At 43.1% G+C, this 72089-nt stretch overlaps 1 protein-coding gene across 2 annotated transcripts; it reads left to right on the top strand.

Annotated features, from left to right (window-relative positions):
* The first annotated feature begins 15728 nt into the window (after positions 1–15728).
* On the top strand, positions 15729–50870 carry ETNPPL (ethanolamine-phosphate phospho-lyase). Of its 2 annotated transcripts, none has more exons than XM_014839081.3 (13): positions 15729–16209; positions 20635–20753; positions 21015–21174; positions 23525–23599; positions 24492–24582; positions 25500–25616; positions 27760–27842; positions 28442–28667; positions 29563–29717; positions 30357–30446; positions 30673–30803; positions 32011–32078; positions 33234–33791. In XM_014839081.3, the coding sequence occupies exons 1-13, from the start codon at positions 16154–16156 to the stop codon at positions 33360–33362; spliced, it is 1500 nt and encodes a 499-aa protein (XP_014694567.1). In that variant the 5' UTR covers positions 15729–16153; the 3' UTR covers positions 33363–33791. The 2 variants fall into 2 exon arrangements, with proteins under 2 accessions (XP_014694567.1, XP_014694568.1); XM_014839082.3 differs by lacking the exon at positions 33234–33791 and adding an exon at positions 50424–50870 and having other exon boundaries at positions 15935–16209.
* The last annotated feature ends 21219 nt before the right edge of the window (positions 50871–72089 follow it).

Genomic DNA, 72089 nt, shown 5'->3' with positions numbered 1-72089 from the left:
GTTTTCTATGACTGCTGTAACAAATTACCAAAATTTAGTGTCTTGAAACAACACAAATATATTGTCTTATGGTTCCATGGTTCAGAATTCCTAAATGGATCCCACTGCGCTAAACTCCAGGTGCCGGCAGGAGAGCCCTCCTCTCTGGGGCTCTTGGGGACAATCAGTCTCCTGGCCTTTTCCAGCCTGTAGTGGCTGCCTGCGCTCCTTGGCTCCTTCAAAACCAGCAGCGTCAGGCCAAATCCTTCAATGCTGCCATCTCTGGTTCTTTCTCTTCTGCTTCCCTCTTCCTCTTTTAAGAACCTTTGTGATTACACTGGGCGTACTTGGATAATCTAGGATAATCTCCCTATTTTAAGGTCAACCGATTAACAAACAATTTCTCTGCAGGCTTAATTATCCTTTGGCATAAAGCATGACACAGTCACAGGTTCCTGAATTAGGACATGCACATCTTTGCGGGTGGGGGTCACTAGTCTGCCTACCCCACTGCCATATTCACAGATTGATTGTGTATATAGATAAACCTAAAGAAACCACAAATTATCAGATTTTGTAGTACTGGCATCTTCTAAAAATTAAAAGTAGGAAACATAGCACTGATATTTTTTGATAAAATAAAGATGCTATTTATATTCATCCCTTTCACATGCTATACTAGTAAGAATACTTGAAACTCTTCTCATTATGGTAATACTTAAATATTTATTGACTTCTATTTATCTTTGAAATATCATGGTGTATAGTTTTTGTTGTTTTTATTGATTTCATCTGGAAAGCTGTTTTTCACTTTGTTATGTTTTCTCTTAAGCTATTTGAGGATTTCCTGAGAGAGCGTGTGACAGGATACTGTTATTACATGCTGTCACACTGAATCCTCATAACACTGAAAAGTAAATATTGTTCTCTGTCTTTTACAAATAAAAAAGCTGAGACTCAGAGAAGCTGGATCACTGGCTATCCAGTAAATGAGTGACCGTGCGAGGACTTTAACGCAGGACAAAGATCCCAGGTCTGGAAAGCTCTACCACTTTACAGCTCCACCGCTCTGCCCTCTGGGAGGCACTCGGTGCCTTGACCAGTTCTGAGTTCTGAGAGGATGTAACTCCATATGTGACTAATGACAATAAACAGCAGTACCACTTTATATTTCCGTAGCACCTTGTATTTTTAAGCCATTTTCATATCAATTATATCTGACTCTCCCGCTGACTGTATAAGATGAATAATAGTATATTAATACTTTCATTTGAGTAAAGGATTTAAAGAGGATGAGTGACTTAGCCAAAATGACACAGTTGCTAATAGCAGAGCACAGAACTAGAACCTCCTCACTCTTAGAACATTGTCCTATCACCGAGAAATAGAGCAGGAAAACCCCAAAAAGCACACCGTGTAAACAAAAGCCTTTTTAATATATATTCTCCGTGGGATGTTTTTGAGCGGAGAAAAATCTATTCTAAAGTCTCATCATTATCTTCTAAGTTAAGCTCTTTCCTTTCTTTTTGGCATTCAAAAAACAAGTAGTTTAGTGTTTATGAACTCAGTTGCTAGAGCCAAAAGGCCTGTCTTTGAATCTCTGTTTGACCACTTTGTAAGGCAAGTTATCTAACCTCAGCGGGCCTCAGTTTCCTAATTTGTAAAGTGGGAATGGTAACAGCACCTGCCTGAAGGTGGTGAGTTAATACACGTGTTTCATGAGTCGACACACGCACATGCTCGGGTCAGAGACGGGCCCACAGTCAGTACTCAAGAAACCACCAGCTGGTCTCCTCTTCGGAACAAAAGCCGGGCCTATCATCTTAGTGGAAAGTTTATAGTGATTACAAGGTTCCATTTTATATTAACAAAGTGAAACATTTGTTCGTAAAAGCTAAATGCTTTTTCTTGCATTTCAGTGACAATTTGACTGTCACACAAGCACCTGTATACACCGTGTATACAGGCCTAGGCACCAATTCGGATAGACATACTAATGAGAAAGATAGGTAGATTTCTTCTTTTCTCCCCCCGATATTTATTGAGGTAAAACTGGCAAGCAAAAATTGTATATATTTAAGGTGTACAATGTGATGTTTTGATACGTTGTGAAATGATTACCACAATCAAGTTGATCATTGCATCCATCACCTCACATGGTTACCGTGTGTGTGTGTGGTGAGAACACTGGAGATCTACTCTCTCAGCAAATTTCAAGCATATAATACAGTGTTATTAACTAGCGTCACCATGCTGTACGTTAGGGCCCCAGCTCTTCTTCATCTTACATCACTGAAACTTTGTACCCTTGGAACGACAGCTTCCCCTTTCCCCCACTCCCTAGCCCCCGGAAACCACCATCCTACTCTCTGCTTTTAGGAGTTTAAATTTTTTAGAGTCCACATATAGGTGAGATCATGCAGTGTTTGCCCATCTATGTCTGGCTTATTTCACTTAGATAAAGTCCTCCAGCTTCATCCATGTTGTCACAAATGGCAGGATTTCCTTCTTTCTCATGGCTGAATAATATTCCATTGTGTATATGTATACATACATATATATGAGATATATAGATAAATAGAAACACATATAGCTATATCACAATTTCTTTATCCATCGACGCACACTTACAGGAGGGCCATCAAAAGACATCTGATGTAAGAACCATTGAAATAGAGGCATTTTGCTACATTTTCACCATGTTGTTTACACTGTGTGTTCAAACCACTGGAGAAGCTAGAACTCCAAGAGTCTTTCTCAAGCAGTTCCACATGCCAGAACACTTATATAACCCTGAACTCGTGTTCCACGCCTGGCCCTACACAGTATACTGTAATATTAACAAAGACAAAGAGATTATTAACACCTAGTTTGGAGCAAAAGGCTTTGTAGGAGCTAGTCTTTTCCTGTTTAAGTTCAATAACGCAGAATTTTTAGTGACATTCAGTAAATGTTAACTCAAAAATATTGCCCCAGATAACCGTAACACTCTTTCTCCTGGCACATAACTGCCTAGCAGCTCAGTGTATGGCTGTGCTCTCTTCCAGATATTCGCATTTGCACTAAGATCTAGCTCGCCCTGAAGCACAGCCAGAGTCAATAAGTAACTCTGGTGATGCTCCCTCTGCAGAGGGGACGCTCTCACTCACATGCGCTTCAGCTGTTTTCTAATACCAGTGATAGTTTTGCAATGAACCAGGAAAATCATCTTGTCCAAGGTCCTTTGAGGCCAGTGGCATGAATTTAAGCAATCCACCAACATGTCCAAACTGGTTCCTTGGCTCTATTTAATGTGGGCTCTGTGTGACCAAACTTTAACCGGCCAGTTCAGCTCAGGGGAGTTACTGAGGGCTGCTGCCAAGCTCTGTGAAAATAGGACACAAAAGAACTTATGATCTATATAGGTAAAGAGATAATAGTAATAGATGTCATTTAGTGAGTGCTTACCACATAGCATTATGCTAAGCCACCACATATATTAGCTCATTTCATCCTTAGAACCACCCTGTGAGTTGCCTACTTTATTGTTCTCATTTTACACATTAGAAAACAGAAACTCAGAAAGGTTAAGTAATTTCCCCAAGCTCACACAGCTAGAAAGTAGCAGAGCCAGAATCTGAGTTAGAGGAATGTTCCGGGTACAATTGGTCACAAAGGAGAAACATTAGGCCAAACCAACACTATTTCTCACTCTATGACTCAAGAATGCTAAAAAGGGAGGTGGCTGGATTCATGAGACGAGGCTAAAAGCCCACTGGGTCTCCCAAATGTCTGTTCCCAACATCTGGAACTGGTCCACATGGGAACTAAAGGGTGAACTTCCCCCTCCTCTCTAAGACCGGAACCAAAATTAGGAATCAGACTTGCCAGAAATGTTTCCGTCCCCTCCATCACACACGTCCAATCCCATAGTAAATCGGGTCACTATCTCCTGATGAGTTTCTCATTTCCAAAAGCGAGCAATAGTCCAGTATACCTCTCCCTCCACATAATAAAATCGATTTCTTTGTCAGAGTAAATCTGAGAGCAGAGAGAAGCCAACGACAGTGGTTACACTGATGCAAACTTCAAATGTAACTCCAGACCCTGACGCCAAATGCACGCATATAGGTAAATATACGTGTAAATATTACATGCAAATACATACATTTACATACAAGTTTTATGTCGCATTAATTAATAATTATTAATTACATTAACTATCTATATGTGCTTTTGGGTCTCAGGACCACAGGAAACACAGCAAGAACCAGAAGCAGCTGATCCATTCCAAAAAATGCAAGGATAAAACTAAGATAGAAAAAATGAAAAGCAAGCGTCACCCTGTGATCAAAGTGCTGATTCTGACACATTTACCACACTCTGAGAATCTTCAACCGTTTATACTAAGGTCACTAATGAGAGATGTGAACCAGACAATGAAAAGGGATGCTTAGAAAAAACTGATAATCAGAATAAATGTAGTGAATGCATAAACTATTCTGAGTTAGAACATTTCACGGTGGAACGACCCTAAGATTCTCCTCAATTAATCAGCCTTTTCACAAGGAGGGAGGAGCTAGGACTCAAAGTACACATGTACCTGCCAAGTATCATGTGAGGTTGGTAATTATAATAAAAGCTTCCATTTAATAGTACTCCGTGGTCAGATCACTTTCCTGTGTAGTATCTCCTAAGAACAATTATATTTCGAATTCATATTGTATTGTCTTCTGTAGTGCTGAGGGCACCTTCACACATAAAATTTGAACAAGCAGAACCTCCCTGGAGAAAAGCAACACAGTGTCGGTGAAGTATAAGTAGGAATTATTTCCTGTGTGTTCCAGGAAACACTAACGACAGCAACATTCAAACATTCAGAAAACCAAAATCAGATTCATAGCGAAGTGAGGGAATGAGAGATAAAAGACGTGAATGGATGTTGAGGTACATACAGGGAACCACAAAGTAAACATACAAACAGAAAACAGGCATCTGGGTGGTTTCAAAGGTTCCCAGTTTCCGGTAGCCAGCCTCAGATGTTCTTTGGCTGGTCGATGACGCTTCTCCTTGTGTCTTCATGTGGTCTTCCCTCTCTACTTGTCTGCCTCTGTGACCAAATTTCCCCTTTTTATAAGGATTCAGTCATATTAGATTAGGGTCCACCCTAATGATCTTACCTTAACTTGATCATCTGCAAAGACTATTACCAAATAAGGTCACGTTCACAGGGACAGGGGGTGAAAACTGCAACCTCTTTTGGGGGAGATAATTCCATCCATACCGGGAGGATAGAACAGAAAAAAAATAAGTTGACTATAGATAATCCCCTGGGAGCTCTGCTTTTTACCCCAGAAACCATGGTCCCCAGCAAACTGCTGCCAAATGTGAGTAATTTTATGGGAGCAGTGCTGGTCCTCTAGAAATAAAGGGTTTAGCACATAGCATATTGTTTGTTCCTGCTGGATGCTTTTTAAAAAGAGAAGGCTTTGCAGGAAAGAAACTTTGGTTTTGGTATTCTCTGAGTTTGCTTATTAATAACAGATTTTCATGGAGTGAACACAGGAATATTACTTCAGACTGTGCTGAAGTCAAAAAACTGGCACAAAGTGGTAGATAACTCTCAACTTTGAATAGCAATCACCAAAGACAGGTTTCAAATTATGAAAATGTCAACATATAAACCCAATGAAGTTCCAGAGTCCACTAATGTGGCATTTACTCCATAGGAGTAATAAATGAAAATGTGTTTTCCTTCTTCAATACTTCTCACATATATTAATTTTTTTAAATGTAAAAGAAAAGATTACATAAGAGATCAAAAGAATGCTAAATAGTACATAACCTTCATATTTTTGCACTGTTATTTTTAATGATCCCATTGATCTTTAATTTTTTAATGAAGTTATATGATAACTTGGTTTCATGAAGTTATAACTTCATTGTAAATTAGAAACCCTTAAATTGGTGGTATTCTGCAATGAACAATTTTGTATCTTAAAATATTTGGATCCTCATTAGCAACTAACAGGAGCACCAGGTTTACTATTCAGGGGTAAGTGGTATACAGAAAGGATGGAGACATAGTCAGGTAAATTGAATCCTGTATTAGGGACATGGAGGAAATGGAGTGGCCTCACTCCTGCCTCAATAAAGCTGTTCAACCCCTCATTTGAGTCAAGATTTCATAGTAAATATTTTTCTAAATGTGCACCTGAAAATTGCCCGTAATTTGTCTATTTTCCTTTAGCACTCCCCCAATCCTTCTTCCTAAATTAACTACAGGTTGTAGACTAGACTAAGAAAATTACAATCTGATTTTGAGTTTTTAAAGCATTTTCTACCTTATTCATACCTGACTTCCCATAAACACTACTCCTAATCAATAACATTTATTTCGGCCTACTGCAGAATTCTGAGGGATAAAGGCATTTTTTTATAGCACGTCTCACCAATAGAGGGCAGACCCTGAATGCCCAGAGAAGTTATGTGTCCTTAAATGCCCGTGGGCCCAGCTTCCTTATAAACTCGCACACAATAAAGAATTGTAGCTGCAAGTCCTTCTGGTTGTGTTAGTGACCCCAAATTGAATTCACTTAATTGAAATGCATTTCTTTTACATACACATCTTATCTGTCGAATGAGCGCCTCTTGTTTCTAAGAAAACAGTATCAAAAGCAAACAACGCCTGAAATTTATATAATGTTACAAACCAATGCTACCTCAATTTAAAAAAGCAAACAAATAAGCCAACTAAATATTTCTCCAAATCCCAAATCCAAATAACACAGGGATTAGAACAAAACCTTAGAGACACAACTAGCAGGTTTTCCCATTAAACCCAAGGAAAGATGTATATTTGATAAAATCCAAAAATATGAGTGCTAATTAACATAAAGATCTATATTTTGATTAAAATAAATAAATTGTAAACAAATTGTCTGCCCCGGAAAGGCCTGCCTATTTGAAAACTGGCAAAGTTTCTAATGAATTCTTGATTTTTAATGAATTCTTGATTTTTAAAAATTAAATGAATTATGTAAGTGCTTTTTAAAAAAGTAATACTACATTTTTAAAAGTCACCTTCACTAAATTGATAGCAAGTTCGAAAAATTCAATTAATATAACATTATTTATGTTCAAAAAGTGAAATTTGTTTAATATTTTTCTCCTTCTTTCTCAATCTATCTTCCCCACCCCCACACTTTATTCAGGTGAAAAACACTTTAGCACAGCGCACATACAAAGTCCCAGAATAAGAGGAAGAAAACAAGCGCCCATCCTCAAGGTATTTGCAATCCAGATAAGCAAAACCGGCCTGTTGGAATGCCCTGAAACCAATTCTATGACAGCCACACAAAGACAGTGTTGTGAGGGAACCAAGAAGAACTACCAAATAGGTCTTGAACTCATGGATCCCAAACAGAAGAAAAGTGCTTTCATGTTATCGTCATGCTTTTCAAGCCCTAAATCAGGCTTTTCTTAGCAAGTGAGGAAATTCTGACTGGAGTTTAGCAGGTTCTGGTACACTTGCAAATGAGCTTGTTTCTGCATGTGAGCTTTGATATAAAAATCTTTTAAATAGGAAAGGGAGAGAAGGTAGAACTGCCAGTTATAAAATGTCTAAGTCCTGGGGCTGTAATGGACAGCATGGGGACTATGGTTAATACTGTATTGCACAACTGAAAGTTGCTAAGAGAGTAGATCTTAAAAGTCCTCATCACAAGAAAAAAAAAATTTGTAATTATGTGTGGTGATGGATGTTAATTAGACTTATTGTGGTGACCTCTCAGTATATACAAATATAGAATCATTGCACTGTACACCTGAAACTAATATGTCAATTATACCTCAATTTGAAAAAAATTCAGCTCCTTGTATGTAAAATGTGTTAATTTTACTAACTCATAAAGAATTATGTAATATCAAAATAAATCTGTATTTGTCAAGTCAAAAAAAAGAAAGGCAAGGAAAAAAAAGTGTCCCTGTCACAATCCCCACTGAGTCACTGTGTGACCTTGGGCAGGTCACACCCCCTCTCTGGACCTCAGTTTTATCACCTGTAACGTCAAAGAGTTGAAATGATACTGGGACAGTTGCCTCTCATGTGGAAGAAAATAAAATAATATTTCTGCATCATAGCACATAGAAAAGTAATTTCCGTGTGGATCAATGACCTAAACGTAAAATGGCAAAATTCTAACTAAAAAGAAAAAAACAAGCTGTAGAAGGATATTTGTATGGCATCAGTTTAGAAGAATTTCCTTAACGAAATGTAAGAACAAAAGCCATAAAGAAAATACCCAACAAATGAGACTACCTTTTCTTTTCCCAATAAAATATACGTACGTATCAACAGCCTTTTAAACCCCTTTAGCCAGACATCTTTATAAAGGATAAAGAGAGGAGAGAGATTTTTAAAGCTTCTATGAACCTTCATAGCTGATGTATGTGATCAGTTGATTCTCTCTTAGTTAATTCCTCTGGGAAAAAGAGCTGTCAATAGCATGGGAATTCTCAGATCTTGTGTTTCTAGACAGTTAAAGAGCAAAAGTCAGTAATTAACGTCCAAGACCATTTTACGTATGTAATGCTAACGACGGCGGTATGGCTAACACTTAGGAAGCGCTTGCCGTAACCCAGCCACTGTCCGCGCTGCTTTACTGGATTAGCCCATTTGGTCCTCCCAACAACCTACCATCTGCTCTATTTTCCATAAGAAGAGGTTGAACAACTCACCCAAAAATCATGGAGCCAGCAAACGGTGGAACCAGGAGTTGGACGGACCATTCCGATTCCAGGACCGGAACTCTAACCCGCGTGTGATATGTCGTTTAATTTAAACCTCCCCAGAATCCTGTCCTGTGAAATCCCTTTTATGGCTAACAGAATGTGGCTCGAATGGGTTAAGCAACGGAAGCAGAGCTCAGTTCCAAATTTAGGTCAATCTGTCTCCAAAACCTTGTTCTGTCTACCAGTTTCCCCCAAGAAAAAAAAGGTGCCAAAGACCAGACCAGAGACAGGTCTGGAAAACAAAGTCTGCAGGGGCATCCCGCACGTCAGGTGGGGTTTCCCCGCCCGTGGAATCTAGGAACTAGAGTCAACGAAGCCCTTTGTGCGTTCTGTTCGGGGAGAGCCCAGGAGCGGTCAAGGGCGCTGTCTCCTCCTGGCCGCCTCTGCCTCTGCGAGCCCTCGTTGCGTCTCTGCCCTGTGGACCCCGTGTGGAAGGCAGCCCCCATCCAGGGCCCGACCGTCCCGCCCCAGCTGTGTCTCCCTTGCTCCCCTCCTCCCTTCTTCTCGGGCCCTCCATCTCTGAAGGAGCATCTCGCGGCCCCTCCCATCTGAGACCCCGTCCTGAGACCTACAATTCCACGTCCAGACACCTGCTCACGGGCGTGCCTTCCGCCCCTCGGGGCTCTCCTCCCGGGTGAGGCGCGCCCGCCTGTGCGGTGGCAATGGGCCCCAGCTACAAAGCCCAGCACAGATCTTTTCATCAGGAAAACCACGAGCCGGGAATCGTTTCAAGGCTACGAAAATCGAATGTCATGAAACCTCAGTATGTTTAATTTTTTAAAAGTTTATAATACCAGACATAGAATATCAAGTTGGACACCCCTCTACTTTCGTTTTTAAAAACGGAACATACGGATTACGTAACCTCGGCCGCTGCTGGCCTGCAGGTATCCCTCAGTCTCTGCGACAAGCCAGGAAGAAAGGAGGCTGGTTGGCCGAGCTCTCGCAGCCAGGCGGTGCCCAGGCCGCCAGTTCCCAGGGAGCTGTCCCTGGCAGCCGCCTGGACGTCTTGGCACTCCCGTGTCCCACGTCTATTCTTGCAGTGTCGTCCAAATTGCGACTACAGAGGCTCACTGAGTTTGTGGACACTTTCACACAAAAGGAGCTGACACATCAGCCATGCTGCTGCACTGACGGCTTTAGAAAGTCTTTTTCGGCTTGACTGTGACCCCCGGTCACAGACATTCTCCAGGAAAAGCAGCTGATGCTTCAGTCCCAGCCAAACCTGCAAGGAGCCCTCTTAACCCTGTGTTGGCAGAGGCTAGACTGGCAGGGAGAGGAGAGATCAACAGGATTCTAAGAAAGGAGTTTCGCGAGGAGGGTAGGTGGCTCGCCCAGCAGGGAGGCCCCAGGCAGTGGGGCAGAACAGAGGGGACGCGGACATTAGATGCTGTACTGACTACCCCACAGCAGCTCTGTGGCCTCTTCCGTCTTCAGTTTTGCTGTCTGAAAAAGGAAGTCATAATGGTGTCTTAGTTGGCTGGGCTGTCGTAACAAAGTACCACAGAGTGAAGGCTGAGACAACAGAAGTTTATCTTCTCACAATTCTGGAGGCTGGAAGTCTGAGATCAAGGCGTCCCAGGGCTGGTTTCTTCCGACTGGATCCTCACGTGGTCTCTCCTCTGTGCATGTCTGTGCTCTAATCTCCTCCTCTAATAAGAACACCAGTCATATTGGATCAGGGCCCATGCTAATGACCTTCTTTTACCTCTTTAAAGACCTTATACCCAATTACAGTCAGATTCTGAGGTGTTGGGGGTTAGAACTTCAACATACGAATTTGAGGGGACACAATTCGGCCCATTACAAATGCTATCCATCCGGCGGGTTATTGTCAGGATTAAAAGACTTTCACGTGCGCCTGGCAGATGCTGAGTGCTCAGTAAATGTCGTCCTATTATTCACTCATTCCTACTGAGCAACCGTCATGTGGAGGACAAAGCTCAAGGCGCTGGGCACACAGCGGAGAACAAAGGTGAAGGGCTCTGTGCTCGGACGTTCAGACTCCGGGGGGCCACACAGAACAGCTGAACCGAAATGGAGACGGCGAGGAACACTGCGAGGAGACCGAAACGTGGAAACGGCAAAGGGCAGAGGGGGGCGTGCTTTTCCTGCAAGGGGCCCGAGAGCAAATATGCTCAGCTTTGTGGGCCACCACTGCTCAACTCTGCTGTTACAGAGCGAAAGCAGCCACAGACAATCCATGACGAAGGAGCAAGGCCACGTTCCAATAACACTTTACTTATGACACTGAAATTTGAATTTCGTGTAATTTTCATGTTATGAAACATAATTCTTCCCTTAATTTTTTTTAACCATTAAAAATGTAAAAACCATTCTAAGCTCATGAGCCATAAGAAAACCCTTGATGGGCGGATTTGCCCCGTGGGCTGTGGTTTGTCGACTTGCTCTAGAGAGTTGACACTGTCTGGGAGGAAAAGCTTTTCCTCTCATCACTTAGGTTCAGTTCTTGGGGGCCCTCAAATTAAACTGATGAAAGACAAATTCACAGGAGAAAAGACAAATTTTTATTCGCTTATGGTGAAGCACACAGAAAAATGTAATGAACAGTTAGAATTTGGAGCTTCTATACCGTCTTAATAGGGGAAGGGGAGGGCAAGAAATGACACTTAGGAGCAAACAAATGACTTTTAGGGAAGATAAGTGGGCCTTAGGAGAACAGACGGCAGATATGATAGTTTAGGGACAGTGTCTGTTCAGGTGGTGTCTTAGCCACGTAACAAGAGTCCATCTTCCCTGGTCGGGAAGCTGCGAGGGGGATTTAAGACAGTTGAGTTCTTTGGAGAGGTTTTAGGCAGATATGGGGAGATCAGGAAAAAAGCCTCTTCCTGTATCTGTTGATTCTCAGATGCCTACAGCTCAAAATAATTTCTATGCCACAGTGGCATATTCTGGACCCCTTTGACAATAGGAGAAAACTCACTAGAAATAAACTGAAGCCATATTCTGGATCCCTGTCTGCATGGGCATCGCATCACCAGCTACAGGTGTCAGTAGTCAGCTCCCTGAGTCTTTATGTGGCTTTCAGCCTGGCTACAGATTCCAGGAAGAGTAGGATGCGCCTCGGGTATTTCAAACAGAATCTGACTCCACCCCCACAGGAAGCCTCCCCCCACCACACACAAACTCAAGTCTGGGCTTAGTTTTAGGTGAACTTCAGGATGGAGGCAGGAGAGGAATAGGTTGTATGATCCTGGTGTGCTATCAGTATACAGGAGGCACACATACACATATTGAGTGTGGTCAAATGGCTCCTTTAAAGTGGTCTGGAACTCCCAGGGATGGGAGGGCGGGTCAGGCTCCTCCTGACATGAGTGAGGCACTGTGTACATAGTTATACGCACGTGCTGACAACGTCATGTCAGAAAAGCACCACACCCAGCATTTGTCCCAGATGATGTATGAATTCAGAAAAGACAAATCTCATGAAGGGTGGGGTAGGTCAGGGCAGGACCGGGAAGAGGAAATAGTGAGCAGCTAGTCAAATGCCCACATTCCATCTTGAGTGTCGTTGAGCTGGAGAACCTCTGCGGTTGGGGACATACAGCTCACTCACCTTTGCATGTTTCTTGCTGACAAAAAAGTTAAAACTTGCCATTCAGACTCTTCTTATTGGACTATTGAGTGGAATTCTTATTGTCCCAAGCTCGTGTGGGCTGTGCCTTCTCATGTCAATCAATCACACATAAGTATGAGTTGTTTGGCCAAGCCTAGATTGTTGAGAAATCTGTGACCTTCAGGCCAGAACTCACTCAATGGGTGAGCCAATCAATAGGGTCAGGACCAAAATTGAGCAGACATCACCATTTGGGAAAGAAAGGTGCTCCAGGACCCACTACTCCTCCCAAATAGTCAGACAATGGAGAAGCATGTGAGACAATAGCCCAAGAAATACCTTAGAACTTGTGTTTTGACAAAGCATTGTACAGGGTGAACTGTTGACTTTTATTCACCTATATTTTGGTGCTATTGTGTGTCTGTTCTTTATTTAAAGATGGTCCTTGCTATTTAATTAATATTATATATTCCACATTGTGAAATAAGGTAAACAATGGGAAAATGATCTTTTATGCACCAGTAACTTGCTTTCCCATAAAAGATAATGAGTCTAAGTATCTCTCTCCTAAAGAAATTGTTAAAATGTAACTTGCCAGTCAACAGGCATGTAGACAGATCAGCTTCAAAGGCTATACGGCTCTTAAGAACTTTCATCTTCGAAACAAGGTATTAAGTCTTTAAATGTGTTTCCCCTTTTAGTCAGTCAGTCAACAAATGTTTATCAGTCTACCACATGCCAAGTGCTGTGCTAGTGCCGGGGCACAGTGACGAACAAGACGGATAAAGACCGAGCGAAGAGGGGGTTATGACAGAGGATCGGGGCAGGTTTGGGATTATTAATTGAGAACTATCTGAGACAGTAGTCAGGAATGACCTCTCTGAGGCTGTCTGTGACATTTAAACTGAACGGAAGCAAATGCAATGTCCTTGAAGTAATGAAGGACAAGGGAGACCAGGTGAGATGTGTGTCTTGGAGAGGGCTGGTCCTAAAGTGAGCCTGGAGAAGCGAGCTGGAAGTCATCGATGGGCTTCAAGGAGGGAAGGACCTGGTCATGCTACACAGGGTGGGAAGCACGGCGGTGAGTTACAGAGCGCTTTGCATAGGTCTTGGGTGAGATGCAGAAGGCTTACAGAGGGTGGCCGCGGATAGGGTGGTAGCAGATGGATTTAAGATGTATTTTGAAGTGGAGTCAACAGGGCTTAAAAATACTTTGACGTGGGAATGAGGAAAAGATAAGAATTATCCAAGACTCCTAGGTTTCTGGTTAAGTATCATTGCGCTCAGTTTACTTCCTTCAAGATCCTTACCACAATTAGAGCAACTTAAGCCATTACCATGTTAATCGATGTGTTGACCTGTTTATTTTGTCCCTCTGCAATAATGCTGTTCAACAGAAAAGTATTGCACATATGCAATTTTAAATTTGTTAGCAGCCACATTTAAAAAGAGGTGAAGTTGACTTTGATATATTTTACTGAATCCAATGTATCCACAATATTATTTTAACAAGTAACCCGTATAAAAAATTAATGAGACATTTTACTTTTTTTGTACTAAGTCTTCAAAATATAGTGTGTATTTTACACTGACACCACATCTCAGTTCTGCTAGCCACACGCCAAGTCCTTGAGAATGACCTGTGGCTAGTGGCTCTGTACTGTACGGTGCAGACCTGGAGGAGGAGACACTGAGGACAGGATCATGCAGTCTAGCTCACTGCTTATCTGCAGCAACTGGAACATTCAGTGGCATACACTGAGTATTTGATATGTTTGAATGAATGAATAAATCTCTGGTGATGGGGGGCTTATTGGAGGCAATAGTTGTGGGGGTGGGGATCAAAGCTTTCACTTTGGACTCATTAAGTCTCAGGTGTCCATGAGACCTCTTAAGTGGAGATGTCAAGAAAGGAAGTGGATATGAGAGTCTGGGACTGAGAAGAAAGATCTCGGTGGAGGAGTAAATTTGGCACCCTCATGGGTTCTAAATCCAAGGGAATCATTGTGGCTTACCTTGGGAAAGAGAGCAGAGAAAAGAAAGGTCACAGGACCCTACCCTGAGAGATACCAGTATTTAAGTGTTGAGTAAGAGAAGCGGAAAATCAGGAAGGTGTCACATTGTTAAGAAATCAAAAGAGTAAGCCTTTCAAGGAGAAAGGAATGGTCAAATCTGCTAAGAGATAGGTTAAAAAGAAAAAGGCAGCAAGAAGATAGGAGCATTGAGATTTTAACAATAATCCTGCCGCACATGGCACAATCATAATCTCTTTTAAACTCTACTTGTGATGCTTTGAGCAGAGAGAGTTCTTTTCTTTTTTAAAAAATACAAAGAAATTTGGCCTCCAAAGGGTCAAGAAGCACAGCTAGCTTATGAAGAACCAGATCTAGGACCCAAGACTCTTCGTCCAGCATTATTTAGAGAACGTATGTTAAAGCATATTTAAAGGACGTTTATGGAAGGAGCATGACTATCTGCAACTTTGCCAGGTCCAGCTGGTTTGAGAGTAAATGTACATTTGGCAGCATCTTTCAAGTATGGAACTAGAAGGAGATTACGTGATTGGGGTTCCTTGCAAGTTTCCTAAGTGCCTTCTGCCCTTCATTTATCACACCTAGAATTCTTAACACGCTGTTCCTCCTAGGACTCCACTTCTCAACTTGTCCTAGACAACGCAATTCTATTCCTCTCCCAGTGCATTAAGGTAAATAACTTTATTCAAGAGAAAATTATTTGCAAACATTTATCAAGTGTGTTATAGGTAAAAAGTTTTCTCTGCTGCCTTTCAAAACATAGGAAGAATGAAATGATCTAATCTAAACTCTATGGCTAAGAAGTTGCACGACCTTGAATAAGACTTGACCCTTCCTGTGCCTCACGGTGCTTATCTACAGAACAGAGAGCTTAAACCAGATGATCTCTAGTTCTTAAAATAACTTATGATTTAATGTTGTAGTTAATTAGAGTTCCCATGTCCATGTATTCAACTTCAAATTTGATGAGTGTGTGAAGATCATCCTAAAGGAAGTCAAGAAACCTAGGAATGAATTCCAAGTGCACCACCAGGTAGGCATATGTTAATAGAATGATAATTCCCATGCCCATCCCTCGGGTTGTTTTGAGGACTGAACCACATAAGTCACATGAATATGTTTTCTAATCTGTGCAGCACTAGATAAATTAGAAGTGTAACTATTACTACAGAGGATATTTGAAAAAACTGTATATATTATCAATCACTCACAAGAAATAGGCTGAGCCCCTGATAGTATCTTAGTCCACGTGACTTGTCACTTTTGTAGAGTTCGTATAGGTTATGCTCAATGTGAGAATGGAGCCAACGGGAGAGTCTTGATATGTCCAGAGAGCGCTTATCTTTGAATGTTTACGAGAAAATAATGGATACACTAAAAAGAAACAAGAAAGAAACTGGGAAGGAAGGCATTCATAGGCAGAGGAGGAAGAAAGGCAAGACCAGGCAGAGTGAGAAGAATCAAAGACAGGTTAGAGGGACAGGGCTGGGGAGGGGGGTGGGCATCAGCAGGCAGGAGCAGGAGCCAGCTGGACCGGGCGCGGGGGCGGGAGGCGAACGAGTGGTTAGTGCAGGGACTCGCCAAGCGGCCCCAGGCGGCGGAGGCAAGAGGAGGGTGGGGCTTGGCGAAGGGCAAAGGCTGAGCAAGTCTTAAAAGGGAGATGACCCTGCTAGTTGATGCCACCGGGAACCTCCAACGCCCAGGGCCTGGGGACCCGTCGAGAGACAGCAGGGGGAAAGGTCCGCACTGAGGCGGTCCGCCGGCTCGGAGGGGCGCCCACAGCCCCGCCACCATGTGCGAGCTGTACAGCAAGCAGGACACCCTGGCGCTGAGGAGGAAGCACATTGGGTAAGGGCGCCCGGCCCCGAGGAGAGCGCAGACAGGGCGAAATAACGCCGCAGGGGGCCTCGAGCAGGCGCCCGACGCTCCGCGAGGGCGCCGCCTGCCAGGTGTCAGACGCGGCCACCAGCTCGGCCGCCGCACCTGTGCACGCGCGCGCCGTCCGCGAGTCCACCTGCCGCACCTGCGCACGCGCGCCGCTGCCCGCCCGCCTGCCGCACCTGCGCACGCGCGCTGCCGCTGCCCGCCCGCCTGCCGCACCTGCGCACGCGCGCCCCCGCTGCCCGCCCGCACCGCCCAGCCGCGCTTCTGCACGCCGGGGCTGCCTCCTAGCACGCTCCGGCGGGGTCCCGGCGCGGTGTCTGCCGCTGGCGGAGGAGTGGGGCCTGCCGGCCGGCTGGCACACTTGACCCGTGAGGGTTAATAGCCCTAGAAGGAGAACATTCCAGGGATGGGCGCTGGGAGGGAGATGGACAGCTGTCCGCTACTCCTACCAACTCGAAAGTTTCTCAAAACTAGGAACTCAGAAATATTTTTGACGATGGCTATGAAAACAAATTCTGATAACTTTTGTTTAAAGTTAACCTTTTCTTCTTGCATGCTTGGTTACGAGGTAAAGGTTTAATCCAGCCAGTAGAAAAACTTTGAAAACACCTTCTTAAGGGTAAGATGCCACTTATCCACCTTGATCTCCCAAGCTGTGCCTTCTCTTGAATTTAAAACTGCAGTGTTCTCTCCAGTCCACCTTGTTTTGCCCGTGGTATGAACAACTTGGGAATCTACTGGTGAGCCTTCTGGACTGAGCATTAAGTCAGACCTGGGCTCTGGTTCTAAGAGGGTGTCATGTTACCTGTGTGACTTATGTCTAATTGATTTCCTCTTGTATGAAAGTAGGAATAACATTCTGCTTCACAGGAGCGAGCAAGTGAGATTAATAAGTGTGATCTGGTTTTTAAAAAGGTGCATGTAAATATGAGTGCAGATTGTGGCCCTTTGCGACCCCCTAGCCTCTGTAAAATCAGCAGTCTGCAATGTGCTCAGGTAATTAGCAAGTGCTGCAGCGAGTGGGCGCCAGAGAGGACTAGGCGACAGGGAAAGAAAAGAACCAGCATCCTCTTGGGAGAAGTGCTGGGCAGTTCTCACCCAGATCTCCTGATCTCCACCCGGGAGGTTTCTAGATGGTATAGGAGCCTAGTTAGATCTCTTTCCACCCCGAAGTAGGGTCAGAGTGGTCAGATTCCTCCCTCATGACCCCATCACCCCCTCTCTTTTTCTAATCACCACTCCTTTATGTTAGCTTTCAATCCTATATAGATTCCGATGAAAACCTAATGATTTCTGATGTGAGCAGAACAAATTCTGTGAAAGGAGTAATGTAGCCGTGCACTGCCTGGAGGAATTCTATCTAAAGTCTGAGTGACAAGGGGAAGTCTGCAGTGTTCAGTCCACATTCCTAACAAAGGTTTTCTTTGGGTTTTAACTCATAGGTATAAACTAACAGCTTAGTTTGAACCAATAAAAATTCTCATTCACTATTAGTTTATTTGAGCTGATGATGCTTAATCTTAGGCAATTTTAACATTTAACATTACCTATTTATAATAATCAAAATACTTCCTAAAAACTTGCATATCGATTTAATATATAAGTATCCAGTTACCCTCTAAACTACCTCCAATATATGTGGCATTTTTTGTGCGAGCAAAATCACCAAAATAAAAATAATATATTCAGTTTTAGTCTCTAAATGTGATCTTTCACAAACCTTTGTGATGTTTCTTTTTTTTTTATTGCGATAACATTGGTTTATAACATATAAATTTCAGGTGTACATCATTATATTTCAATTTCTACGTAGAGTACATCATGTTCACCACCCCGAGACTAATTGCAATCCATCACGGTGCATATGAACCTAATCACCCCTTTTGCCCTCCTCCCTCCTTTCTTCCCCTCTGGTAACCACCAATCCAATCTCTGTCTCTATGTGATTGTTTGTTGTTGTTTTTATCTTCTACTTATGAGTGAGATTATACAGTATTTGACTTTCTGCCTCTGACTCATTTCACTTAGTATAATATCCTCAAGGTCCATCCATGTTGTCACAAATGGCCAGATTTCATTGTTTCTTATGGTTGAGTAGTATTCCATTGTGTATCTATGCCACATCTTCTTTATCTATTCGTCTCTTGATGGGCACCTAGGTTGCTTCCAAGTCTTGGCTATTGTGAATATTGCTGCAGTGAACATAGGGGTGCACATATCTTTTTGAATTAGTGTTTTCATGTTCTTTGGATAAATACCCAGAAGTGGAATAGTTGAATCATATGGTTCTATTTTTAACTTTTTGAGGAATCTCCATACTGTTTTCCATAGTGGCTTCACCAGTTTACATTCCCACCAGCAGTGTATGAGAGTTCCCTTTTCTCCACATCCTCTCCAACATTTCTTGTTTCTTGTCTTGTTAGTTATAGCCATTATGATGGGTTTGAGGTGGTGTCTCATTGTAGTTTTGATTTGCATTTCCCTAATAATTAGTGATGTTGAACTTCATGTACCTGTTGGCCATCTGTATATCTTCTTTGGAAAAATGTTGATATCCTCTGCCCATTTTTTGATCGGATTGTTCATTTTTTTGTTGTTGAGTTATATAAGTTCTTTATATATTTTGGAAATTAATCCCTTGTCGGATATATGATTTGCAAATGTTTTCTTTCAGCTGGTGGATTGTCTTTTCCTTTTGTTGATGGTTTCCTTTACTCTGCAGAAGCTTTTTAGTCTGATGTAGTCCCATCTGTTTATTTTTTCTTTTGTTTCCCTTGCCTGTTGAGACATGATATTCAAAAAGATACTGCTAAGATTGATGTCAAAATGTACTTCCTATGTTTTCCTCTAAGAGTTTCATGGTTTCAAGTCTTGCGTTCACGTCTTTAATCCATTTTCAGTTAATTTTTGCGTATGGTGTAAGATAATGGTCTACTTTCATTCTTTTTCATGTGGTTGTCGAGTTTTTCCAACACCGTTTATTGAAGAGACTTTCCTTTCTCCATTCTATGTTCTTGGCTCCCTTGTTGAAAATTACCTGTCCATAGATGTGTGGGTTTATATCTGGGCTCTGGATTCTGTTCCGTTGACCTGTGTGTCTGTTTTTGTGCCAGTATCCTGCTGTTTTGATGACTATAGTCTTTAGAATATTTTGAAATCAGGGAGTGTGATACAAACAGCTGTGTTATTTTTTCTCAGGATTCCTTTGGCTATTCGGGGTCTTTTGGTGTTCCATATAAATTTTAGGATTCTTTGTTCTATTTCCATGAAAAATATCATTGGGGTTTTGATAAGGATGGCGTTGAATCTGCAGATTGCTTTAGGAAGTATGGACGTTTTAACCATGTTAATTCTCCCAAGCCATGAACATGAATATCTTTCCATTTCTTTGCGTCTTCTTCGATTTCTTTCAACAATATTTTATACTTTTCAGTGTACAGGTCTTTCACATCCTTGGTTAAATTTATTCCTAGGTATTTTATTATTTTTGTTGCAATTGTAAATGGGATTGTAGTCTTGGTTTCTCTTTCTGCTATTTCTTTGTTAGTGTACAGAAATACAATTGATTTTAGTATGTTGGATGACTTTTTATTATGCTCAAAAGAGTAGATTAAGAGGTTAGTGGAATAATTGGATTCATTATTTAAGGATGGAAAATCCACTTGATACAAAACACGTACCACTCAAAAAGCATGGAAATGATCTCTTATATAAAGTCTTCTTCATTGTATTTAACACCGAGTTGCTTGTATTTAGCTTTTAGTACTATGTATTTCTTTATTGATTAGATGAGAAGGAGAGAGAGAGAAAGCAGCAGGCATGCCCTTCCTTGGGCTGTGGCTTAAGACAGTCTGCTGTACAACTCTGCTTGTCTCGTCTACTGGCTGTGTAACCTGGAACATGTTTCTTAATTTTTCTGTGCCTCAGTTTCCTCACCCACAAAAATGAGCATGATAATAACCCCTATTTCATATGATTGTTGGGAGGATCAAATGTAATAATATTTATAATATTGTGAGTTCCTGACACACAGTAAGTGTCAGGAAAAAAAGATTTGTTTTCCTGGTAGAACAAAATTCCCCAAAGGAAAATTACTTATTGGTTTGCATAATTAGAGGTATCAGAGTTGATCCAAGTGCCTCTAAACAGAGTTGTCAAATCATGGCAAATTTAATAAAACAAGTGTAAAAAAATGTGAGCAGTGTCACGAATGGGGATTAAGGTAAAAGTTTCCAGGCTGACATGAAATTTTTAAAAACGTGTGTCACCCAGGTGGTGTTTTCCTTTCCTTTATGTAACTGTAATTTTCCACTGATGGTGACCTTCACGGGGAAGGAAAAACACCCAGCAGTCCTACCAGACCAAAGTGTTTCCTGTCCTTATCTCTAGGCCCTCTTGCAAAGTTCTGTATGCTGCGGATCCCATCAAAATAGTGCGAGCCCAGCGGCAGTACATGTTTGACGAGAAAGGCGAGCGGTACCTGGACTGTATCAACAATGTCGCCCACGGTCAGTGTCCTGTCTTTGTTGAGCCTTGAGCGATATGTTTATCCAGTAAGGCGGTCTTGGCACCAGCAATATTTGTCCCAGGAGTTGCAGTGGCTGCAGTTCTTGGCTGAACGGGCCGGTCGTCCTGGCAGGGAAAAGTTGTAGCAAAATGTGGGAGAGAAAGAAGCTCAACTCTTTTTTTTTCTCACTTCAGAATCCTCTCGCTTCCCAGACTTTTAGAATGGTAACTAATGTCTTGGGCTTTTGTCTTCTAACCTTTAGTGGGACACTGTCACCCTGAAGTGGTCAAAGCTGCCCTCAAGCAGATGGAAGTGCTCAACACAAATTCTCGATTCTTGCACGACAACATCGTGGAGTACGCCAAGCGCCTCGCAGCGACCCTGCCGGAGCAGCTGTCTGTCTGCTATTTTACAAATTCAGGGTAAGTTTCCAGGCTCCCCACCCTCCCCGTTCCCGCCACTCTCCTGGTTTACTCTCCCACACACTCTTTTTGATTCGTGGTGGAGCACAGATGTCTAAAAACGTTTCCTGAGATTCTTGCCATTTGCTAAGTGACCCCACGTTGGGGATCTGGCCCTTCTGGTTCTTCTGCTTCCTCCATGAGCTTGTTGTAGATGGGACACCTGACAGCATATCTGAGGCTTTTGACGCCCCTACGACAGCCTGATGATGAACATGTGCAAGCCACTCAGGTTTTTATTACCGTGGCTTCTGTGGGAAAGCACACCCACTACTGTCCCTAAAGGATAGATACTCATGTCATAACTATGGCAGAAAGATTCAAGTCTGGTGTTCACGTGGAAAAACCTGACTAGTCAAATGGCACTCACCTCTTCCCGCAGCAGAGTTCCGAGCTAAAGATCAATGAGCCCGGATGGTTTTTTCAAAGCATGAATAAAAAATTTTAGCAAAGGAAAAAAACCTCTACTAAACAAGATATAACTTTTGTAAGATTTTTGATTTATTTGTCTTCTTGGACAATTGAACACATTTCCCCAACACAAATACAAAGAAGGAAGGGATAAATTCAAGTGAATAAATGTGTTCCAACTTTCAAATTCTGCAAATTCAAATTATTATATATGCATTCTATGGAATATTATGTAGACATTAAAAAGTACATTTTGAAAAAGTACATTATTGCTCACAATGCAATATTGTATTGGGAGGAAACCTGTCTATACAACATTAACTCATATTTTAAAAATGATGTATATGGGGGCCGGCCCGGTGGTGCAGCAGTTAAGTTCACACGTTCCCGCTTCGGCAGCCCAGGGTTGGCCACTTCGGATCCCGGGTGCAGACACAGCACCACTTGGCACGCCATGCTGTGGTAGGCGTCCCGCATATAAAGTAGAGGAAGATGGGCATGGATGTTAGCTCAGGGCCAGTCTTCCTCAGCAAAAAGAGGAGGATTGGCAGCAGTTAGCTCAGGGCCAGTCTTCCTCAGCAAAAAGAGGAGGATTGGCAGCAGTTAGCTCAGGGCTAATCTTCCTCAAAAAAATAAAATAAAATAAAAAATTAAAATGATGTATATGTGTCCATGTATTAAAACTATTAGAAATTCTGTAAATGTCCAATTTTATGACCCTGTGATTCACTTTTCTCTTTTCAATGAGATTTTTTTAAACCAAATTTACAACTAGAACATTGTTCTTTTTCTTTGCAAAGGATTAAGATATTTTAGGATCTAATTTGTCATTATAAAGCATTCTCGCCTTCATAAATTAAGTATGATAATATTTGACTTTTGCTTCTAAAGAATCCTATACTGTCAAAGAAGGATTAGCCCCAAAGAGTGCTGTCACCAAAGACTGGAGGTGGCAGAGCCTGGGGTGGTACCAGGAATGATCTTGAAGTTAAACAGGCTTCAGTCGGAATACTGGCTCTGCCTCTTGTCAGCTGTGGGAACTTATTCTGGTTACTTAACCTCTCTGAGGCTGTTTCCTCATCCATAAAAAGAAGATGGCAATACTTGCCTTGCAAAGTAGTTATGAGAATAAATATAAGCAAAACACTCAGTGTGATGTATGGCAGATAGTAAACACCCCGCAAATGATTGGTTTCTTCCTTGTGTCTGAGTAGTATATTTACACTCTAAATCAGATAGAAAAAATATGACCTTCATTTTATAGATAAGGAGCTCATCAAATATTGGTCTGTGCTCACAGTTTAGTAGCCGAGTCAATGGGCTCACGGCCTCCCTTCCTCCTGGTGACAGCAGGCTTCTTAGTGTCCTCAAAGTTAGGCACTGACTGATGTGGCAGAACTGGGCTCAGGTTTGAAATGAGCAGCATATCCTTAATTTGTATTGGGTTTCTCCTATGCGCCCCGTTCTTTTTTTTTTTTTTTTAAGATTTTATTTTTCCTTTTTCTCCCCAAAGCCCCCCAGTACATAGTTGTATATTCTTCGTTGTGGGTCCTTCTAGTTGTGGCATGTGGGACGCTGCCTCAGCGTGGTTTGATGTGTAGTGCCATGTCCGCGCCCAGGATTCGAACCAACCAAACACTGGGCCGCCTGCAGCGGAGCTCGCGAACTTAACCACTCAGCCACAGGGCCAGCCCCATGCCCCATTCTTTATTGAGGACACCTGGGGAACTTGTACTAGAAGGTGAAGCGAGATTGCTGGGTGGGCAAGGAGAGGATGTCAACTTGTTTCTTTATGCATTTATGAATCACTGGAATCTTACAACTTCTGTAATTAACACTTGAAACTATTTTTAAAAGAGCTCATGTCACATTGTCCCCTTCCTCTATGTTATTTTAATAGATCTGAAGCCAATGACTTAGCCTTACGCCTGGCTCGACAGTTCAGAGGCCACCAAGATGTGATCACCCTTGACCAGTAAGTCTTAGATGCAAGACTTCTCAGCAAGCAGCTCCTTCAGAGACAAAGTTGTATTGATCTTGTCCATACTAATACCATAAGCGCGTGTACAGGAGGGTGGGTATATGGCACAATGATTTTTGTTATGTATTAAGGTACCAGGCCAGCTTGGGCCTGGCAGATGCTTCATTCCTTCTGAGCGTGTAGTGCGGCCTTGTAGCGCGTCTTAGCCATGCTGGAAGGAGTCCTCCCTCCTCCTTTTATTTATGCATGGGCCATTTAGAATTTCTTGTCCAGATTACCCAATTATATCTCTGGGCAAGAAACAGAAAAGGGACATCCTAGCCACTTGTATTTTAAGTGAGAGGAATGAATTTGATAGCCACCTGATCGCCTCTCAATCTTAGTTCTTCTGGAAGAAACCTCCTGTTCCTTACCAACTGGTATTTGCCAATATTTGCACTTGGATGTCTATTAGAAACCATCCCAAACAGAAACCCTTAGCCACTCTATGATATAAAGTTGTTTTTAAAATTTACTGGAATGTGCTATCAAATGCATTTAAAGGATATACACACATGGAGTTCTTCATGAAGCTGTAGAAAATAACTTTTCACATTTAGACTATCTAATTTAGCAGATTTAATATAATCCAAAGAAATTGTTTTTTTCCTGCTAAAGAGAAATTGTCTATGAGGATACATACTTGGCTTTCCATGTGTTTTATCACATGAGTACGGAGAACTCAACAAATTTTATGGCCAGTCTTGCTATGAAAAATTAGACCCCATATAGTTAAATCTGGCTCCAATGTTGAGATTCTTCCTGGATAATATGCAATGCTATTTTTCATATACTAGAAAAACATCCTTCTGTGAGTGATTTTTCTTACTGTTCTTTTTCTTTTCAGTGCTTACCATGGTCACCTATCATCTTTAATAGAGATCAGCCCGTATAAATTTCGAAAGGGCAAAGATGTCAAGAAAGAATTTGTCCATGTGGTGAGCATCTTAGCCTCCCAGAATCAGAATGTTAGGACTGGAAGAATGCCTAGCGATAATCCCATCCAATCCTCTCATGGAAATGAAGCCATGAGAAAGAAACAAAGATCCAGAGCAGATATGTGGCTTGCTCAAGTCAAGGAGCTAGATAATGACCGGGTGGAGTTTGAACTCCATTGAGGAGTTTGACAGTAGGCAAATTCGTATGGTGGTAATGACAGCTGATATTTGCAGCTATCATTTTATTTTTCTTGCCCCTTGATCTTCAGTTATTTTTTCTATCACTAATGCCAACTCGAAATTTGGAGTTGAATCAAGTGTGTATTACTGTCTTAAAATTAAATTTCATTCTCTATGCTAAATTATTATTTAGATGTATTAAATAAAATAGTAAATAAAATAAAATTTAAAAACCAATTAAGTTGTTGAAACAGTAAAACTCATTTGGTGTGTTTATTTTAATTAAGGATCATCAATCCTTCATTCTTAAGAGAATCATCAGTACCTTCTTTCAAAATTTTAAGATCGGGAATCAGTGCTAAGGCACTCTAGTTTTCTGAATGATTACAATTTGCAATATAGTTGGTAAGTGTTGGTTTATTTTCAATATAGAATAGTTAATGCAGTTTTCATCAATGAAATATTCAAATAATATGGTCCCACTTGTTGATTTGAATATGTTCCTTATGTGAATAGGGATGCAGTCTTGACTTATAAGGGTCTTGGAGCAAATCCAAGCTCCTGTTCACAATGCAAACATTTCAGTTCTTTACAGAATTCCGCAACGTTAAGGAGAATGAACAAAGGAAACTAAAGTCACTTAAATTCACATGGTCACCTTTCTGACATGCTCTTTTTTTTTGAAGTTCATTTGTCAGAGGCAAACCCTGAGAAACGGTCTCCTTTGATGTTTTCAGGCACCAACTCCAGATATTTACAGAGGAAAATACAGAGAAAACCATGCAGACCCAGCCAGTGCTTATGCAGATGAAGTGAAGAAAATTATTGAAGAAGCGCAGAACCGTGGAAGGAAGGTTTGTATTCACAGCTTTGGAAACATTTTAGCATCTTTTTATAAAAGGGGTTGAAATCATTGTGATACATTGAAGAGGAGGAAAAGGATTAGATCCAAATTCCCTTTTTGTTCTTCTCTGGTTACATTTTCATTTGGTTCATATTTCAAAAGGTGTATTATTATAGTCATGCCTCTAAAACTATCTACTTTTATTTATTCTGGAAATGCAATCACTATGCCTGTTGCAGAACTGTTGGCCTAATTCTGACCTTCCCCGTGGGATGCAGACTCTGGTCCAAAGGGGTAGGGGGAGAGAGGATCAAGAAAGGTTGATAGCCGCAGACAGACTATGCCACTGGAGAGTACAGCAGGCACTGATACACGGTGCAGGGGAGGAAGAGCAGAGACGCCCTGGAGCTTCGGGACCTGTGCAGACTCCAGACCCACAGGGATCCTTGATGCTGCCCTGGAACTGTCACCTTTCCTGAAGCTGCGGAGCCTGGGTTAGCCAAGGCAGAAAAGTGTTCTTCCAATCTGGGCCTGGACTTCTAAGGCAGAGCCAGAATCCTCCAGAGTAGGAGAAAGAGTTTCCACTTTCTCAGTCTTCATCCTACTGTCTCCAACTTGGCATTAAATTCTCAGCCCATTCGGGGTTTAGGTGGAGTTTTAATGCGATTTGACACATTCTTTGCCTTTAAACTGGCTTATGGCATCAACATAGCAAGAAAAAAAATCTTAATTGAGATAGAAATGAGGCCTTTGCTTTTACAGTTCAAATATTTTTATCTTAATGACTGGAGAGTCATTTGCATTTCTTGACTGTTTCTCCTTTTTCTTCCCATCCCATATGCTTTTCCTTTCTTCCAATGCCATATCTGTGCAGGTAGCCTTAAGCTCTAGCTGTTCAAACCCTTTTCCTCTTCAAACGTAGCCTATGAACAGTAAGCACTTCTTCCAGAAAAAAATTTATATTACCAAGATCATAGGGTCTTTTCACTGTTCAAAGGATTTGGATAATTCTTTGAGAACATTGGCATTCAGTTGTTACTGAATTGATGTCATGTTAACAATGCTGAAAGCAATGAGCAAATATAAGATAGATGCCTCAGAATGTTAAAATCATGGAATTTTAGAAAGCAATCTCTTGAGTCCAACGGCCTCATTTTATAGCTAACAAATGAAATATTTTAAAGTGAAGGACTTAAGCCAAAGTAATGCAGTTCCTCAGAGGACGTCTGGACGAGAACCCTGATTCTCTTGCCTTCATATCTCATACTATTTGTTTGTATTCTCTTCTTCATTCAGTCTTACCTATTTCTACTGCTCCTTTCATAGAAGCAGAAGCAGCCCCTGGAACACTTTCTCTGAGGTTCCTGTTATGAATTGCCTAATTCTGTTGAGTTAAGTCTGGTTCAGGGCTAGACTTAGAAATGCAGCACAGTAACTTAGGAGTGTGGCCACAAGTCACCCAACCCGTCCTTATGCAGGTTCCAGGCTCAGGCAGTCCGTCCTGTTTCACCAACCTGAGCAAACAGGCCACACAGGAAGATGGTTAGAACCTGGGTAATTTTTTAGAGGTTCATCTCAAAGACTGATCAAAACATCAGTCTTATTCAGTTGATCCTAATGAAAACACTGCATTTAAATTAAACTTGGAGAAATAGAAGGCGCCCTCTCCTCCATTTCTCGTGGTAGTTTCACTGGTACCCTAGAATTTCAGAAACCAATGCTTCAGATCAATTGCTTTTCCAGCATAGACATCTTTTTTTTTTTTTTTTAATCAAATGGCCTATTTACCACTTACCACAGGTCCATTCCCAGCCATTCTTTTTTTTGAGGAAGATTAGCCCTGAGCTAACATCTGCTGCCAATCCTCCTTTTTTCTGAGGAAGACTGTCCCTGAGCTAACATCTGTGCCCATCTTCCTCTACTTTATATGTGGGATGCCTGCCACAGCATGGCTTGCCGAGCGGTGCCATGTCTGCACCTGGGATCCGAACCGTCGAACCCCTGGTCGCTGAAGCGGAACGTGTGAACTTAACCACTGCGCCACTGGGCCAGCCCCCCAGCCATTCTTTAAATAATCTGCTCTGTCAGACGTCCTCTTTTCTGGGGGTAGGAGGAGGACCTAATGGACTTTGACTCCATCTTCTCTTGTATAGATTGCTGCCTTTATTGCTGAATCCATGCAGAGTTGTGGCGGACAGATAATTCCTCCAGCAGGCTACTTCCAGAAAGTGGCAGAGTATGTACTTGATTTGGGCACCTTTGGTGAGACTAAGGGCACTGGGACAATTCTGTAGGGCCATACTGGTTGTTAAAATATTGAAGTATTTCCAGACTAGCTGGCAAATATCCACTTCAGAGTACCTGCCGCCCCAGGGCTCCAGGAACTCCTCCACCTTCCCAAGGTCCAGCAAATAAAGGGTTTGCACAGGGTTCAGCAGGAGGGCCTCCAAAACTCTGGTCCCGACCCGCCTGGCAACCTCTGATTGGTGCCCAAGCCTTACCAATTAGTAAAAATTTGAAGATTAAACCTGCTAAAAACTACTACTTGTTCAATTCTTTCTCTTGCCACTTAAAATACTTCAGTATTGCCTACTTAAACAGCACAAACCCAAGCAATGTAGAGTATATCTAATCTGGAAATCATGTGATTACATGTCAAAGTCAATGACATCACATAAATGTCATTGGGGGTTTTGAGCACTGAAATATTTTTGAGAAAGGTTACAGGCTTCAGGTTAACAACATTCTTCTAAGTCCTCAGTCATCTGTATCTCTGTGGGTGGGTTTGGGCACTCCCAGTGCCTGGACGCATTAGACTGCCCCTTTGCCTTTCAGGTACGTACGCGGAGCAGGGGGTGTGGTCATAGCTGATGAAGTTCAGGTCGGCTTTGGCCGAGTTGGGAAACATTTCTGGAGCTTCCAAATGCATGGCAAAGACTTTGTTCCAGACATCGTCACAATGGGGAAGCCCATGGGCAATGGCCACCCAATTGCATGTGTAGTAACAACCAAAGAAATTGCAGAAGCCTTCAGCAGCTCTGGGATGGAGTATTTCAATACGGTAAATTTTGGTTTCCAACTTTAATGCTGAGAGGGAAAAATAATGCATGTTCTTGCACTTCTTGCCGATGTAGTAAAATAAAGCTCGGTGTTTCCTGCTGCCCACCCCAGGACCCCAGCCAAACTTTGATCTACTGTATTTCATTCTATCTGGCACAATCCTCCTTATATTTTTCCTCGTGTGTCTTTCCCCTTCCTAAAATGTTCTTATTAATTGTCCAATCATAGGCGGCTGCCCTGCTAAACTCTACAGGTTATGGTATTTCATTCATAGATGATATGATCTTCTTGGTTTTCTGTCACATTTAAATTCCCCAACATTTCTAAAGTATCTAGATTCACTTCTATAAATGTTATATGGCTGTCATTGGACTTACTAAATTTCTATCTTTGGGAAATTTTATTTCCTTGGATTTACCCCCAAATGTCATAAGCTTTAAGCTTAGAAAAATTATTATAGTTTGTGCAGTGTGTACAATAGGACTTGTTAACAACTAAAAGTAAGATTCAAATATAAGGACATAAATTATTTGGAGAAAATGTCATTGTTTAGCTGTTTTCACACAACTATTCAGGGGCAAAAAGCTGTATCCCCCTCACTAAACCACGCTCTGAAATCTTTAATTCCCAATACAATGTCTGCTTTTGTTTAGATGAACCAGGAAATTCCCTGACAGTCCTTCATACCCATTATGCAGCATAGAGAATATAATTTGGAATGAATTTTCACTCAATCCTGAATGAACAGAATCATGCTACGTTCTAAATCTAAGAAACGAACATCACGAGCAAAGGTTTTATTAAAACTGTATCTTCGCTTGCTTACATATGAGCCAAATATCTCATAGAGGAAGCAATGCCGTTAATTCAACTATTCCTTTGTCTTGGTTCTGCAGTATGGAGGAAACCCAGTGTCCTCTGCCGTGGGTTTGGCTGTCCTAGATGTGATTGAGAACGAAGACCTTCAGGGGAACGCCACGAGGGTGGGGACTTACCTCACCGAGTTACTGAACAGGCAGAAGGCTAAGCACACACTGATCGGAGATGTCAGGTGTGTTGATCATGAAGGGGTCTGCTAGTTATTCATTTTTCCAAATGAAAATAGCTTATATTTTATCTTATAAATTTAAAATAAATTACATAAAACCAAGTCTAGAAAACCCCAGAAAGCATAGAAAACAAAAATCACTCTTAATCCAGAACCAAGATCTCCCCACTGTCAACTTTTGGGTGTATGTCTTTCCTGACTTTTATACTGTTTATAAAAAAATAAAGCTGGGGTAATTTCACCACCCAAAAGATGAAAAGCAAGAACTTAAAGTAACTCACAATGATCTATTAAGAATTATTTAAAATGATATCCTGGAAAACTCAATTTTTTTCGTAGATATTTATAAACAATAAACATTTATCATCATTAAGGTGCTGAGAAACTAAATATCATGAAAAGGTTGTTTTAAGCCTTTTTTTTTTTTTTACAATTAAGTGGGTGACAAAAACTAATTTGGTTCAAAAATTGGAAAGAGCCGTAGGCACTGGATTAGTATCTTGAATTAATTAGGATCAATAACAGTTACCCTTAAAGGGAAGAACATTCAGCTTCAAATTAAACTGAAGTTTGGGGACAGTGTTGATTTTTTGTGACAGTGCAAAGAATGTTTGTCAAGAGTTCTTTCTTCACCTCCCCCAGGGGCGTTGGCCTTTTTGTCGGCATTGACTTAGTGAAGGACCGTCAGAAAAGGACCCCAGCCACAGCGGAAGCTCAGCACGTCATCTACAAGTAAGGGCTCCCCACCCGCTGGGTATCTGGGCTCTGGGATGCCCACCCCCGTGAAAGCTTTTCTTCCTTCCCATCATCTCTCCGAATAAGGAGAGGGCAAGATGCGTGCAGTTTCTAAGTGTGTGCCTCCTGCTAGCGAATACTCACCTGCCGTGCGTTCTTGCCATTCTGAAATGATCTGAGTGACTATTTGTATCCACTCATATGTGTTTCCTGCACTAATTAGGATGAAGGAAAATCGAGTGCTTCTCAGCGCCGACGGACCTCACAGAAACGTGCTTAAAATAAAACCGCCCATGTGCTTCACGAAAGAAGATGCCAAGTTTATGGTGGACCAGCTGGACGGGGTTCTGACAGGTCAGTGCGCAGACCTTGAAGATGCCTCCTTGCCCCCCAGCCTCCCTGCTCCCCACCCCAGCCCCGGCCTGGTCCTGCCTGACTGTGCATCTTGTCGTTCATGACGGAGGCGAAGGAGGGCAGAAGTGAATGTATGACTTTGTCTTTAGAACTAGAAAAAGATAGCTGAGCAATAATAACTACGTGGATCCAGTGGAATCAAAATCTCCTGTTTGTACCTACACCACTCCACATCTCAGTTTTTACTGAAGTGGCACACGGTTTTATTTTTATGGTTTATTTTCACTTGTTTAAAAAAACTGCATGTCCGCGTTATACCGTGCACCACAAATTATGCAGCATATAATATTTCAGCATTGTACCATGAAAATACATGAGACGTTATTAATACAAATTATAGGCTTTAGGTTAATAGTTGTTTACTGTATGCTGAGTTGTTTGCGTAGATTTCATCTGAGGGCTATTGCTTGTTGTTGAGAGTTACAGCCCATCATAGGATTTATGTTTTGTTTACCTATGTTATATAAGTAGGTTAATTTATTTTTCTGTTATGAGCATAAATTGAGATAGAAGGTAAACCAGAGATGTAAAACTATGTTGAAAAACAGAAAGCACTGTCAAATGTTAGAAAGTTTGTGGTTGCTTTAGTTATATTTTTAAGATTCGTCTTCTCTGCTCCCTTCTCACCTTTTAGGGTTAGGATAAGGCTGAGAAGCCAGGAACCAAAATAGCTTAGGAAATGGGTAATTAAGGTTTGGAAATTTGAGAGTCAGCCCAAATTGTCTGTAATGCGTCACTGTCTTTGGATCAAGCGTAGGTTCACACCCAAACCTGGTAGGATTCCTCACCCACTTGCATGTCCCCTGTCCCCTGAAGGGCCAGGTGGAAGGAGGATGAGGGGCTGGGGCGAATCTCTCACTATTGCTTAAAAAACTCAGAGCTTCAGCATTATCACGCTGGGCCGAAGAACTTCCTTTGAGTAAAGTGAACAGGCATAGCCAACACAGGCCCCGTGCCGCTTGTGCATGAGAATGCTGAAATGCTACAATAAAAGTTTAAAAGCAGCAATTTTAATAGTGACACATTTTTTAACACATTTATCTCTCTATTTTTCAGGGTATTCCTATAGATACCAAAAAGCTTTATCTTTTTTTTTTAAAGACTCTTATGTTATTCTGTCTGCTCCATTGTATCTTCCTTGATGTAGTTTTAGAAGAAGCCATCGGAGCCCAAACGGAGAGTGTGGTCCCTGAGAACACACCGTGCAGAACAAAGGTAAGAGTCTGCTGCTTTATTTTTAGGGGAAAAGTTAAAAACTTCGGGAGTTTAAGAAAAGGGAATGCAAATTTTTTTAAAAATTGTACAGTGACCTTTAGAATAAAGCCCACCTTCACTAGGGTTGGCTTATTGTTGCAATTTTGAGTGCACAATTAAATTTCAAGGCAGTGTCATACCACTTGAAAGCAATAAAGCCAAAGAACCATTCTTAAAGGATCATTCTCACACCAAAAAACAACCAAGCAAACCTCGGCCCGCAAAGGGGGCCGCAAAACACAGAGAGAGATGATGGTGAGCGTCCTACACGCCGCACTGCTGCTCCGAGGGCTGCCTGGCTCTGCCTGGGACTCCCCTGCTCCACGCTTTAAGGTCAGCAGCAGCGTTAGCAGCATGGCCCTAGACACCAGAGTCCGGCCTGGAGTGAACTGAAGTGGAACTTCTGAGTGGCCGCAGGGCCGGGCACCATCTGGCCCCGAGTGGCCTAGTTCTGCATTGGCATGCTTCCAGCAGAGGCCTCCCATCCTCCCCTGAGCCGCCCAGGGTGTGAGAAAGAGCTCCTGGGAAAACAGAAACAGAAAGGCAAAACCTTGAGAGGCTTCGTTGCATAATTTGTTGTTTGTTTATGACTTCCACGCATAAAGGAACACTCAGTGCCTTGGGGTTCAGTGCAGTCAGCAAAGCCCTTTGCCTGATGAAAACAGTAGGCCGTTTGAATGGGAGCAAACAAATCGCTAACAGGACTGCTTCTGTCTCTCGGTACAACACAAACCAATTGTGGAAATCAACGATTATCTGCTCTTCAAGAGTAGTTTATCTGTCTAGGACAGAATCCAGCTGTGAGGACTGGGCAGGCACTGAAAAGGGGCTTCCAGAAACAGGGGTTCACCGGGGGAAGACCTACGTGGAGTTAGCAGTTAACACACGTTTCTGAAATTGTGGCTCGGAGTCCCACATTTTAAGTGGACATGGCACTTCAGATGTCAGTGGAAGATGCTAATGAGGGTTTGGGCAGTATTTGGGCAGTATAGTTGTGTTGTGTTGTGTTGCGTCCTCCCGTGGGCTGTGGGTGTCTGCTGGCCTGCAGCATGAGCCCTGCAGAGGCTGGCGGGTGGGAGGGGGAGTGCCAGCTGGAGTTTGTGCCCTGTCTTGCAGATGCCTAAGGAAGCACCCTCAGAATTGCTCAGTGATGGCACCCCGGACCCCAAAGAAAATCCTGGCCAAAAGAGAAATAGATTGTGTGCAGACAAACCTTCACTGCTCAGTAAGAGGCTCAAGACGTGAGAGATTAGCATTTTACAGCAAGAGAGACTGACTGGAAGGGCCTCTTCTGTGAGCAGCTCTGTTATACCCTCTGTAGGGAGAATTTGCATTCCATTTAGACTTGTAAATAAAGAAGCTAAATGAGTAATAAGAATAAACCGGGTGATAATCAAACCAGGTCAAGATTATCAGTTCAGCCTCAAGCCTGTTAATTCCTTACTTGAGATTTCCAAGCGTAATTAATTTATTCTACTAAATTTAAGCTTCAAGTTGAATATTAAGTTGGCAGGTTTACGTCTCATGTTTTAATGTTTGAAATTAGAGCAAAGTACAGTAGATTCCTTAACTTTGGAGACATAGTGCCTTAAAATATGAATTCTGTAATAATTTCACTTATATATAAGTGTATTTGTGGACTATAATAAAATAAAAGGTGATATAAACCAAAAACTTTTCACTAGCAAAGTGTTTACCCTTCTTTGCAGAGACTATTAGGGGTTGCGGTGGTAAAACGAAAGCCATTTGGGAAAAAATCCCATACAGCAAACGTTAAAAAGCAAATGTAGGGTCTCCCCCGGTGGCGCAGCGGTTAAGTTCACATGTTCCGCTTTGGTGGCCCAGGGTTCGATGGTTCGGATCCCGGGTGCGGACATGGCACTGCTTGGCACACCATGCTGTGGCAGGTGTCCCACATATAAAGTAGAGGAAATGGGCACGGATGTTAGCTCAGGGCTAGTCTTCCTCAGCAAAAAGAGGAGAATTGGCAGCCGATGTTAGCTCAGGGCTAATCTTCCTCCAAAAAAAAAAAAAAAAGCAAATGAATAACTCAGACCCCTGTTAGGGAACTAGGAGTAGACAGTCACAGTCCTGTGGGGACTGGGAGTGGGTACAAGGAGTATGCCCAGAAACACTCTTAAAAATGGAGCTGGAACAGCAGCAGTACGCAAAGCACTGCATTCCCAGTCAGGAGACCTTGGCTCTGTCTCCGCAGACTGTGTCACCTGGGCAGGTCACTTACCTGTCAACTGGGAAATCCACTTTCAGCCAATCATCTTCCTCTTCTCACCATCAAGTTTGTTATCAGCTATGCACACCCCCTCACACAAGAGCAGGCCCGTGTGTTACTGCACCAGATTTGTTTTTGACGGCCACCGGGAAAGCCAAAGACCAGGACAGTGAGATTGCAGCAGAGAGAGATTAATCACAAGGAAGCCATGCGAGGAAGCAAGAGCATGAGTCTCAAATCCACTTCCCCAAAAATGGGAACTCAGGGATATTTATGGGAGAGGGGGCAACATGGTCTGAAATGTGGAGATAGGAGATTGGAGGGGAGGAGAGGTGAGGTAATTGATGATCTGCACAAGCACAGTCAGATTCCATGCTTCTTCGTAGGACATGTGCTGACAAAATGGCAGCATTAGCATGATCAAAGGGAGGAGTTTTCAGCCTCTTAATGTCAAAAGGTCACCCATTGGACATTTGCATGGGCCCAGTTGATGAGTTGGTGGTCTCAACCGGCCTGGAGTGGACAAAGGGGTTCTAATTTCTGAAGAAAAGCTCAAATGCCCTTTACCATGGTGACCCAGGCTCCAGAGAGATTTTATCTGTAGGAACCTAGTGGGAGTCAGTATATTGCTTAAACAGCACAGTTAACAATGGGCAGGGGAACAACTAAAAGCTATAATCAGTAATTGCAAAAAGGAAAAAAACTTTAGTTCCTAGCTACTTAATCATCAATGGCTAACTGTTGGCCAATTTCAATCCCTCCTATTCTTTGGTATTCCTCATTCTTGAGGGATTCAGGGCAATGACCCATCTAGCTACTTCCTGCTGAACTGGGGCATAGATCTGGGTTAGAGGAATGAACCAGTTTAGCACTCGTTTGGAAATATTCTCTTGTTCCCAGCTTCATGTTGACATTTTGTATGATTAGAATTTTGTACCTTGCTCAACAGTTTTGGAACAACATCTAAAGTCACATTTTATAATCCGGTATTAGACCAGAAGGATAAGAAGTATAGACAACCCAAATTTTAACTGTCCTTGAAAAATAGACCTAATCCAGTGGGGCCTCCATCTGATATCCAGGTGGGGCAGATATCTGGTCTCAGTTCCTGATAGTCTTTTGCTTTACTGGATGTGCGTCAGAGACCAGAGCAATGCCCTATACCCTGATCTTTCAATTGTCATTGATGATGGCTATCAGCATAGACTCCATGCCTGGGGGTCATCACATTCCTACGGAACTCAAAAGAACAAAGTTATTAACTTATAGCAACTGGGAGGGTCCTTAAAATCTACAGAGCATGTCTGGATTAGTTAATCAGAGGTCATTCAAAGTTACAATATGGTTTCTTTTCTACAGTTTGGCTTCCCTTATGTCAACCTTGTGTTGAGCCAGTATCAATTCCCCATATTGTTGTTCATCCTCAAGCTTCAGGGATATCCTATTGGTGTGGGTCATAGGTTGTTCCATCTCATTGGACCAGTCTCTTAGTAAGACGGTGATGCAAGTGGACTCCCAAAGTTAGGCCTATATTGTGTGAGCAAGTAAGTAGGTATTTAATAAGGATTTCTAGAGGGACCAAAAGAAAAACAAGTTTAATGGTGGGAGCAAATTATAGACCAGCAAATTATAAACCTCTATGAGCCCCAGCAGCAGCCAGTCAAAAAGATTTCTAAGTGTCAGAGTCGAAGCATCCTTTGCAGTTTGAAACGTCCCTAATGATGTCATCAGGTGTTCAGGTATCTTACACAGCAACATACATGAATCTCTGTCATTTCAAGTTATCGAGCTTCAGTTTGCAAGGCTTCAGGAAAAAGGCCAGGTTCAGTTCTCAGTGATTCCAAGTGAAAATGATGGGAAAAAAATGAAAACATTAGTTTGGAGATTTGTAGCCAGATATTTCAAGAGTCTAGAAGAATTCAGGATCTAATCCAGTTACAGATATAAAACAAAAACCTCAAAGACCATTATCAGAACTAGAACCTAACTATCCATGAATGTGTACTATAGTTTTTATTGAAACATAATTTGTCTCCCTAAAATCATCCTCATTTTTATAAAAGTTAGCCAAATTAAGACTAACTGGTTTGCAAGATAAGTTTAATTTTAATAAACTTTGCCCAATTGTTTACACAAATACAGCAAGAATAGCCATTGATAATATAGGCTCTTTTAAATCTGCTTTGCTGGAATTTTTTATGAGGAATCTTAGATTGAACTTTAAAGGCCTCTCAAAGCCAGAAAACCCAAGCCAAGGACTTATCATCAGATTTCACCTGCAATACCTACAGATTTGGGTGGATTCCTCTCTTCTCGAGGTTCCCCAAAATATTTCAAGGTTCCAGGTGCCTGCTAGATAAGTGACCTTCCTTACTTACTGGGTAAGAGAGATGGAGTCCCTGTAAACAAGGCTTCAGGCCAATATTTCCAAGTGGTTTTATTTCCAAAAGTCAACCTTTATTCCTCAAAAGGTGTCTTGTCATATCTGAGTCTGTATGTTTCTCTCAAATACGACATTCCAGTCAAAACCTTGGTAATATAACCCATGTTTCCAATTGTGTCTTGTTATAAGGAGAACAGATTCTCATTGAACTTATGCAAATAACTATGTTGCCATGAAAACAATACTCACTCATTAAGAATTTCCAAATCCTGGAGAGATCAGGTAGGGATAAAAATAAATAAATGTTTCAAATCTGCTTACAAAGGTATAATTTATCATATTGATATATGTCATAGTTAGCATGAAAGAGAGAAAATGACTTCCTTAAATCTGGAAACAAAATAGAATGTCAAAAAAATCAGCAATATCTCAAATGAAAAGTCATATAAATTATAATCATCCTCATCAGTTCATTCAGTCCTGTCTAATCAATTCTTGATCTTAATCTTCTGTTAGCTGTTTTATGAGGTCATCAGTTTCTCTGTTAGAGTTCTGTAATTTCTTACCCAGTTCAGTTTCATAATCAGGAAGCTTATCAGAAGCCTGTATTCTAAAGTGCCAGAATCCTTTCCATGAATTTCTCTGAAGACAGAACATATTTACAAAAGCAAAAAGCATCAAACAGCAACTGTCTACAAATGACAAAAGACTCAAAAGGGCAATTGACAAAAAGACTTGGCTGTTTCTGAAACATACAACACTTCAAGATAATCACTAGAATTATGGTTGACAATCAGGACAGATCAGAATTTTAGGAATGTTATATAATTTTTAAAACTTATATTAATAACATTTACCCACATAATACTACCCTAGAAGGTTTATCATCACTTATTTGACAATGCTTCCCATGTAATTTAACATACCAAATAAGCCTAATTAGCTTAGTATCTTCCTCCTTATAGGAAGAGAGAGCAAATTTCTTTGAGAAGTCTCAGGAGCGCTCTGAAAATCCTCAGAAAAATTCTCTTTCTTCTTCCAGGTCAAAAGAAAGACTTTATTCAGGATTTGAATATTTATGGATGGGGGGAGCTTGTCAAAAATATCAAAAGGTTTTAAAACACTTGGTCAAACAGGAAACAATGCTCACTCTATTCAATCAAAGTGAGAACAGAAACAGTCAAGGGTAAACAGAGTTAAAATAGTGAAAAAATCTTAATAGAGAGACCACAGTCTTTTTGAACATAGGAAATTATTTTAACACAACACAGATTCTCTGTCTTGTAGGTAGACTTACTCAAAAATAAAGTAAAACCTTTTATAACCTCTTTATCAAGAGCAAACCAAAAGTTCAAGAAACTTATCCTTTTGAGAGAGAAAAGCAAATTTTAATTTTTGCACCAGCTCATTTTTTACATTAAAACTCAATTACTTAATTGGATTTACTTTAATCTTAGCCAACTTGACCAGGCATAAAACTCCTTTCAGAATTTCTCTTTCACAAACCTTCTATAACTTTCTTTTTACATTCAAAATTTGTCCCATGCTTCCTTTTTTTGTCTTCCAGTACTTTAAGACAAATTTATCTTTCTTAACCCAACAAACAAAAGTATTTCCATTCTTTATACCTTCTTCACTGAAAACTCATGTCTTACTTTCCTTGAATACAAATCTGTTTTCCTTATTAATTTTAGTAGCTTGAATTACACATATTAATTAGAATTTTCAACCCTTACTGACCTTAGTGAAAACTAAAAACTAAGAAGTTATGAACTGTTGTTTACATTAGTATTCTGTGGTTTGGCAAATTTATAAATACCTTTTGTAATTTCTAAAAACATGTTACTTCATAGTACAATTTTTTAATAAAATACAAGACAAGTTTACTAACAGACCCCAACATCTTTTAGTTTCTTTGTAATAAGAAGCCGAAAGTAGATAAACCTAGACATGTCTAACTATATTGTTTCAGTATTTTATCTTATTTAAAAAATGACCCAGAGAGTCAGTGAGTTTTTTATCATTCAATTTCACCTAGCAAAACTTCAAAGTTTCAAGTTACCAAAAAGGTTTTGGAAGTTATTTTATTCTTTTTTTTTTTTTTTTTTAAAGATTTTATTTTTTCCTTTTTCCCAAAGCCCCCCGGTACATAGTTGTGTACTCTCCGTTGTGGGTTCCTCCAGCTGCGGCATGTGGGACGCCGCCTCAGCGTGGTCTGACGAGCAGTGCCATGTCTGCGCCCAGGATTCGAACCGTCGAAACACTGGGCCGCCTGCAGCGGAGCGCACGAACTTAACCACTCGGCCACGGGGCCAGCCCCTGGAAGTTATTTTAAATACACACGCCATAATACATAATTATTGTTAAAAAGTTCAGCCAACACTTTTATCTTTTTCATATCTATTTAGTTTACTCTTTCCCAATAATTATTTAGATTGCCTACAAAACTTCATGAGACATTGGACAAAATCAGTTATCATTCTGAGATATTATTTTGCTGACAAATTTGTAGTAGGGATAACATGGGCTTACTTGACTAGTAAACCCAGGCTGTATGTCTGCATCATATCAAATGCTGATGACTCTGAGGACATGTCCATTTTAATCAAAACAGCAATCTTAAATAAGTTTTCAGTTATCAAAGATTAATTTATATCATGGTAACTTGAAAGATATCTGGGTTAGTTTGTATTATATTTACAATTTACGTAGTGCTTACTTTTAGCCAATTAAACAGAACTCTTAATTTTGGGCCATACCATCCAGAAGTAAAAATATCACACACATCTAACATACATACAGACACACATACGCAGAGTCTCCACAGCTATTGTTTTAAAAATTACTGCCATGAATCAAGTACAGTAATACAAAGCTCCCTAGTTATGAATCCAAATTTTGTTTTGAGCCTTTTTACTAATATTTGTGGAGAAGACACTCAAGATGCTAGATTTTTGGTGAGGGTGCTCTTATGGCTGTGTTTTGGCCTTGTTCCTTTTTTTTCCCTTCAGTCTTAGGAATTAGTGATGCACTAGATAGTCCCCAGAGGATTTGCAAGCTCTTTCAGATAAGGGAAGTGGGTGGAACCTGAATTGCCTCTAGAGCTGCATTTCCAGTCTTACGAAGATTTTCTAAGGACAGTTGCTCTTGGTTTCTCAGACATTGGGTTGTAACTCAAGTAACGTTATAGGTTGATCTACCTGTCCAAGTACATCATAAGGGCGGAGAAACCTCTCAAGTTTTCTCCAAGATGGAGTTTCTGGGGCACAACCCATCCAAAATTGAAAGTGTTTCCAATTAATTAAAATGCACCCCAGGAGTGAGTCTCCGGGGATGCATGGAGCATTCTTCATGGCAGTAAAGCTGGTGTCTGACTGACAGCGAGACAGAGAAGCATGCAGAGCCCAAATGCAGGCGTCAATATAGTTATAAGATTTAGTCAAGTCCCAGTCGGCCTGGGCACTTAGTCCCCCAGCAACATAAGGCAAGCCAGAGAGGCAGGAGACAAAGGCCTGGAGCAGGCTGGGGGCTAGGGGTCCCTAGAGTTAAGTCCCTAGCAGAAAGTTTTTTAAGTTTCAGTTTTACAGGTCTAGGTTCTGCTCAGGTCCAGCCTGAACTTAACTGCAACTTGGTGACAACAGAGGAAGTGATGAGTGAGACAGAAAAGAAGGGAAAGAGGTGATCAGGCCTTGCCCTCCCGGCCTCTTCCCAAAGGTTATCAAATAAGGGTCACACAAACAACAGTTCCTGGAAAGACAGTTTACAGATTACGGATCTCCTGTCCCCACAACTGACTCAGTGGGTGCCTAAAATACTCAATAATACTCAATACTCAGTGTTTAGGAGACAAAACAGGGTTCCAGATTCTGGAATCATCCAGGTGCGCAAAAACCAGAGGAGAGCTCCTAGGTTGGAACTCAGACTCTCCGAAACCAGCCGGGGTGGGGGTGAGGTGTGGAGCTCTCATTAGTATCTGAAAGACCACGAGAGGAAGCTGAGATTCCAAATTTGATTAAGTTCTTAAGACTAGTCATTACAAGAGCTCTCTTATTGTGGCCACGTGGTGTTACAGAAAAATACCATCTTTTTCCTTTTCATGGACTCATAACTGAAAGTTGCCCAGTTTTGAAGAATGCAGCCTAGGGGGCTGCAGGTGGGAATGAAATTACCATTACCCATTGTTTCAGAATTTAGACACGGCTGGTGAAAGCATACTTATGCTGCAGCCAGAACCAAAACCAAACCAACCCAAGCCAAGAGCACTTCTGTGAACAGATCCCTAATTCTTCCTTATTGTTGAGCGTCCCTGAAACCAAGACCCTCACAGTGAAGGCCAGACCAAGGCTTCCTTTGTCAGAAGTTTCAGAGGGTGTCCCCTGCCAAAACGAGGCTTCCTGTTTGGAAGTCAGACCAAAGGAAGAAGAAATAAGAATGTGGTCACTTGTACCGAAGTCACTCACCAAAAAGACATCTTCCAAACCAAGAAACCATCTCTCTACTGCAAAGTGAAAGTATGTGCCAAGGAGTCAGCAGTGCCAAGCCAGGAAAGAATCCCAGAACAGCCCCAGGAGAAACCCTCCTGACAGCTGCTGGACTTGTCCACAGGTTCTCCACACTGTCAAGGGGCTGATGAATCTCAGGCAAAAAGGTCCGTCTGGACTGAGCTCCTGGCTGGCTCACCAAATTTTTACTGCACCAGGTTCATTCTTGCCCACTGCCCGGAAAGCCAAACACCGAGATGACGAGATTGCAGCAGAGAGAGGGTTTAATCACAAGGCAGCCATGTGAGATAGCGAGAACATGAGCCTCAAATTCGCTTCCCTGAAAATAGGGACTCAGGGATATTTATGGGATGGGTGGCAAGGTGGTCTGAAATGTGGAGGTGGGTGATTGGAGGTGAGGAGAGGTGAAGTAATTGATGATGTGCACAAGCATAGTAGGACTCCACGCCTCTTCATAGGATCCATGGTCACAAAATGGCGGCATTAGCATGATCTCAGGGTGGAGTTTTTAGCCTCTTAATGTCAAAAGGTCACCTATTGGACATCTGCAAGGGCCCAGTTGATGAGTTGGTTGTCTCAATCAACCTGGAGTGGACAAAGGGGAATTAGAACCTAATTCCTGAAAAGCAGCTCAATCCCCCATTACCATGGTGACCCAGTCTCCAGGGAGATGTCATCTATAGGAGTCTGGTGGGAGGCAGGTAGCGTATCCCCTAAACAGCACAGTTAACAATGGGCAGGTTAAACAGCCAAAAGCTATCGTCAGTAATTGCAAAAAGGAAAAACACTTTAGTTCCTAGCTACTTAATCATCAGTGGGTAACTGTGTGCTGGTCACATGCACACACATACACACACACACATTTCTAAACAGACTTTGGCAGAGAGAAGCGAGAGACCTAGAACCTAGAGTCTGCTCGTGACCTAATGGAGCCATGAGACGTCCACTCGGAGGCTAAGGATCTGGCTGGGGCAAACTTTTATTTTAGTGTTGTCTTCCCATTATCTCCCTATTGCTTTCCTAATAGTTACTTTATGTGGTTTCTTTGTTTCATAAAAAAGAGAGTAATTTTGCTATGACTGTTTCATGATAACTGAAAGGGATGTTAGGAGGAAAATTAATTGTAAAAAGCTTCCTGAGTTCATCACAAATAAAAATGCTATAAAAATGCAAGATCTCATTACTAAATACTTTTCACTGCTAAAAAGTATACCTGACTCTGAGAATCCTGGCTGGGTAATGCTGAGGTTGGTTCCGGGAGCCAGCAAGGAGGAAAGGGAACAGAGGCCTCTGTGGTTTGCTCCTGGGGAGCAAGATAATCACAAGATAACTAGAACTTTCATGGTGCAGATCAGCACTCCTATGGGCATCTCTCCTTGGCGTGCTCAGAAGGTGCTTGTTTCCTCTTACTGGAGCTGGTGTATATGTGCCAGGGAGGAAGGAGAAAACAGCCCAGACCTGTGTCAGGAGTTTCCAAGTATGAACCAGCGGAAAACTAAGACTTCGTTCTTCAGTACCCTCCACTCTTCTTCATTATCTGTAAGTTAGGTTTGCGTAACAAGGAAAAGAGACAGAGAAATAAATTACTCCTTCCCGAATGCAGCAGAGACAACCTGTGTGTGATGTTCCCGGGAGTGGCCGCACATCTGTGGCGTCACAATAGAGGCCCTGTCAGTTTGGGTCCTCTGGACTCAAGATAGTCCCGAGATAGCTCTAACACCAAGATAGTCAGAAGGGCAAAAGATTGATTAGGGGAAGGCCTGGGAGAGAGGGCAGAGGGAGAGTGCAGGAATCAGCAGAGACATTGAGGTCTGACACCTGTGAAAGGAGAAGAACCAGAAAGGAGGATCGAGGGGGAGGAGTGTCAGACCTAGGCACCGCCCTGAGAAAGTCTGTGCCAGCACCTCAGGAGCCTCTGTGCCAAGGCTGTCCATGCAGGAGAACTGAGCTAGGCAGAAACGACCAGGCCCCTGGTCGCCTGCTGACCTCGCTCCTTGGCTGGGGGCTCCCAGGAGAGCAGATCCAGCTTAACTGCTGCAGTGGATCCTGAAGATGTTGTCGCTGAAGGCTGTCAGCTGGCTGCACTCCTCGCCACAGGTTCTCTTTGGAAATGGAGAGCTGAGCCACACGCTCCCACAGCTGCCATGTCCACTCCTTGGGCCACGCAGATCCATGTCCCCACACGTTGGGGGAGTGCTCCTCACTGGTTCCCATGGGTCTCGCTTCCTGAGGGGAGACCTAAAGAGAGAGGCGAGTGGAGCAAACCACAACTGCTGTCACTGCAAACAGTCTCAGGGCCACAACTGGTACTCATCACCCCCTCCTCACCGTTGAAAGTCCCCTCGCCCTCAGCTATCACTTCTGGACATCCCAGTAGTGGTGTGACTCACCCTCATCCTAAGGAGTGTGAGCCCCTGGAGACCATTCCCTTCTCAGGCCGGGGCTGCGACACTTGTCCATTCAGTTACAATTAGGCCAGGAGGACCAAGAGACACCAAAACATGTCACCTGAGCTCCACACATATTCCTGCCTCTCCCCAGTGGAACAGCAGCTCTACCTCCTCCTGTTGACCAAGGTCAATAAACCCTGCCAATATGGTGACTCCACCTGCTGCTCCCTAGACACGAGACAACAGCATGCTCAGGGGTAGCTTGTAGTTTAACAGGACTCGTGCTCTGTCTCTTGGCAGAAGTGCACCCTTTGGGGACCAAGGCCTCCAACCCTGCAGAGCCCAAAATTGTAGAGAGGAGAAGAACAAAATTGTCCACCAAGTCATTGATGATAAGTGGGGCCATTCCCGCTTTCAGTCCTTCGATCCAGGGGTAACTGGGGACACTGCCTTATGGAGGTCCCTGATTGAGTGCAGTCTGAATGATGGCATCTCATCCTTGCAGAGCATTCTCTCTGAGCTGGTGCTTCAGTTGCATCTTTGTTCAGGACAGTGTTCCAATGCCCTATCAGAGTGGCAGCTTCTGGACGGTATGAGTGTAATACAACCAGTTGAGCTCATGGTGATGGGCCCACCCTACACATCTTCACTGTCGAGTGGGTTCCCCCTTTGGATGCTATCTTGGGTGGGATTCCATGCATGTGGATCAGGTACTCTGTAAGCCCCTGGATTGTGGTGCAAACCCCTACAGGCTCTGCAAGTGGGAAAAGCAAAGGCAAACCCATACCCCAAATAGACATCTATTCCTGTGCAGTCAAACCACTAGCCCTTCCAGAGTGTAAGGAGCCCAATGTGGTCAACTTGTCACCAAGCAGCCAGTTGATCTCAAGGAACAGTGTGATATCAGGGACTCAGTGCTGGTCTCTATTGCAGGCAGATTAGGTATTCAGAGGAGGCAATAGCTGGATCTGTCTTGGTAGGTGGGAGTCCATGCTGTGGGCCAACGCGTTGCCTCTATCTCTGCCACTGTGGCCACTCTGCTTATGTACCCATTATGCCTACCATGAGGCGGCTAATGTCAAAGGCTGGCTAGTGTCAACTGGCTAAGTCATTTTATCTACTTGGCTGTTCAGTGCCTCTTCTGTGGTAGATACTTTTTGGTGGACACCAACACGTGATACAAAAAATCTTAATATGTGCTATTTACTCCATATATTCATTCATATGCCTCTACCAAATACCTCCTTTATCACAGACCTTCTGATGCTTTCACGCTGCTGACCAGCTAACCAGGCAGGCCATTCCCCACTGCTCATGATTCCATACACTTCTCCTTCCACACCAAGTGGATACTAGGTGCGCCACTCAAAGTCCTACCATTGGGAAGATTTCCCCTTGCCACTGTCTTTCAAGGCCACCAGGGAGTGTGCCTGTAGTGTGGCCATCATCCACCATACTGAAATGATAGGTCCCTGATTCTTCATAGGTTTATCTCCCACCCTCTTGAGCAAACATGTCTTACTGAGGCCTCCCATAGACTAGCCACCTCTCTTCCTATAGGGTCAGGATGACATCATCCACATGACAGACCACTGTGATATTCTCCAGGATGCCCAGATTGGCCAGATGGCCTCAGTCTAAGTTATGACACAGGCAGGAGAGTTAACACAGCTTTGGAGCAAAAGTGTAAAGCATATTGTCTGTTTCATAGGAGTGCAAACTGTTTCTGATTTTCTTTTCTGATTGAGTTAAAAATAAGCATATTCTCCAAATTAATGACCACATATCGTGCACATGAGGCCTCATCAATTGGCTCCAGCAGCACCACCACGTCCAGTGCTGTGGCCACAATGGGCCCACTGCTTGGCTGAGCTTACAATAGTGTGTTGTCATTTTCCAGTTGTCCCTACTTTCAAGTCAGCTAATTAAGAGGAGAGATGATAGGGACAGCCACTCTTTTAGATTTTTAAGAGTGGCACCAGTCTCCACCATCAATGCCCAGAACGTGAACTTGTCTTTGATTTATCATTTTGGTTGCAGAGATGAGGCCAGGTGTGTGGAAGGGCAGTTTCAGAGTCTTCTGCCTGGCCACTGCACTATGATAGCTCCTACTCCCCAAGCTGAGGACCCATTGTGCAGATGTCTCTAACTGCCAAGTATGTCCTTCCCACTCATGCTTCTGGGGATGGGGAACCAATCACAGGTGGCCTTGAAGAGCAGTGAGTTTTCCTGCCTACGTCCTCCTAAGAAGGCTTGGCACTCACCTGACCAAACAGGAAAAGCTGCTTTGGGGCAGTGGAGGCGAGAAGGTATAGAGACTTTGAATGGGGCTCTTTGTGACTAGGCGGCGGAGGGTTGTTCCTCAAGGAGAGCAAGGAAAAGAAAGCTCAGTTTCCAAGATAGGACATCCAGCTGAAGTAGAAACGAGTAAAATCCAAGACCTTCTCCTGATTGTTCTGAAACAAGGAATCTATGCCTTCGTGAGTCTACATTTTATTAGATTTATTCAGACATAGTGATGTATTTTGGTGCCACTGTAAATAGCATATTTGTAAAATTTAAATTGCCAACCACTGTTGGTGTTTAGAAATTCAGTTGATTTTTGCATATTGACTTTGATTTGAGCAAACTCACTTGCAAATTCCAAAAGTTTGTCAATTCTTTTGGATTGTACATATATAATTCTATCATCTGAGAAGAATAACAGCATTATTTATTCCCTGGTGATCCCCATATCTTTTATTTTTTCTTTTTGCTTTACTCCACTGGCTAGGACCTCCAATATGATCATCACTAAAACTGGTGAGAGCGGACCCTTGTCTGAGTGCAAAGGGGAAGCATTCAGCATTTACTCCAAGCAGGAGCTCTGCTGTAGGTTTGTGTGTGGGTGTGGACACATCGATAAGATCAAGGCTGAGGCCTCCAATTCCTGCCTTGTCGCAAGTATTTATCATGAATGCGGATGATGAATTTTATCAAAGGATGTTTGTATCTGTTTAAATGATTTGATGATTTTCTCCTTTATTCTGTCACTTGGGTGATTATGGTATTTTTCTCTTCCCTCTTCTTTGTGCACATGATCTCTTACTGACTGCCCATCCATGCTTCCAGGCCTCTCTTTAAGGAATTCCTTTCATGATGCTTTCTCTTAAAGCCACTTTATACTATCACTTGGACTTCATTGTTGCTTTCCTTCACACCAATAGCCACTTTATCTTTTGTTATGTCACTTTTATTGTATTTTAAAATTTCTCTATTTTTCCCCAAGTTTTTATTTTGAAAAATTTTGAACTTCAGGAAAGTTTTGCATCATAGTGACACCTCCACGTGTCCTTCACCTGGACTCACCCACTGTTGACATTGTGCCCCTTTCTTCCCTCGCCGTGTTCCTGCACACACATTGTCGGGCTTCGGCTGAGCCATCTGAGGATCGGTGCTGACACGAAGGCAATTCACCCTCAGTACTTCCCCGTGTCTTTCCTCCAAACAAGGGCATTCTCCTACAAATCAATTGTCATATTAAGGACACAACATTAATTCATAATATTATCTAATATATAATTCAGAGTCAAATTTCCTAAATTGTGTTAATAATGTCCTTTATAGCCTTTTTAAAAAATTTAGAATCTTATCAAGGATCCTGTATAGCATTTAGTTGTCAATCTGGAATATTCCCTGTCTGATTTTTTTTTTCTGTCATCACATGGATTTTTTTGAAGAGTCCAAGCCAGTTGGCCATTTCAAAGAATGTCTCTCAGTTTGAATTTGTACAATGTTGCTCATGATTAAATTCAGGTTAAACATTTTTGGCAGGAAAATTACATAGGTGATGTACACAGATTTATTTTCAAATGTGAAACTAACCTGAAATCAACTCAACTTGGTTATGATGCATTATTTTATATGTATAGAATAGGCATATACTCTCTATATAGTCTCTCTATATATACATATATAAAATATCTCTCAAATATGTATGTATATATGTGTGTGTGTGTGAGTGCATGCACAAAAATAAACAAAATGCTAGAAAACCAAACTCATACTCGTTAAAATCCAATAATGAAATATTGGCTGGGATTTTTACCCTCTTCCTGGTCAATGCAAGGACTTTAGAATATTTTTATTTCATTTTTTCCCTTCTGAATGTTACTGTTTGTATTTATTTTTTCAAGATTGGCACCTGAGCTAACATCTGTTGCCAGTCTTCTTTTTTTCTTATTCTTCTTCTTCTCCCCAAAGCCCCCAGTACATAGTTTCATATTTTAGTTGTGGGTCATTCTAGTTGTGGCATGTGGGATGCCGCCTCAGCATGGCCCGATGAGTGGTGCCATGTCAGCGCCCAGGATCTGAGCCAGCAAAGCCCTGGCTGCCGAAGCAGAGCGTGCGAACTTAACCACTCGGCCACGGGGCCAGCCCCTACTGTTTGTATTTTCAGTCTATAATTTTAGGTCTAATGATTGTGTATTTGTGTATCAATTTGTTTTATATGTATTCTTTTTATTGCTCTTCATTTCTTCCTTTCATCTGGAATTATTTTCCTTTTAGTATTTCCTTTAGCATGTGTCCTTGGTTCAGCTCCCTTGTTTGATCAATGGATAAACTGAAGGCCATAGATGTTAAGTGACTGGATGAGGTGCCCCACATCTCAGAGGCAGAGCTGGGACTGACACCCAGATACTTTTGAATCCTGGGATAGTATTTTTTCCTCCACATCATTGGAGCCAGAAGAATAAAAGAATAATTAATTGACATGGATGGTCAAATCTACTAATGAAATATTGTAAAACCAGTTATTTTGATGAATTGGCTTTGACGTACTAGCAAGCAAAAGCAAAACACAATTTGTCAGCGAAAGACACAAAAATATTAATTAGGGAAGCTCACTCAAGTGACATAGTATCAGATATATGATAAGCTGCTAGGTAATATTTCCCTGAACATAATGAAACATTGGCCACCAAATGCTGGCTTAGGCATCCCTGCTACTTTTTATACCGATAACAGTATCATCTGTGAACTGAAATAAATGGCTGCCCCAGGGAAAGTAGAAATCCAGAGTACATTTTCCATGCCCTGGAGAGAAGAAAATTGCAGCAGTAACACAGAATTTGAAGTGGAAATGGGACTGTGAAACAGAAAGAGCGATTTAGAAAGCAAGAACAGTTGGCAGGGAGCCGCGTCCTCTAATGACTGCTCCTTCAGAGCAGCCTGAGGACTCCTTAGCCACACCTCTCGGGCCTCATGTCGAGGTTATGTTCTTGGTGTGCTAAGAATTTCAAAGGGAGAAAGAGAGAAGACTGAGAGATAAAGCTAATCACTTCTTCCTTTTCTGTATTCAGTAGTTTGCTTTTATTCTTCACTGTTCCCAAAGTACTGTTCTGTGATATTCCTGAGATTCCCAACCTATCATGTCTATCTTGAGATTTCCAATTTGTTTCTTTTCTTTTTTTTCTTCCCCAACTGCTCCTTTATTTAATCCCTCTTTTCTAAAGGATTTCAATTACACAGATTTCTTCTGTAGAAACACCACTTTCCCCATGGTGGCCAGATTCAATTTCCCAGTCACTGCTGTCTTTGCCCAATGGGGTAATGAAAACAGTGGCCCTGCCAGTGGGATGGAGGTTATGCGTGGACTCAGCAGCATTGACTTCCCCTCCCCCGGGTCGGCCTGGCTGCAGACACTCCTGAGAGCCCAACCTGCCAACAGCAGGGGCCAGCCCTCAAGCTGCACGCAGCACCATTATCCAGGGAATCAGCCGACGCCGAGCGGCCGGTGGGTTAAGTTATACTGCTTCAACCGCGGAGGGGTGGTGCTCGTCTTCACTGGAGGAGACGGTTACTCTGGATATGGATTTTCTTTTCCTGCCTGAAATGTTTCTACCAAAACTATCATTTGTGGGCTTAGAGAATAGTTTTCCACTGTCATGGTACTAAACACTGCATCACTTCAGACCGAAGAACTCATTTTACAGAAAATCAAATGTGGAAGAGGGCCCATGATCTTCCCATGTTCTCCATTATCCTGAAACGGTTAGCTTACAAGAATGGTGGAATGTCCTTTTAAAGACTCAGTTATGGCGCCAACATCCTGCAGGGCTGGAGAAATGCCCTCCAGAATGCAGTAAATGATCTAAACCAGGGACCAATATATAGTGCTCTTTCTCCTGTAGCGAGGATTCACAGGACTGGGAATCAAGGGTGGAAATAAGAGTGACTGCTCTCACTACAACCACAGTGATCCACTAGGAAAATGTCGGCTTCCTACCCCAACAACTTTAGGCTCTGCTGGTCTAGAAGTCTTGGTTCCAAAGAGAATAACCCTTCCACCAAAGGACACAACAATGATTCCTCCTAGAAGTTGAGACCACCACCTGGCCACTTTGGGTCCCTCATGCCACTGAATCAACAGGCAAAGAGATGGTTACTTTAACTCATCGGGCTAACTGATCCTGATCATTAAGGGAAAATGATGTTGCCAGTACACACTAGGGGTAAGGAAAAGAATATCTGGAATGCAAGAGAAAAACATCACCCAACAATTTGAGAAAGGTGGGAGGGGACCTTGTATTCTCTTCTGGGAAAGGGATGTATGTTTTTGATTGCATATGGTGTAAGTGTGTCATGTTAGGTGGAAACATGAGGTGGTTATTGTCTTTATTTGGAGATTAAGGACGGTGTAAGGAGATGTGCACAGGCTCCAAGTCAACGAAGGAAGGACTGTGGTGGTTTTGAGTGTGTCAGCTGGCCTTGACTGAACTATGTCTCTGAGAATCTCTTTTCCCATATGCTTTTCGTCAGGGTGGACCACAAGAGAGATTCGGGCTTGAGACTTTGGGGGAGGAAGTGAAGCAGAAGTCACTTCGCAGCTAACACATCATCACTGGCGTGCCGACTCCCCTCCCTGGTGTGAGGCAGTGACTGGCCTGCAACTGACCCATGTTCCCATGGGTCCCCTCAGTTCCTCCAGCTCCTGACCTGAGGTGCGTGTTGAGTTCTATGACCAAGGGCCCAGCTAATGCATGACACCCACACCACTAGGGTCAGAGGCAACAAAAAGTGGCGTGGGTTTTAGCCTGTCCTCCTGGGCTCCCACCGTGCTTTGGATTCCAGCTTCTTGCTCTCCCCACCTTACGTCCATCTTCTCTTTCCAAATGCTTGTCCTGCCTTACAGAGATTGTACCAGAGTTGCACAAGGTCAAATCCCTGTAACAAATCTGTATAAATAAAATATAAGCCTAAACATACATATATGTGTGTGTATATATGAAAAGCAGATTCGCTAGGATACACACATACCTAGTGATATATAGATATAGATACATAGATACATATCCTCGTGGTTCTGCTTTTATTACTGAACTTTGGATGATATATGATACAAAGTATGTCCTCTTATCATAATGGAATAATCTACAAATCCATAACAGAATGATTATAGGAAAATATCCAAACATTAGGAAATTAAACAACACACTTCTAAATCACGAGTCAAAGAAGAAGTCACAAAGGACATTAGAAATGGTAAATGTTGGATATCAAATATACCGAGTTTGTGATGCCACCCATAGCATCTGGAGTGCACTAGTACCCTCTATTAATTGAAGGTATCCTAGGTGGGGTTCCTACAAGCAGATTCTGGTGCTAGTGATTTATTGGAGGAGCTCTCAGGAGGAATGGATTAAGGAAGTAAGGAGAAAGGAGAGGTCAGGGAAAGAGGCAGCAAAGATATCCTTAGCAGGAACCCACCAGGATCTTAGGAACACGAGTGTCACCATACAATTAACCCACCTTCAGGCAAGGGGGCCTGGCCTTTACTATAGCAGGCAGTCCTTGGCTGCAGGCCAAGTCGGGGCTAAGTTTCCAGATATCTCTAGACAGCCAGCTCCCTCGGGCAGAGGCCAACTCTCCAGAGGAAGGTACTTGGGGGTCCCTGCTCCCAGAGGCCACGGTAGTGTCCCCTGAACCAAGGGGAAGACCAGGCTTGTTTTTCAGAATCTGTCTTCATCTGTAGAATAAGAATATCACCCCTGTGCTGGCTCCTTCCTGTATGGTTGTCAGAAGAGGATGAGATAATACGTAGGAGAGTGCTTGGAAGCCCCAGGCTACGCTACTGTAAGCTCTTGGTGCCAACTTTGAAAACCCGCACATCCCACCTGGACCCTAAACAACTGTTGATTCCTTCCCCAAGAGTGAGGTTGAAGAAAACAGAGGAATCTGAGACTTCCCCAGGTGGAGGTGTTTTGACCTTGGTGTCTGAAGTTGGGGCAGGGTGGTCTAGGGAGGAGGCAGTCCAGCTTGGGGGTGAAAGGAGAAAATAGGAGGGGAAATTGTTGGGTTCTGTCCAGCTCTACCCTCCCGTTGCCTGAGGACACACAGTGCCCTCAGACCTCAGCTCCAGGTGTCCTCAGCCATGATATCACAGTCTAGAAGATCAGGAGGAGAGATGTGGGTGGGGACTAACTGACCTCAGGCAGCTTTGTGCAGCTCTCCTCCTCCTCCAGACCCCGGGGGCTCGGAATTACAGTCTAGCTGCTTCTCGCTGGGGTGTAAAGCCTGGGGGCTTGGGGGAGGAGTGGGAGTTTTGGGCTAGATTTCTGAGGCCAGCTGCTTGTTTCCCCAGGCGCCACCCCAGCCCCATTCCCTGAGCTTGAGGGTTCTGAACTTTTCTCAGATACATTGTCCCACTGCTTTGGATATTCTGTTGCACGTTGCAACGGTTTCTGTTGAGTGCGTACTTAGGAGTGGCCTTGCTGCGTGCTTAGCGTATGTGAATGATCCACTTTAGTAGGTAAGGCCAAACTATTACCAAAGTAGTTACCCCAGTTTATATTCTCACCAGGAACTTATAAAGGATCCTGGAGATCCCTGTCCTCTCCAATATTTCATCTTGTCAGCAGTGCTGTTCATAATGGTAAAATCCTGGAAACACACAAATGCCCCTCAGTGGTTCAGTGGACTAATAACCTATGGGATATTACAGAGTGGCATATAATACAGCATTCAAAAATTATGAACTGCAATGCACAAAATAATATGGATAAATCTTATCAATATAATAATAAGTGAAAAATAAGTCCGGAAGATTACATACAGCACAGTACCACTTTGTGTAAAGTCAAAAGCTATGCACACACCAACACACATATGAACTTTCTAACAATACATTTATATCCTAAGAGAAAAAGTATATAGAAAGCCAAACAAGGTCATGCTAAACACAGGATGATGGTGAGGGATGACAGGGATGGTCTGATGGAAGGGACCATGCGGTTAACTGTCAGCTACTGTCAAGGTCCTAGCTTTTAATTTAGGTGTTACATTCTCAGGTATTTATTGCATTGTTTAAAGTATCTAATTAGATAACTGAGTAAGGTAAAAGTCCATGCATGAACCAATGATGAGGCTCTATTACAAACCAAGCATTTTGATAATTCAATTCTGTATACATATACATATAAATTTTAAAACATAGAAGAAAGGAGGGAAGGAAACATGGATAGAGGGAAGAAAGCACTCAGAGAGAACTAACCAGAAATCGTTAATGTGGCACGTTAGCCAATGCCTTACCCACAGGGGCTGGTTGGGTGCTGTGTGCCATTTATTTCTTTGTCTCCCTTAGGGCTTCACCATTTCAAAAAGATGGGCATCGACCTCCATCAAAACTCTGTAGAACCCATGAACTACTCAATTTTGCAACCCATTCCTGGGACCTCACAACCTCCAAAATGAAACTGTGGCACGCAGAGGTGGCTCTTGCTCTATATCCAGTGGAAACAGAGAAAGACTTGAAACAAGAGGGGTGTTCATGTAGCCAGGGAAGCTGTCATTAAGGGGTCAGTAATGGAGCAATTAAGAGACAATTTTATCAAGGACAGAGCGAACCTTATAAATTACGAGTCAGTTAGGGAAATGATTCTCCTCCTTTTTATGTGTGTAGTACGTATTACTTCTGGGAATTTCTCTCATTCCTTGGGAGATGCATATAAGCATGTGTGCATGTGTCTGTGCTTACTTGCCAACAGGTGTCTCATGGATGCTTAAAAGGATAAATAGGTATTTCTTCAGAACTCACCCCATCAGAGTCCTTAAAAAGGATTGGACTTGAGTGGACCAACAAGCTCTCTGTGGGTCCTCTGGAACAGCAGCCAAAGCCCACTGCACGCCATCCTGAAGCCAAGTAAACCACTCATGGTTGAACCTAATTTTTTCCCCCTCTTACCAAATATAATGGTGCAGACTGACCCTTAAGTGGAAGGGAACACCAGCATTTGGATTTCCGGTATTATTAAACTACTCCCAAATTTACCTTTTCTCAGTTAAATAAACCCAGATATTTCAGGTTTTCCTCATAGAAATCTGTTCCCAAGCATTGATCTTTTTTTAAATTCAAGGTTAATTCTATATGAAGTATAATTTATACACAATAACATTCACCCTTTTCAGGTATATATACAGATTGATAACAGGTACTTCACATTTGACAGGCTTATGAAGAGTACGGAAGCAGCCAAAACCCCTTCTTTCTGGTCTCTGGTCAATGTGTGTTTGATTGTAGGAGCCACGGCTGTCAGGAGGATTAATCCAGGGAGAGGTAAGGAGACTACCTGAGTCCTCTACGGAGGCTAGTGGTGCTTCTGGAGCTTATATTGTGTATCAGTCAGCTCGGGCTGCCATAACAAGATATGGTAGACTAGGCAGCCTAACGTAGGCTGTTCTCATAGTTCTCATAGTTCTGGAGGCTGGAAGTACGAGATCAGGGTACAAGAAGGGTTGGTTCTGGTGAGACTCTCTTCCTGCCTTGCAGACAGCTGCCTTTTCACTGTGCCCTCACATGACACGGAGAGAGACAGAAAGCTCTCCGGTGTCTCTTCTTAGAAGGGTATTAATCCCATCATGAGGGACCCATCCTCATAACCTCATCTAAACCTACTTACCTCCCAAAGGCCCCATCTCTAAATACTATCACACTGGGGGTTAGGGCTTCAGCGTATGAATCTGGGGGGACCCAGGTCAGTCCATAGCGTACCCACAGAGTGTGTATCTGGCTGAAGGCTTCAGACCTACAATGGGTGGGGGAGGGATAGAGACTCTCCTACTTCTACAGAAGTGCTCAGAGTCACTCTTCGTTCGTAATCACATCTTAATGGGGAAACCAGAGGATCAACTCTTTCTATGGGAAACACAAGAGCTGGGTGTTTTTTTACCCCCATTTGGGTCAAAGGGTGTCATGTTGAGACTCCACATTACTCCTCAGTGTCATCACTTGTGAGTCAAGAGTCAAAGTTCTACAGTCAGCACGTCACTTAACAACTGGGATACATTTGCTAGGCAATTTCTTCATTGTGCGAACATCACAGAGTGTACTTACACAAACCTAGATGGTATAGCCTACTACACGCCTAGGCTCTATAGTAGTAATCTTATGCGACCGCCATCATATGCGCAGTCCGTCAGTGACCAAAACATAATGATGCAGTGCATGACTGTGAAGCTAGGGGCCAACTTGCTTTAACTACACTCAGTTAATTGTCTGTTTGCAAAAGTAGTTGGATAATGCATTAGTAAAGGCCATCCTATAGATAACCTCTCTGACACTTGGGTTGCCATGGCCATGCGTGCTTAAGTTGTTTTTCAGGAACTGAGAGTTTACTCCTTGTCCAGTTAAGACCACTGACTCATCAACTGGGTCTACATGGATGACCCACAGGTGACCTCCTGACAACAGGGAGCTGAAAACTCCACCCTCAGATCATGCTAATACCACCGTTTTGTGAACATGCATCCTTTGATGGGCCATGAAGCTTGACTAGGCTTGCACAGATCATCAATTACCTCACTTCTCCTCACCTCCTATCATCTATTCCCACACTTCAGACCACCCTGCCTCTTTATCTCATAAATTTCACTAATCCCCGTTTTCAGGGAGGCCGATTTGAGACTTCTTCTCCCATCTCCTCACTTGGCTACCTTGTTAATAAATCCTTTCTTTGCTGCAAAACTTGTCATCTCAGTGATTGGCATACTGTGTGGTGGGCAAAATAAGCCTGGTTTGGTAAGGATTGTATTCTCCAGAAAATGGGGGGTCTTCCCAACCCTCAGAGTCTACAGTCAGAGGCACAATAAATTCAGGTTAATTTAACCCTCTTTATTCTAACCATTGAGGTTCCAATGCATCTGCTTTAAAAGGAGCAAGATGATGAATTTTCTCTGATATTCAAAGATAGAACAATAAAACTCAGAAAAGTCAAGATGGCCCTGATGCATTAGAATAGAGAATAAAGCCTCTGTAGTTGGTACTTTACATGTAGTTAGCCTTTCCATGAAACTGTGAAAGGTTATCATTGTTACCAAGAACTGCTTTGGGATCCTCAAACAAAAGAATCAATTTACATATTCAATGAGAAAAACCTCCAGTGAATAATACAAAATTCTAACTGAACCCTCAAACAGAGTCACTTTAGCTCTACCAAATAATAATAAATTATTAAATAAAAAAGCTACAGCTCTGAGAATAAAACCTAAGAGTTTCTCTAAAATCCTCTAATGTGATGGGATCCAAATATAATTTGAATAAATAAGCTTTGCTCCAAAAGTGCATGAAATCCTTTCATTGTGATTGTTTCCATGTGTCTTTTTGAAAGCGCCACAGGTCACGTCCGAGAGGGATAGAAAACAGACTCTTTCGTCTAATGGCGTGTTTGCATTAGATAGCCCTACATTGGTGTTCTATCTGATCTGGCTCGATTCTGGGTGTTATAATTTGGGAGTGTAGACTGACACGGTCCCTGGAGAGAGAGGTGCTGCCAGTTGAGGGGAAGAGAAGCAGAGTGTGCTCTGTTACCAGATGATTAGGAGAGGCAGTGAGACTTCAAAATGAAAGGGCAGGAACATTTTCTTATCTCCATCCCCATAATTAAGTCATCAAAGTCCTGACTTTCCCCAATGTGTAGCCGTGTGGTTTTAAACAATGCCTTCGTTTGGGTTTCCTTACAGCCGACCAGGAGACAAGGACCTGGGGGCAGATAGTTTGCTTTGGAGAAAATCCCAGGAACACAAGTGAGGAACTGCTGAACAGGAGACAGGGGAGGGAGAGAAACAATAACGAGGGAGCCACCAGCCTCACATGGGGTTTTTCCCAAAGTACTTTGAAATCATTAGTTTGAGGCTAGATATTAACTCTAACTAACTTCCCATGGTTTGGAATTCTTGTGTATCTCTCCTTCCAAAAATATTCCCATGCTGGGTCTGTTCTTCCATACTTGTGTCCATCTGTATGAGGGTTGCGTTCAAACTAAAAGCGTCCATTGGCCCGGCCTCCCGCCCCAGCCTCTCCTGGGCATTTTCTCTGGCTTGAAAGCCTGTGACTGAGATGTAGGTCCCTTTGGTAAATGCCAGCCCAGAGGAAGCATTAAGTTCACCTGCGCTGTGCCAGGGGAGGAAGGAGATGGCCCAGCTCACTGGAGACCTGGAGGCAGGGTGACACAGGTGTGATCATCCTCGCCTTCGGCAAATATTTCTTGGGCTCTTCTGGTATTCCTGCCTCGGATTAGTCCCTGCCAGGAGAAGCCTACGTAAACAGCACAATGACAATGCAGGGTATCACTGAGGTGCCTAGGGAGTGTGATGGGAACATTGAACAGGGAGCAGTCAGCTCTGCCCAGTTCATAGTCCAGGAGATGCTGAAGGAAAGGAATTGACCAGACGGAGAAGGATAGACACCCTTTTCAGAGAGAAGATGGCATGTGCAAAAGCGCAGGGTCTAGAGTGAGAACCAGTGAAAGGGAAGAGGGAAGAAAAGAGGAGGAAGAGAAGGTAAGGGTCGTGCCGGGAGGCAAAGGCAATTTGTAATGGAACCTGGACATTACCTCCTAGGCTAAGGGGCTGGGGAGAGCTTTAAGCAGACAGATTTGCATTCTGTAAAAATCTCTCTAAGGTCGCTGCAGGGTAGAGAGCAAAGAGGTGGGTCTGGAAGCAGCGGAAGAGGTACTGTGAGTCTTAGTTTCCTTTGCTGCTGTAACAAATTGTCACAAACTTCGTGGCTTAAAACATAAATTTATCCTCTTGGAATTCCAGAGGTCAGAAGTCCAAAATGAATCCTAAGGGGTTAAAAAGCAAGGTATTGGCAGGGTTGGTTCCTTCTGGAGGCCAGGGGAGAATCTGTTTCCTTGTCTTTTCCAGCTTTTAGAGACCACCTGCACTGCTTGGCTCCTCGTCCACTTCCTCGACCTTCAAGTTCATCACTCCAACTTCTGTGTCTGTGGTCCCATCTCCTCCTTCTTGACCTTCTTGCCTTCCTCTTATTAGGACCCTGTGATTACATCAGACCCAGTTGGATAAACCAGGATCATCTCCTCATCTCAAAATCCTTAATTTAGTCCCATCTGCAAAGTCCCTTTGGATATAAGGTAACACTCACAGTTCCAGGCATTCAGACAGGACAGCTCTGGGGAGCCATTATTCAGTCCACCACAGTGATAGTTTCCAAGTGAGAGATAAGTCAAATGAACCCCTAAAATCCATGGGAATGTCTTAAAATAAGGGAGCTCTGGGAAGGAAGAATATAATGTTTCATTCTCTTTTCCCCAGTGCTGAATGAGAAATTTGTTACACACGAACAGACAATTAACAAATATATTCAGGCAAAAGGAATTAGTATCTTAGATGCTCTAGTTTTTTCTCTCTTCTTCTCCAATGCTTTCTTTACGTTGTGTGTGTGTGTGTGTGTGTGCGTGTGTGTGTGCTTGTTTTCATTACGTAAGTATTGCAATTCCAAGGCAGCAGGGCCCACAAGTCACACAAAACATAACAAGGTTCTCTCTCATGAGACTTTAATAACAGCATCAAAGTTAGGTAACACTGTAGTGAAAGCACATTGATGCCTGGGGATTCAGGGAATATATCTTTTCTCAACTATTTCCCTTCGGGGTCCTTGAGAACACTAGTTGCTCTGATTCATATTTTCATCTCCCACGGAGTGAAGCACACATTCTGTACTAGACATTTGTTGTCTGCTGGCCAGCATGCCTTCCTCCTTCCCTCATCTTAACAATGCTAGATTTTCAAATGGATATCCAACATATGCACGCACGCGCGCGCACACATTGGTGCGATCAGCATTTTCCACTCCTTGGCTCACAGTCCATGCGCCATTGGTCTAAGCTGTTCCCAGCAGAGTGAATGCTGGAAGAGAAGAGCTCTCCTGACATGAGGATGTGGATCTGGACGTCTATAGACACTTCACCCGTATGAGGATAAAAGTAAGACCTCTATGGAAAGAAGTGCATTGTGGAACCACTGGAAAAACGTCAACCCAAAAGTCTGCTCTTCCTCTGGATATTCCAGTTAAATGAGCCAATAAATCCTTTTTATTCATTAAGCTGGTTTAAATTGGCTTTTCTGTTTTTGCAAGCTAACATCTCTTAATGGGTACGTATTTATTCCTCGCTGAATGAATATGAATGAAAAAATGAATAACAAGAAAAGCCTTTCATTACAAACTCTTCTTAACACTACTCAGAACATTTTTAGTGTTGATCTCATTAAAATATCTGCTTTGTTTTCTGGACTTTGGCATAATTAGGAAAATCTGGTCACATAATTTTAGAATTACATATATCAAGAGAGCTATATAGGCGTGGTTTTCTAGACGGAGGGTTTGAGGGGCAGCAATCCCAATCAGGTTGCTGACAGCTAGCATCCTGATCTTGGAGAAGCTTTTGCAAGGTCAGCCCCTTGCTTTGCCATAGCTTATTTGAGTTTGGGGTTGCTTTGGGAGCAGATGGAACTTCTGAGGGTGTCAAGGCCACTCCTTGATGCCTTTACTGGCTCAAAGATTGCTCCTCACTCCTTTTCCAAAAATCTTGTAGTGTAATTAAACATTAAATAAGGAAATGGTAAAAATCAATTGCAGAACCGAAAAGGGAGCTAGTCCCCAGGTTACTCATAATTATGTTTAAAAGGCAGCTGAAAGAAAATATCTTAAAGGAAGGAAAACGTAAAGGGTAGAGTGTTCCACCCTCTTACCCCAACTCCTTCTCACATCACCAGTTCAACTTAACTCCCTCCATTTCTAGGAACACCCACAGGGGGCAGAGAACTGAGCATTTTTGATCCTTCCAAAGCAATAGAATTGGCTGAAGCCACCTACTTGGTGACGTAAGAAAACCCCTACAAAGTTGCCTCCCTCCAACATTTAAATGTCTCCAAACTCGACCCTGTGCCGCTATTCTGCCTGATTTGTCAATTTATCTCACTACTGACTCTCAGAAGAAAGTGCAAAACATAGCTTTTTAGAGGTTTAAAATCTCTGAATTTTCATATATGCTAACTACTGCCACCTCTGTCTCAAACATTTTCATTAAATGTACCTATGTCATGCTTGTGTCCTCACTGCATTTTCTCACCAAAGGCACAATTTAATAACTATGAATATATCTAAGCAAATTGAATGAATTTTTTTTCTGAGTAGTTCCTGTAATATGTATGTAAGCCTGGTTTTTACTCTCCCATAGTGATAATATAAAATATAGCTGGTACAACACGCGCAAAAACTCACTTACAAACCATAGACAACACACATCTGGTCTTCAAACAGTCCGTAATTGGTGGACTATTTCTTAATAGAATTGAGAGAACTAGGCAGCCTCTTGGAGAAAAATGAAGTTAGATCCACAGTCCACACCTTATACTTGGCTAAATTCCCTTAGGTCAAAGATTTAAGTGTTAAAAAATAAATAAAATAGAAAAAATCATGGGAGAATTCTAAAATATATAAACATGACGAGCAGGAAGCCTTTCTAAATGTGTTACACAATTTAGAAACCATAAAAGATTGAGAAATTCCATCATGTAAAAATCAATTTGTAAAATCTTTTAATTAAAAAAAAATTATTTTGAAATAGCTATGTAGAGAATTATTCCCAAACTGTGTTAGGAGCAATGTCATTTCACATTACTTGTTCTACGTGTTGTGTACATATGGGGATGTGTGCAGAATAGTGGGGCCCTCGGAGCGTCTCCTCTCCCCGCCATTCTCCGGTCCACCACAGTCCGTATCCTTGCAGGTGTTAGAAAGTCTGCCTTCCTCCTCCTCCATTCTGGCTCGCCCTGAGAGCGAGGAGAGGAGAGGCGGAGCAGAGAAGAAAATGACCACTGGGCTGCCTGTTAACAGGGAGTGGAGTCCAGCTGAAAGTTCACCGCCTTGAGAATCTTGAGGATGCGTAGCCCCATGGGTAGAACAGCCCAGCCGCCACCTCTAGCTATCGTGAGCTCTCCAGTAAGGTCTCCACACATCAAGCTGTCCTTCATCTGACAGGGCTTGTCTGAGAAAATTGGAAGGGAGGGTGTGCAAGAAGGAAGTGCTCTAGAGGTATGGCCTGGTTACTACTATTGACAGCAGGTGCAGTGACACGGGTCTTGCAAATGGAGTATATGTCCACCTGTTCATGCAGCGGTGGATTGTCTGACTGTCCCAGGCCCAGGAATTCTGGCGGAAACACTGGGACAGCCATGGTTAGCTTTCTGACGTAGAAGACCAGCAGTGGTTGTTCTTGCTGAAAGGATTCCCCTGAGGGCACAGAAGCTGCTGTTAAAGGTGGAGGAGCCTGGGGCGGCCTCCAGGGTGGGTGGAGCCATCTGGAGAGTGGGAGGAGCTCCAGTGCCCCGTCCACTTCTCCAAGCCCCAGTGACAGAGTCAGCGACAGGCTCGCAGCTGCACCTGAGGGTGAGCAGCCCCAGGTGTGATGCAACTTGGACGTGACAGTGTTCACAACAATCTGATGCACACTAGGGCATGTAAGTGGATAACAGACAGCTCTGGGAGGAGCCACATGAGAAGTCAATGGAGGAAAAGCTATTTATTCACTTTCCATCTGCTCCTAGTATCTAGGATAGAGTTCAGAGTTAAAGAGGATGAGCCACCTACTGTCATCTGGCAGGGAGGTAAGACACATTGCAAGGAAGGGCCCATCCATTTCTAACCATCCACCTGCCTCCTGCAGGATGTCTGCAATCTCTCTTCCAACCAGAGGTGAAAGACACAGAAGGGCTCAAACCGGGCTGCCTGACCTGCCCTGCCCCGGAGCCACCCTCATAGTTCCCCTAGTCTGCTCCAAATTCCGAGGAAAATAACTTGGGCCAATTTGAGAGAGAAAGGAGTCTTGGCTAAAACATGGCAGCTCTTCTGTAAAATGTTCCCCTCGGAGTCACCAGAAATAGTTGTTGGGCTCAGAAAATACCACAGAATGTGAAAAGGAGGGACACTGAGTTTACAGATGCTCTGCTTGAGGCTGGAATTGACCAAAAAAAGTGTTTAGTCCCAACACCTCCTGTTAAATGGGAAGAAATAGAGACCCAGGAAAGTTAAGGGATGTGCCCACAGTCTATAGCAGATGACTTTTGGTGGATCTTCCAAGTGTATAAGCTAATGACCTCCCCCCACCTTCTTTGGGAATTTTTGTTAACACAGGTGGATCCCTAATAGCCGTGTTTGTGCTCTGTAAACTCAGCCCATTTGCCATCACTGATTGGACCAGGAGTGTATACCCAGCTGTGCCAGTCATTGATCTTTCAGTATTTGAAACCATACCTAACGTGTAAATTCAGAAAAGAAGTGGTAAATACATTAGCCATATTCCCCTGCCATGTCCCTGTGCACCAAGGAGCAGAGAAACAGTCAGCAGAGGGAAGCAGTTGTGCAGAAAAACATGAAGAGTGTGAGCCCGGGGCCTTCCAGTCCCTTTGCCCAGTGGCTCACCAAGCCCAGCTGCATTCCTGCACTTGGGCTCCACGTCAAGTCCCTGCCATTCCCACCTTTCCCCTTGTGTTAGTTCAAGTTACTAGCTGCTATTACGTGCAACCAAAGAATACTCACTAACATCCTCTCACAGGAGGTGCGCATAGATACGGTGCCGGGGTGACTCTCTGCATTCGCTCCTAGGCATCAAGCAGGGGGCCTGCCTGATTCTGCCTTCTCCCACAGACTGCTGAAGAAACACTGACAGAGGGACAATTGGGACTGCTTTTCTGAACCCAGAAGGATGTAGCATGGAAGGGTTTTGCTAAGAGCACTACGATGCCCACATTACAGGGATGCATACAAACCAGGAGGGATGAGAGCTTAGCCGTCCGACGACCTGAATTGCTGACCCCAGTACTCCTTGGGACAGCCCAGCAGTGGCTCTCTCCTTTTCTCTATCTGAGATCTAATCCTGACCTCTTGCTGTCATAGTCTCTGTCTCCTCGGCTCCGTCCTCATGGTCATTTCTGTGAGTCCAGCTAAGTCTGGTCTCCTTGGGAAGAAGTGTCCTCTAACTGCAGTTCCTGTGCTGTCCGCACAGAGCCAGGGTTGCAGACCTCCAGTCCCTTGTTCTACATTGCCGGGACAGTCACCTGCCTTCTTTTGCCTGTGCCCTAATCTCCAAGGGGCCCTCTGCTCTCCGGTCCTAGGTTGGGTTCCCCAGGAGGAGACCCTGATACAACCACTGTTTCGAGTAGTTTATCCCAAGGAGGCAGGAAATGGGGAAGGGGAGGGAAGGCAGCCGGTCAAGTGCGTGTTACGGGCCGGGTACCACTCTGGGCAGCTGGGGCTCCGTCCTGCCGGGAACTTGGGGAGACAGTGAGAAAAGCCTCAGAGTTTCCCACCCTAAGGGGCAAGGAAGTTCACTATTTATTTACCTTGCAATCCCCATGCAACATTAGCGGATGTCCGCTCCTGGGGGATTAATTTGGCCACAGCTGTCTGGCAGCATGCTTGGACCGAGAGCAAGCCCTCGGGCAGAGTCGCAGCTTCTAGCAGTAGGACACCTTCCACACGTACTCAGGTGAGGTCCGAGGGGACGCGCGCGGGGCCCAGCGCTGTCTATACGGCCTACTTGTCCCACTTGCGCCTGGGCTTTGGGACATTATTACACAGGCCTGGCGTTGTCCAACATGAACTAAAGTCAAAGACAAGTCATTCAAATAGGCGGACCCCAGACAGAGCCCCACACCCAGGAGAGATGAGCTCTAGAAGCTCTCGACTCATGTCGGTGCTCACCCCACTCAGCAGCAGCTGCCAGAGAGCAGAATTAAACCCATCCCACGTGATATTGCACACAGGAGAAGCTCTTTTATGGAGTTAGTCAGATAGGGATAAAGTTGATGGTGATTGTTTTTAAGGAATAGTCTTATTGCCAAGGCTGTGCCAGGTTTCTCATCAAGTCTCTCTATCCTTGTTTTCCTCCAAGAATGGAAATGCAAGATCAAGGAACGCCACAGGACAGAGGTATTTGTTCCTCTGTTAAAACATATCGCAGCCGAAAGAGAACGGCCTTCGAAACCAATCAGTCGAGTTCTGATTCTGCTTTTGTGTCTTAGAAAATCCTTCCCAACCCTACGGTTGTGAAAATATATGCCGATATACTTTTTAAAGGCTTTACAGCCTTTCACATTTAAATATTTAATCAATTTAGAATTTATTTTTGTATATGGGTTTGGTTTTTTTTCCATATGGATACCCAATTGTCTAAGGAACATTTATTGAAACATCCATCCTTTCTCCACTGGTCTACGGTGTCACTTTGTCCCATATCAAGTGCTCATGTGAGTGTGAGCCTGTTTCAGGCTCTCTTCTGTTCCATTGGTCTGTTTGTCCATCCCTGGGGCAACACTACACTGTCTTAATCAGCATGGCTTAGAAATTTTCATATCTGGAAGGACAGGGTCTCCTACCTTGTTATTTTTCTTCTAGACGGTCTCACTGATTCCTGGCCCCTTGTATTTCCCTATACATTATAGAATCAGTTTGTCAAAGTAATTGTCGGAATTTTGATTAGGATTGCTGAATCTATAAATCAATTTGGGGAGAATTGACATACACATAGTATGCTTCCATTTATATAAAGTTAAAAACTAAGAAAAATTAATCTATAGTGTTTAGAGATCGAGAAATTTAAAATATAGCAAGGAATTGACTTCCACAAAATTCAGTGGAGTGGTTCCCTCTAAGAGGGAAGTAAGGGGCCCTGATTTCAAAGGGTTACATAAGGAGCCTTTGTGTTATTTCTTGACCTGATTGTAACTATATGGGTATCTGCCTTATAATTATGTATTAAAATGTGCATTTATGGCTTACTTAATTTTCATATGTGTATTTCATAATAACATATTTTTAAAATTCCACCTCTGCCTCTTGCTGGTTGTTCCATTAGTCTCTGTCTCTCTGAGCCCCGGTTTTCCGTTTTCCCATTTGTAAAGTGGAGCTCAGACCACACCTGCATCACAGATCCATCTCTTCTCACAACACTGCAAACAGCACGAAGTCCAGTGCTTAGCGCACACTAGAAAATAAACAAATGCCAACGTTCTTGCCCGTCCCCAGCAATCTCTAGTAGAGTCAGCCAGAGAGGAGAGGGCAACCTCCGTGAGGACTACGTATGCAGGAGTCGGCTGCACGCAGCCTTGGACTTGCCCTCTGTCCTGTACAAGAGGAATGCTGACTGGACAGCGAGCTTATCTCCTATTCTTTCTGGAACTCATGACATCTGCCAGTTTCATCACCTTAGGTATATAGGGCAGAGTGAGGCTCAGTCAATAATGCTTATCTCTAAACCAGCCCTGTCCCAGAGTCACCAGGTGGCTTTCTCCCCACCTTCCCTCTGCCCTTGGAGCTAGAGAAAGTGAACCTGTAGCCTCTGAGTCCTACTGATAAGCACCGCCAGACTGTAGCAAAGGGAAGTAGAATTTTCAGAATAATTTATTCTGAATTGAGATCCCTTTAAAATAATGCCATGGGGCTCCTGTGTTATTTATATATATCTCCTTTCCAGCTCTTATGAGTTAGGTACCAAAGTTAGTCCCTTAATGATAAAAATTAGAACAATAATGGTTAAGATATTTTGAGTGATTGCTCAGTATGTCAGGCATTTTGCTTAGCATTTCAGGTGTATTATTTTATTTAATCCTCACGTGACAATAAGTAGTATTTTTCGTCCCCTTTTTACTTAGAAAAGTTATGACTCCCTAGTGTCCCACAGGTAGGAAATTGTGGAGACCTTTACCGTATATCTAAATTTGTGTTATGACAAGCTATGGACTGAAGTAGTGGATACACACACGCATGCTCGTGCATACACACAGGCTCACGTGCCATGTCTCCTGTTTCTGCACTAAGTGAGGTCACAATCATGGTGTGCTCTCCATCCTGTGTCATTTCTCTACCGCTGATGACCACATGTGAGAGAACTAACAAGTAACCATGAGGAGTTCCCTCCTCTGACTCGGTCAACGAGGATTAATTCACCTGGTAGAAATGAGATGATGGACGAAGACCAGCAGGCACCTTATGGCCCCGGTTACAGCAGGTGACTGTATGCACAAATTGTTCCACATCTGAAGGAGATCAAATTATCAAGTGAATACAGAATTAGCTGCTGGTTGGGCCTTAGAGAAAGTAATTGTGGTCGCAAGAAATACCTGACCAGAGACCAATAAGATCCTCTGCTGCAAAATTTGGAATTAGAACAAGGAGCCGTTTGAGTCTCTGCTTCGCCGGAAATGTAAACGTATGCTCAGGAGCTGGGAGGGGCAATGCGCAGCGCGCCCAGAGGAGCACAGACCTCTGCTCACCTCTGCTCACCGGAGAAAGCGCATGGAACAGTGGTGCGAAAGGAAGCAGAAAAAGGAGGTTTCGAGAAAGAGCTGCGGGCTGGCGGTTCCAGCCCCTCCCGGAGCCCCCGGCACGCCTGCCCGGGCCCCTGGAACGTCCCTACAATGTCCCGTATCCTTTCCACTGCTGCCCACATGGGCTGGTTAGTTGGTTGGTTTCTGTCTTAAAGTGGCTTGAGTGTGGAAGAGGGGTTTTTAAAAGGAAAAGACCCCCTTTTCCCAGGGGAAAGCCTAAAGAACTGTCATTTCCTGACCCACCCGCAGAGCCTCAGGCCTCCCTCAGGCTCTGTCCCTTCGATGCGCTCTTCTAAGAGCTCCCCTGTCCCGCTGCGCCCGCGCCCCTAAGGCTGCCCGATCCCCTGGCACTCCAGCACCGCAGCAGCCCGATCCCCTGGCACTCCAGCACCGCAGCAGCCCGAAGCCCACACCTATCATGCAGTGCCCATTTTTACAATAACCAGGGTAGACTCCAGAACCTGCCCCTTTTAAAAACAGCCAAAGAAAGAACAAGCCTCTAAATCGCCACAGGCGGCAGGATATAGCCACGGGCCATTTCTCCCCCAAGAAGAAGGAGAGGGCCCAAGCGTGCCTGGACAGAGGGAAAGGACAGAGAAGGAAAGCAAGGTGGAGCAGATGCACAGTGCCATCCCAGGGGGAATTTTAAATCCTCACGCCTGGTCCCACCTGCAGAGGTTCTGATGGAACCGGCCTGGGGCCCTGGCATCAGTTTTAAAACCGCCCTGCCTCCCAGGGGAGTCCATGAGTGGCCAAGGCTGAGAACCGCTGGTGGAGGGCAGAAACATTGTTGGCAGGAAGTTGGGCTGGTGTTAGGAAGAGAAGAAGGTGATGAGAATTGTGTTCTGCAACATCACAAGGTGGCCCAGATAACAGCAACAGAGGCATCCAGTTCCAAAGACTGGTCTCTTGAGCACAGAGGTACTTTCTTGTCCACACACCTATTCAATCTAACTTGGTTTTGACACTCGTGAATAAAAGCATCCATTAGCACACATAAAATTGCAGAGGGTCAAGCCTGCGATTCCAGCTGGCATTTCAGCTCTGCTTAATTTATTAAGCTCTCCTTAATAAACAGTGCTGTCCAGCAAGGAGGATTCCATACTTAAAGAAAAGGTCGAAGGCGAGGTGGTAAGAACAAAATAGATTTGAAGGTTAAATGACCCTTCCTGAGAAAGCAGGAGAAAATCACTCGAAGTTATATACCATCACCTCCAAAATCTCTGTACTGAAAAAGTAATAATTACCAAGCCCCAGTGGCACATAATATTTTATCTGACCACACTTGTGGCCACTAAAGGAATCTGGACAGTCCCTCAGAGTCTGTTCACTGCCAAGGGCAGCACTATATCGTGATGTTGACAAAGGGCCAAGCCACATCTCTTCCTGCTTCTCCCCCTCCTCAGTCCCCTACCACGGCCATAAATCTCCTGTCAAACCCAGGGAAACAGCTGAAAGGGACCCAGAGATGTAACTCAGTGAACATTTCCTCTCTCAGCCAAACTGGCCTGTGATGGACTTTCAATATATTTGCTGAATGAATGAATAAGCGAAAGAATTAATTAACCTAAAGATAGCCTGGGAATCAATGTAAACAATGCTACACAGCAGGAAAAAGACAAATGCTTGGCATTGACTCAGAAATTCTGTAGTAGTTGCTCAATAAATGAGTATTAAATGACAGAAAAAAGTTCTCTTTGAGACATTGACCCAGGTGAAGCATATTTATTCAAACCCCAAGGCCATGTTTCAAAACTTTGCCTAATACTAAGAAGTGTCTGGTGTTTTTATTAAAAATACGAATTCCCCAGGCTCCTGCCAAGTAGATTCTATTTCGGCAGATCTACTGCAAGATCTGGAAATCTGTGTTTGCAAAATTCCTCAATGCTCCAGGGCCAAGGTGTTAAGGCAGTTTGCTATTTTTCTTCAGCTTAGTGGCGTTTGACCTATTCATTCGCTCAGTAAACAGTCGTTGAGTTTCTGCTGGATACCAGGCATGGAGTTAGGCGCTGGGCATACAGCATGGCCAAGGACGACAAGGTCCCTGTCCTTATGGGGCTTACCCTAAGGGAGATTTGAACCTCCTTAGGTAGAATGAGATAACAACTCAAAAGCATCTGAGACCAACACAAACAAAAACCTCCTTTAGTTCCTGGTCTGATGGAGGAGAAGGAGAGAAGATAAGCAGAAAGAAAACTTTCTAAAGAGGATTAAAATTCAAAGTCTGGGAAGATGCTAGAATTTGCACGAATGCCTAATTTCTTTATCATCACCAGCACCCAGGGTGGCTTGGCCTGAGAAGGGAAGCATTCCAGTGGTTTGTTCCGGGTCACTTCAGTGACAAGAGGTAACACTGGGGCCAAGGGCTAACGTTCCTGCCTGACATCCAGAACAGGAATGTGTCTCTCTCTGGGGCCTACGGGACTTGACTTAGAAGAGTTTCCAGAAAATAAATGTTGTAATTACTGCAACAGATGAGTGAAGCTTTCATTGCTTTCTGAAGAGCATTTGCTGTGAAGGTCTCCTCAGGGATGTCCTGGAGAGCCTGGGGCTGTGATGTTTCCATCTTTATCACCAGTAGAAAGTAGAGGGGTTACAGGGCTGAAGTGCAAAAAAGCACCAGTTTTGCCGTTAGGAGAATGAACCGGAAGCCTGGCTTCCCCACTATTTATTGTGTTAGTCAAGGCAACTCCTCGAGCCTGTTTTCTTGTCCCTCGGGGTCATTGTGAGCATGATATGACAAAATACATATCAAATGCTTAGCAGAATCACTGAGCCATTGTAGGCAATCAGCAAAACTTTGCTCCTATTATTTTCATAGGTGTGCAAAAGAGGACAGCAAAGACCTATGGATCTGAGGATATCAGTCTTTGTGACTGTCATCTTGACAAGTTCCCAACTACGGAAACTTGGAGTTTCCACTTGTCTTCCAGGTTTTCTATATACAAGACTTTCATTAAAAGCTTTCCTCATTCAGAGTTTAAGGGTGAGGACCTAGTGGGTTGAACATCATCCTGGGAGGATCCCCAGGAAAGCCCTAGCTGAAGGCATGTTCCCAGGGGCTCCCCTTCTGCCTCTTGTCCCTGCCAAATGAGAATTGTTTCTGGTGTGCGAATTTTGGCTACAGGTGTTTAAGATTAAATCATTAACACTTGGTTTTTAGCTAAAGAGAGAATAGAGAGTGGGTTGAGAGCGTGGGTGGATCGTGGAACTTAAACTTTGAGAAAAAGATGGTCTCGGTGGGTGAAGGAAACTCCTAAGGAGTTGGGCACAGAGTGAGAGCAATGGGACTTGGGGAGAGGGGATCCCCCCCTCCAGAGGAACAAGGAAGAAAAGATGGTCAAAGAGAAGGCAGAATACCTTGATTCAGACCTCAGGTACCTTGAGTGTTGCCTGGGTCTCACTCTGGCATTGACCCTACCAGGTCATGCATTCACTGGTTCACTCATTCATTCCTTCAACAGGTAGTAACTATGTACCTAATATGCCCATCATAGGAGGTACCTGATAAATTCCTGACCTCAATTCTCAGGCTGCTCCTTGTAACGACTGACTTTGGGCAGGCTACTCTACTTTCATGGCTTAATTTACTAATCAAGTAGTTTACTGATTACTAAATTAATTAAAATTAATTGACCATTTAGTAAAGTAGTACTTACCTCGTAGATGTTCAGCAAGAATTAAATTAATCCCTATAAAGCGCTAAGAAGATTGCCTGCAAATGGTAAACTCCCAGGAAGTGTTAGCTGCTGCTCGTTATCAAAGGAAGGCTGTTTGGGTGTGAGAGTAGGAAGACTATTTTTAGGAGATTATCAATTCTTTCCTCCCCCTTCCCCCACACCAGTTCAAGATCATTTGATTTAACGTCAGCTCAGTTTTTCCAGACTTCAAAACCTCAGAGCTTTTTCCTTTTCCTTCTCCTATATACTCACATGAGAGTCTTCTGTTTGGCCTCATTCTCCTTCCTTTCTCTCATTTTAGCAACTTTGAGATTCCTGCTTTTGTCCCAAGTATTTGTTTTACTCTCACACTTCTTGCTCTCTAACGAGTCCTTGCTTCTGTCACACCTGTGACGGGAGGCAGTTCAGGAGACCCAGGTAGAAAGGGCTCACGGAATTTTCTTTTCTTTTCCCTCCACCCTTACGATTTCTCCTGACATGACTTTCGAATCTTAAGATCTATGATACAGGTTAAAAATGACTGGTTCATCTTAAGGTGATTAATAGATTTAATTCATTCTTGTGCCACTAAACTAATGACTCTCACAGGACTCAACATGAGATTTACTTACATTTGAGCTGTGTCTACAATTTTCTTCAAATCTCCCTGTCTCCATTTGCCCACCGTAGAGAATGGAAATCTCATCAAATTCCTGCCGACCCCTCAAGGGTATTATAAAGGTTAATGAGGCAATTTCCCAGCAGTTCTTTGAGTGCTGACTGAGAGTGTATGAATATGATCGTTGTGAGATCTTCGAGGACTTTCAGTGCTTCTAAAAGAGCAGACGTTCCCTTCTGGCTATTAGATAAGAATTCTTCATTTTAATTTTTCAGATTGTAGTGAATTTGGTTTCTTTCATCTTTAGAGTTTTGTTAAGCATTTTATTGATATTTTGATGAGATGGGATTCTGAAAGTCTTATGTAAATTAGAATGTATATGTATAAATACAAATATCTATATGTATTTTTATATATATGCACAAATACTCATATATCTATACCACATCAGTGATTTTATGCATAAAACTAAAAATTCCTTCCAGACATACGTTTCTGAAAGAATAAATACAAAAGCGTTGAGAAAGGAACATTAACCATCTCTGCACTTGCAGGCCAATCCTTCAATTCCCGCTAAGACGTGGCTGACGAATGTTAATGCTACTCATGCTTCAATCTCTCCAACGACCACCTGTCCCGGTGTGGACACTTCCTAACACGTAGAGTCCCTCCTTCTGCCAGGAGAGGGCTGTTTGGTGTTGCCTCCTCTCCTATGAAACCTCCGACTCTCTCAGCATCCTCACTCAGTGGACAGTCTTGCTTCCTGCCTTGCTGAGAAGAGCTGAAGCCGTAGAAGAGAACTTCCACACTCTCCTGTCACCATCCATTCTGCTGTCTCTGCTCTTTCAGTGGATGGGCGAACGGTCTGTACTCCAAGCTAAGGCCATCCTCTCTCACCTGCTTCAGAACATCACCCCACTGTTCTCCTCTCTGCCATTTGTGTCATCCATTTTTCTCCCTCTACTGAATTACTCCCATCAGCATACAAGCATATTGCTAATTTGCCCATCTTAAAATAATTTTCTTTTTTTTGAGGAAGATTAGCCCTGAGATAACATCTGCCAATCCTCCTCTTTTTGCTGAGGAAGCCTGGCCCTGAGCTAACATCTGTGCCATCTTCCTCTACTTTATATGTGGGATGCCTGCCACAGCATGGTGTGCCAAGCGGTGCCATGTCCGCCTCCGGGATCCAAACCGGCGTACCCTGGGTGGCCGAGAAGTGGAACGTGCGAACTTAACCGCTGTGCCACCAGGCCAGCCCCTAAAATAACTTTTTAAATGCCACTTGTGCCTTCAGCTAATACTCCTTCCTCTCCAACCCTTTCTGGCAAAAGTCCTCAAAAGTATTGCATTACACTGATCCAACCTCTCTCCCCCCATTCCATCACAAACACATTGTGTTCAGGTTTCTGCCCCCACCACTCCACTGAAACTGCTCTTCTCAAGGTCCCCAGTGAGCTCCACACTGCTAAACCTCCTAACCGTTTCTCAGTCCTCATCTCACTTGACCTCTCAGGAGCATTTGAC

Source organism: Equus asinus, chromosome 3, assembly GCF_041296235.1.
Source record: "Equus asinus isolate D_3611 breed Donkey chromosome 3, EquAss-T2T_v2, whole genome shotgun sequence".
Taxonomy (NCBI): Eukaryota; Metazoa; Chordata; class Mammalia; order Perissodactyla; family Equidae; genus Equus; species Equus asinus.
The sequence above is the reverse complement of the archived record's forward strand: the minus strand, read 5'-3'. Positions and strand labels throughout refer to the sequence as shown.

What these genes read in the sequence shown, in the direction of transcription:
- ETNPPL (XM_014839081.3), top strand. Translation starts at nt 16,154, where the DNA reads ATGTGCGAGCTGTACAGCAAGCAGGACACCCTGGCGCTGAGGAGGAAG. An exon ending in AGAAAGAATTTGTCCATGTG is followed by an intron (nt 24,583 to 25,499) that starts GTGAGCATCTTA and finishes TGATGTTTTCAG; the next exon opens with GCACCAACTCCAGATATTTA. An exon ending in TACTTCCAGAAAGTGGCAGA is followed by an intron (nt 27,843 to 28,441) that starts GTATGTACTTGA and finishes TTTGCCTTTCAG; the next exon opens with GTACGTACGCGGAGCAGGGG.